This window comes from Sciurus vulgaris (assembly GCF_902686455.1).
Source record: "Sciurus vulgaris genome assembly, chromosome: 11".
Classification (NCBI taxonomy): Eukaryota; Metazoa; Chordata; class Mammalia; order Rodentia; family Sciuridae; genus Sciurus; species Sciurus vulgaris.
In genome coordinates, this window is record NC_136472.1 from 68,216,882 (window position 1) to 68,288,970 (window position 72,089).

General features: G+C 36.2%; 4 protein-coding genes across 4 annotated transcripts; 2 read left to right on the forward strand and 2 right to left on the reverse strand.

The window, feature by feature from the left end:
- Positions 1 to 4,576: 4,576 nt before the first annotated feature.
- Positions 4,577 to 10,526, forward strand: LOC306638549 (olfactory receptor 51I2-like; the record flags this gene model as incomplete). Its single annotated transcript, XM_079101770.1, has 3 exons — positions 4,577 to 5,480; positions 9,700 to 9,770; positions 9,873 to 10,526. 3 exons carry the CDS (start codon positions 4,577 to 4,579, stop codon positions 10,524 to 10,526), a joined length of 1,629 nt encoding a protein of 542 aa, XP_078957896.1.
- Positions 10,527 to 11,485: 959 nt separating this feature from the next.
- On the forward strand, positions 11,486 to 18,997 carry LOC306638550 (olfactory receptor 52Z1P-like; the record flags this gene model as incomplete). The annotated part of the gene is made up of 2 exons (XM_079101771.1): positions 11,486 to 11,519; positions 18,039 to 18,997. 2 exons carry the CDS (start codon positions 11,486 to 11,488, stop codon positions 18,995 to 18,997), a joined length of 993 nt encoding a protein of 330 aa, XP_078957897.1.
- A 2,797-nt stretch (positions 18,998 to 21,794) lies between these two features.
- LOC306640468 (olfactory receptor 51L1-like) lies at positions 21,795 to 22,747 on the reverse strand (the record flags this gene model as incomplete). The annotated part of the gene is given in 2 exon segments (XM_079104752.1): positions 21,795 to 22,687; positions 22,690 to 22,747. Coding segments are annotated over 2 exon segments (951 nt in total).
- Positions 22,748 to 34,989: 12,242 nt separating this feature from the next.
- LOC306638551 (olfactory receptor 52A5-like) lies at positions 34,990 to 35,937 on the reverse strand (the record flags this gene model as incomplete). Its single annotated transcript, XM_079101772.1, has 1 exon — positions 34,990 to 35,937. The coding sequence occupies one exon, from the start codon at positions 35,935 to 35,937 to the stop codon at positions 34,990 to 34,992; it is 948 nt and encodes a 315-aa protein (XP_078957898.1).
- Between the last annotated feature and the right edge of the window lie 36,152 nt (positions 35,938 to 72,089).

Here is a 72,089-nt window from a genome sequence, read left to right on the forward strand (position 1 = left end):
TGAAAGTATTAATGAATTAATGGATTATCACAGGAGCGACTTTGTTATAAGAGCAAGCTCTCTGTTTTGTCTCACAATGTGATACCCTCCACCATGTAATGATGCTACATGAAGTCCTCCCCAGAGGCTGAGCAGATGCTGGTGCCATGCTCTTGGAAATCTCTTCACAGAGAACTATAAGCCAAATAAACCTCTGTTCTTTATAAATTACCCATTCTATGGTGTTTAGTTATAGAAACAGAAAATGGACTAATACAATGGATGAGAATAGGAAAACATAAGAAATATGTCCCACTTCTTCTCTGCCTTCAGTGAAGTGTCAAGCAGTAGCTGTATCTTTTCCATGGTTCTATCCCTCATGGTTCTAAACTTGCCCTTTGTGACTCTAATTCCCATTCTTCAGTTTGAATTTTAGCCTCTAAAAACACATTTTTTTTGTTGTTGTTGTTCCACTAGATTTACGTGTTTGTTTGGTCATTGTTCATTTCTGGGCTGTCATATCTTCTTATTTTTGGTTCTTCCTACCTCAGTTTTCAAATGGTCTCAAATGATTTGGTTCTTGATTGTAGAAAGAATCCTTTAAAAAGACCCTCAAAATGGAAATTTGAGTTTGAGTTGCTAATTCCTCTATAATGCATTCTCTGTGCTAACTTTCATCAGTTGAACTAAATGGTTTGGATTCTGTTTCCTTCATTACATCCTAGCTAGTGCTGTTAACCTCAATTCTTATGTAGACAATAATTGCCTTTTTTCCCTACAATTATTGATTTATTCAACAAGAAAACATTTTTGATTGCTTGCTCTGTGCCAGATAACATAAAATATATGTGTATGATAAGAAAAGACAAATAAGAAACACACACACATGTGCAAATGCACATTTAAGGAAAACAGAGAGGAAGTGCAGAGGAAGTTTATTGAACTCTTCCAAGGAACTGATACATCAACTGAGTCAATGGATAATCAGGTTGCAAATTCTTTCTAGAATGTTAATAATTTTGAGGCAGTAAGTAGTATAAGGTTTCACATACATTTTCAATCTAGTCAGTGTGATATTCTCATTAGGCTTCTTTTGCCATCAAAATTTTACTTTAGAAAAGAGATAACTATAACCTATCTCAAGCTTTGGTGTTCTATCCCCATTATTTTCTTACACAGTGTATTTCAAGATAAAATGTACTTTCCAAGATTTACACTAAGATTGCAGCCACATCAACTCACTTTGAAAGTTTTTTGTCATCTTCATTAATTAAAAATTTGGAATCATTGTCTTCCTAAATTATGTAAATGTTGTTGGTCAACATCTACCTTACATGACATCACTACATGTACCTTGAAAACTTGAAATGTTTCTGTGTCTTTTTTTAGTGTGACCGGTTATATAACTCTCCTTTATACAATGAAACAGAATGAACAGAGCAGGTTAAAAAACTTTAAGAACAAGCAAAATGCTTGCTCGTCTACTCTAGTTAATGTAATAAGGAGATAAACATGACTGTATGTTAACATACAGTCCAGCCTAACCCAGATGGACTTAATATATAAGTGATGTGGATGAAGATCTAAAAGTGAAGAGATGAAGACTGTGAGTAATAGCATAAGAATCAGATCTTTTTATCTTACAGAGTGATAGAAGAAAATAGCCAAAGGAGTTTTATGCACCCTAGGGAACCACTCTCAGTAATAAGGACTTGGAAGACATGATTCTCATGGGTAAACCACAAAAGAATTCAGATGCAGACTGGAAAACACACACACACACACGCACACATACAAACAAATAAATACTGGTTCCCAGACATAATTTTAGAAACATTCCCTTTATGCTTCTGTTCCTGAAGTACTGACATATTATCTATGGTGGAAAACCAGGTATCTCTTTCATTCCTAACTGAAATACAACAAAAGGGGAGGTTTTAAATAGTCATTTTATAACTAAATTAATTTTAATAAGTCCACATAAAAATTGCACATATTTATGAGGTACCACTTGATGTTTTTATGCATATATACATTGTCTAATATATAAATCAGGTCAAACATAATCTTACCAAACATTTATCTTTTATCTAGGTTGAAAACTTTCAAAATACTTCTAGCTCTTAAAAATATGCTGAACTTTATTGTTATCTGTAGTCATCCTACTGTACATTAACACCAAAAATTCTTACTACAAAAAAAATCATCTAACTGTAACTTAGTACCATTGATAAACCTCTCCCCATCCTTCCCTACTTCTATCAGTCTCCAGTAAGACCATTCTACTCTCAGCTTGTAGGAGATCAACTTTTTTGAGATTCTACATTTTATTGAGATCATGCAATAGTTGTCTTTCCGTGCCTGGCTTAATTCCCTTAGTACGATGGGCTCCAATTCCATTCATGTTATCACAAAGGATAGACTTTCATTTTTTAAAATGGCCAAGTGGCATTACATTGTGTATATGTAGCAAAAAAAAAAATTTAAAATAAAAAATGGTAATTCTTTTATCCCTAGATGTTGTTTCTACTTCATTGTTTAAAAAACTAGACCAAAATCTGTGGAATGCTACCTTGTTTTGAAGTCTCTAGTCTACTACCCCATTCTAAAGTTACACTTTTTTCTCACTCACTGAATTTCTAAACTGAGCAGTAAAAGTGTTACTTGCCCAAAATAGATAATAAATAGATATGGAATGGTGTGCTATTCTTACTGGAAAAATTTTTTGGACTCTAATTGATGAAATTTTTATCCCTCAAATTTCTCTTAATTATTTCCAAGGTAGCAATCATGAATTCAAGAAATCTGGTATTTAAATAAGAAAGAATAAGCTAAGAAACATGTGGTACTTTCCAAACAATATTTCTTGAAGATCCTACATATAAGGCAGTGTTTTAAATTCTTGAAATGAATTACCTAGTGTAATCCTCACAGCACTCCTATAATGTAGACATTATACTGATATTGTCTAACATTTATTGGCTTAAAATCTAATCCTGAAGAGGTTAGATGATTTTCCCAATTTCATGCAGCCATTGAGACCAAGCAGAACCTTTACTTTTCGTTTTCATGTAATGAAATGGTTAATCGAGGAAATCAATACCCCGTGTGTCAAAACTGATTAGCTGCACATGATTTTTTCCACTAAATCACTGACTTGCTGCCTAACAGCTGTTGCTGAAGAAATTTATTTCATTTCTTAAAGCCTGATATCTGGCCTGAAAAAGAAGGGTAAACTGCAGTTTTACATAAATTTCATTGAGATGATCTTATAAAATGTTATACTTCTAAGTACATAGCATTATTCCTTTTGATTTAGATTGCCTATTATAAATTATAGCTTTTCTGAACAAGAAAAGTACATTATTGTGAATAATATAATGCTCCCATGCTATCAATTCACCAAAATGCAACTAAAATCATCTTATTAAAATGTGAATATGATCATGCCATTGACAATTCCCAAACACACATGTTCACATATACACACACTCAAGATTAGTACTCTTACCTGTATTTCATTATTTGGATATTAAATTTAAAATTTCTTAAAATTTCTTACCTCTCCAGTCCTATTTCATGTTACCTTTCAAACCAAACCTTTACTAACACATGGAATCTCTTCTGAAAATTAGTATAGGTCTTGACATTTTCCTCACTTTTTGCTTAATGGCTTAAGCTGTTCTTACTTGTGGTATATTCCTTTCTTGCTACACAACCCTGTATGAACACTTTCTTTTCAACCTTAGGATTTCAGTTGAAACATTACCTCACAGAGAGTTTCCTTAGTATATGGTATTATATGTGATGCTTTATTATTGATCAGCTATTCATCCACTTGATATTTTATCTACAGAGGACAGTGTCCAGAGTGGGCAGTTTCACAGGTACACAATCATTTAAAAGCATATTTATGATAAAAGAGATTTATATGGTTAACCAAAAAATATGTGTAACAGGAGACTTGAAAAGATTATTCACTCAGCTCTACATCATTACAATATTTTAAAAAAAATTCAGAGAGCAGAAACAATTTAGCCAACATCACATAACTTATGTCAGAGGCAGGAATAGAATATATATTTTCTGATACTCAATTTTTGTATATGGTCAACACTTATAAGATACATCGAGGAAAAAAGTATAGAAAAAGTGAAACCAGTAATTTATCCTATATGACCCTGGGATGATATTGGTTGAGAATAATTTAATTAATCAGAGGAATGGGCCTGTGCTTCTCTCTGCTAGAATTAGGATCCTGTGTGTATGGCATTTACATTCTTTGTTTCTGTCATTCAATTTCCTTCAGAGAAATTTCAAGTATTTTTCATATCTGGATTAAAAGTCTAGTATGGGTAAATTAAGTTAAATAGTTGATATGAGTTCCATATTATGATCCTCATATAGTAGGTTGCTAGTTTACCTTTATGCTTCTCTTTGACTATGGTTTTAGAAAGGTGAAGGCAATTCATGTAGTAACTTGCATGAGTGCTTAACATTGGATCATGAAGTACGGATAGTGGTCATGATACCCTAATCCATGCTTTCTTATCCTAAGGAGAAAAGACTATTGACTTCAGTATTCCAATAGGACATCATGATCTTTTCCAACGTCACTACCTACAGACCCTTCCTTCTGACTGGTTTCCCTGGCCTGGAGGACTCTCATCTGGTGATTTCCACCCTGTTCTGTGCCCTCTACCTAGTTGCCTTTATGGGTAACAGTACCATCTTAGTGATTATCCGGGTGGAAGAGTCACTTCATGCACCCATGTACCTTTTACTTTCCACACTGGCTGCCACTGACCTGGGACTCTGTGCTGCCACTCTTCCCACCCTGCTTAAGCTTTTTTGGTTTAATGTTCGTGAAATAGACATCGATGCCTGCTTGATCCAGATGTTCTTCATTCACGTTTTCTCCCTAATGGAGTCAGGCATCCTGCTTACCATGGCTTTTGATCGTTATGTGGCCATCTCCAACCCACTTAGGTACACTACTATTTTGACTAATGCAACCATTGCCAAGATAGCTGTGGGGCTTTTGATAAGAGCTGTGGCTGCTGTCTTCCCAGTACCATTTTTCATTAAGCGACTGAGGTTTTGCAAGGCCAATGTGCTTTCACACTCCTACTGCCTGCACCCAGATATCATCAAGCTATCCTGCTCTGACCACCACATTAATAGTGTTTATGGCCTCATCATGATCCTCCTCACTTTTGGAGTGGACTCTGTATTCATTCTCCTGTCCTATTTGAAGATTTTAGTTACTGTATTAAGCATTGCCTCCCAGGTAGAACAATCCAAGGCCCTCAACACTTGTGTCTCCCACATTTGTGCAGTGCTGCTGGTCTATGTCCCTATGCTGGGGGTGTCTATCATCCATCGTTTTGGGAAACATGTTCCACCACTTGTGCACATTATTATGGGTTATGTATACCTGTTGGTCCCTCCTGTCCTCAATCCTGTTGTATACTGCATTAAAACAAGGGAGATACGCACACGTATTCAGAGTCATCTCCTGAAATGGTAGCAGAGAAGTCTTTAGGGTCATTTATAGATTTCTAGAATAATTCCTCTTAAATTGCTTTATAACTTGAGCAAAGAAAAAGCATTCCATTGAGAAAAGTTTTTTTTATGTCCACAGTCCTTAGGTACATGGTTTATTTCTTGCTATTCTGGAAATGTTGAAAGTTTGAAAAAAATATTTTGATTGCAAATAATAAATTACATAGTTATAGTTATGAGGTACAATATGATGTTTTGATGCATGCACATATTGTGTAATGATAAAATCAGGGAATTCAGTATGTCTATTATGCTGCACATTTATCATTTGTTTTTGGTAAGATCATTCAAACTTGTCTTTCAGCTATTTTAATAGAATACAAAATTGTTTTTATTTTAAATTATATTTTTTTGTTCTAAAAAGTTGTACATGATAGTAGAATCTATTTGGATGTATTTATGCAAGCAAGGAGTATATCTTATTCTAATTGGCATCCCAGACTTATACACAATGTTGAGATTCACTGTGGTGTATTTATATGAAAGTTATGTCAGATTCATTCCAGTGTTTTTCTTTTGGGTATTATTACCTTACCATGCGATGGAATACCAGATCTTCTTCGTATAAATTGTATTCATTGATCTTTTTCTCCCCCATCCCCCACCTTTTCCAGCCAATAACAATAGTACCTTATAACACTTCAAGTAGCTCACTTAAAATAGATAATTGAAAATGGTATTGAAGCTGGGCACTGCGATGCATGCTTGTAATCTCAGTGGCTCAGGAGGCTGAGGAAGGTGGCTCACAAGTTCAAAGCCAGCCTCAGCAACTTAGTGAGCCCCTGAGCAACTCAGTAAGACCCTGTCTCTAAATAAAATACAAAAAAGGACTGGGGATGTAGCTCAGTGGTTAAGTGCCCCTGAGTTCAGTACCTGACCTCAAGTCGTATTGATAATAGGTGAGTACTTCATAATCACATAGTCAGATAATGCCTTGATATGCATGGAAATCTGTGGATGTACTAGAAGTTTGTAATGCAAAACACAGGCTTCCATTGTAGGATGTGTTGTAATGTGACTTCATACTAAGTTTGCATTCTACAAATGCTGCTTCTGGGATTTTTTTTTTTTTTTTCAAGTATTAATCCTTGAAATTGTTTTTTTATTTTCTTAGGTTTCATTTGTTGTGGTCGAACTATCTTATATGTTTATTTACCATCTGTACATGTTTCTTGATTAGATGTTTGGGTATTTTATCCATATTTTAATTGGGTTGTTTGGTATTTTATATGAGTTTTAAGAATTCCATGTAACTTTTGTACTGGAGTCCTTCATCACATTGTCTTTTACAAACATTTTTCTCTCAGTCTGTGGTTTCTCTTTTCATACATTTGGCAATATCTTTTGCAAAAGAGAAAATTTTATTTTTAATGAAATCCAACTCCTCAATTATTTCCTTTGTGGATGATGCTTTTAGTATTTTATCTGAAAAGACATCACCATAACCAAGTTGACTAAGTTTCTTCTATATTTTATTTTTAAATTTAGGTTTGTGATCTCTTTCAAGGCAATTTGGGAGCAGTGTGTAAGGCCAATACCTAGAATCCTAAAATTATTTTCCTAATCAGCCTTATGCCAGAACACTAAAACACCCTGAGACTGGACAGAATTTGTCAAAGAATGTCAAATACCTATGGAAAATGGCAACGATATGATACGTGGTGGTGCTTTGTCTAGATTTGTTAAATTTGCTATTTTTGCATAATGAAGTAGGTCTCTTGAACCCTTTCTATCTTGTTTACCCCAAATTAGCCAGACTCAAGAGCTACAGATTAAAGAAAATATTACATTCCTGCTTCTGACGTTCATTACGGTTTCTTTTTTTTTTTGCTCTGAAAATCTTGTGAATTTAGTTAAGCAAAGAGAATTGAAAATAATACTCAAGATTGATATTTATTTTTTTTTTTTTTTACAGACCATGATTTGATTCATTATACACAAATGGTGTACAACTTTTTGTTTCTATGGTTGTGCACGTGGTAGATTCATATCATTTGTGTAATCATACCCGCACATAGGATAATGATGTCTGTCTCATTTCACCATCTTTCATACCCCCGACCCCTCCACCCTCTCCTTTCCCTCTATGGAAAGTTCCTAAATTCTTCTCCTTCCCCACACCCCCCCCCCCTTCCATTAGATATCATCATCCACTTGTCAGGGAAAACATTTGGCCTTTGGTGTTTTGGGATTGGCTTACTTCACATAGCATGGTATTCACAAATTCCATTCATTTATCTGCAAAAATCATAATATTATTCTTCTTTATGGCTGAATAACATTCCATTGTGTATATATACCACAGTTTCTTTATCCATTCATCACTTGAAGGGCATCTAGCTTGGTTCCACAATCTAGCTATTGTGAATTGCACTGCTATAAACATTGATGTGGCTGTGTTACTGTAGTATGCTGATTTTAAGTCCTTTGGGTCTAAACTGACGAGTGAGATAACTGGGTCAAAAGGTGAGTCCATTCTGAGTTTTCTGAGGATTCTCCACAACGCTTTATGGATTCAAACTAAAAATGTTTTCTCAATAAAGGATGCAATCAATAATGTGAAAAGAGCCTACAGAGTGGGAGAAAATCTTTTCCACATGCACTTCAGATAGAGCACTAGTCTCCAAAATTTATAAAGAACTTATAAAACTTTACACCAAAAATACAAAGAACCCAATCAACAAATGGACCAAGGAACTGGACAGGCACTTTACAGAAGAAGATATATAGGAGATTAATAAACATATGAAAAAGTTTTCAACCTCTCTAGTAATTAGAGAAACACAAATTAAAAGAACTCTAAGATTTCATCTTACTCCAATTAGAAAGACTATTATCAAGAACACAGCAATAATAGATGTTGGCATGGATGTGGGGGAAAAGGCACACTTACACATTGATATTTGGATAAGTTGAATAAAACAATTTTAAAAGCAGTGACTAGTAGGTGAAATATGTATATATATCTTGTCCTCATCACAGGGTCAAACAAAGTAACATTTTAAAGAAGACAGTATGTATAGTTCTATGATACAGGATGCTCCCTTTAATAAAAGATTATTAGATTCAGGGAAATGGCCATCTCAGCCAAGTTCCTCTATCACCTTTAAAAAAATGTGTCCTCAAGTATTTGGAGCAACAATGAAACTGTTGCAACACTAATGAGGAAAATGCTCTTATTATTGATCTATTATGGATTTCACCTGAACATTCATTTTTCAGATTGCCCTCCACTCCCTAATTCAATGCAAGCAGAGGAGTATGCCTAATTGGATAATTGCTGTATCACTGTAATCTTCTTCAAATTGAGATTGTCAAAATTCATAAATAAATGAGTGAATGATAAGAACAATTAATAAAATAGAAATGGTGGCCAGGTGTTGCCTAATTTTTGCTATTAATTGTAAATAAACTAAGGTATATGCTAAAAAACATGTACAATAACTCCAAAGATATTACTGATGAAATTCAAAGATTTCTAATTCCTTAATATTTGATAAAGGCAGCAAATATTATTTTAAAATTTTATAAAAAGTGTTTACTTATGTTGGTAACAATTTTTCTATATTGCATTTTTATGCATACAACTCTTGCAAATCCTATGTTAAGGTGAAACAAGATGTAAGAAACACTTGTAATAATGCAGCACTATAAGTTCAGTGAGAGGCATATAATTTAGGGCTTTATTTAAACAAATGCATTGATGGATTTGCTTATTAAAAGTAGAATCCATGAATTTTAACAAAGTTAATGAAATGCAGTTATGATTTTTGAAATTGAGGTCATATCTTTTGAGGAATTAATAATACTGAGCAGATCTCCCTCTTAGTTTTAAATTATCAAAAGGTAGATAGTCTGATAAAGGATTTCATCTTTCATTGGCAGAATTACCATCAGTTAAAAATGCACTAAGATTGGCAGTAATTCAATTTACAATGTAGATGGTCACAGATAACAAAATTCCATGTTAAATATTAACAGTTGTACTCCAGATGATGCGTTTCTTTTATGGATAGGTATGCCATCCTGTCATGCTTCTAGTCAACGGCACCAACTCCCATCTTCCCCACCTTCCCCAATAATGGTGTCCCTGGGCTAGAGGCTGTGCACATCTGGATTACTGGACACTTCTGTGCCTGTTTCTCATTACCTTAGTGGCCGACATCACCATGGAGACGATTATCTGGCAGAAGCAGACTCTGTATGATTATGTGCCTCTTCCTCCTGTACTAGCTATCTCTGATTTGAGACCTTTCCTCTTCTCTTCCCCACCCTTTTGAGCATCTTCTGCCTGAATTCTCCAAATGTTCTTTATTCACACCTTCCAGGACTTTGAGTCAGCCATCATTCTGGCAAAGGCCTTTGACAGCTATGTGGCCATCTCTCACCCACTGCATTATTCCTCCATCCTTACCAATAGCATCATTGCCAGGATAGATTTGGCTATTGTTGTGCGAACCTTGACTGTGCAAGTGCCTCTCCCCGTGCTCTTGAGGAGGCTGTGCTTCTGTCGCTCCAACATACTTTCTCACTCCTACTGCCTACATCCTGACATCATAAAGCTCTCCTGCTCTGATACCAGGACCAATAGCATCTTTGGACTCTTTGTGGTGCTCTCTACTATGGGACTCGATTTTCTCCTCATTCTCCTTTCTTATGTGTTGATTCTCAACACTGTGTTGCACATTGCATCTCATGGTGGCCGCCTCAAGACTCTCAGCACCTGCATCTCCCACCTGTGTGCTGTGATCCTCTTCTTCACACCCATGATCTGCCTGTCCATGCTGCACCGCTTTGGCCCAAGCCTTCCATCACACGTCTATGTGACCATGGCCAACATGCACTTCCTCATTCCCCCTGTGATGAACCCCATTGTGTATGTGGTGAAAACCAAGCAGATGCAGGATAAAATTCTGAGATTTTCATCACAAAAGGACTTGGAGATTCAAAGTGCCCTTTATAAACTCTTTTTATATGGATAGTATAGAATTACATTAAATCAATACCTGGCAATTCTACAAGGGCAGATAGGTAGGAAGATCTTAGTATGTATTTTTGTCAGACATGTCTTTTTTGTTTTGTTTTGTTTTGTTTACAGATAGAATTATCCTACAATTTAGTTATGGAATTTTAAACTTTTAATATTTTGAATTTTTTATTTGTTCTTTTTTATATACATGACAGTAGAGAATGTATTTTAATATATTATACATACATGGAGTATAACTTATTCTAATTAGCATCCCAGTCTTGTGTTTGTACATCATTATTGAGAATCTTGGAAGCAACTGAAGGATAAACAGTACATTAATTTTCTTAACACTCCAAAAAACAAATTTAACACTGGTGCTTAACTTCATATTTACTTGTTATTTTAATCAATACCAGTGTCTTTTATTGCATAAAATTTTGTTTACTTTTATTTTATGCCCACAAGACTCTCTGAATCTGACTTTTCCTTCAGTCAACCTAGATTAAGCAAGTCCTGGAAAAAGTTTTAGGAATTCCTAAGCAAATTGAGTGAATTATTGATAAAAGAAAGAATGGAAGGTAGAAAAGAAGAAGAAAAGGGAGGGAGGCAGTCTGGAAGAAACTTGTAAAGAAATGATAGAAGAAATAAGAAAGTACAAAGTTTAGACTTTGGACAAAAGATTGCAACAGATGCAACAATGTGTATCTCCATAGATAGACATTATGATCTAAAAATAAAGCATTGAGGGGATTCATAATATTTATTCCAGATTGTATAAAACGAATGAGATGACTTAAGTCTTCCATGTTCATTCTTTGTAGGGATAACAGAAGTTTATTTAGAGCTTCAGACAGAGTTTGAAAGCTCACAGTCTGTCATTGAAAGAAGTCTTTTGGTGTTACACTAAAAGATCCAGTTTAGTGACTTATGAGGTTGACTTCTTCTGTTTTCCTGTTTGTCATCAGGAAAATGGACAATATAACCATTCAAATATGGAAACGACGTATGTTTTTGAAAAAACGTGTAGAATTTACAAAGGTTCCTCACCTCTTCATATCATTACACATTTTCTCCTAATTGGAAATTCTTTTCAAAACATACAATGACCACCCAGATTTTCATATGGGCAAAATAAATCTCCAGGGAAGATAGTATAAATCAATTGCATTTAAAGTACTTCCCTTGCTTAGAATAAGAATTTTTCAACTCTTCTCTATATTCACTCCTGTCAATTTCTCTATAGTAACAGTCCATCATAATTAACCTATCCAGGCAGAAGGTAACATAGGTCTTTCCTAATGAGGTCAGGTAACCAGAACATGTCCTTGACAGCCATAAAAGAGTAAAACAGGGATTACAGAAAGGAATTACAGATTACCTAATATTCTGCATATTAAAATACTTGGTGAAGTGTTTGCTTCATACTGATTTTTACTAATCTAAGCAGAGTATAATTTTTCTTATCGATGAAATTACACAATCTATTTAACATGTAGGAGTTTGGTGTTAGTTAGCCGAATACTCTTGATAAATGCCTAATTTTTGCTGCTGTGCTGTTTATCTGAACAACTCTGGCTCACTCTGTAAATCCTATGCCTGAGTACACCTTGTCCAGTTTTAATACGAGGAATGATGATCCCTTAGCTCACTTTTAGAAATAGAAGAGCAACTGGAAGAAAAGACAACTGCCTGACTTGCCTGGGTGTGTCCACTGTCACAGAATACTGAGCTCCAGGGCTCTGCTTCCTGACATTGTGACTCTTTTTCTGCCACCTCTCCCAAATCTAAACTAGATCATACTTTGTGCTTCCCATGTTCATGTTCATTTGAAATAAAATGGATAAAATTGGAAGACATTAAGTGAAATAAGCCAAACACAGGAGAATAAATACCTTATGATCTCACTCATGTAGAATATAGAAAGGTTGATCTCATAGAAGCAGAGAGCAGGACAACAGTCACAGAGAATAGGAAGTGTAGAAAGAGAGGGGCATGAGATGTTTGTCAGGACAGCTGGACAGGAGGAAAATGTCTCTGTGCTTCGTTGCATAGTCAGGTGACTGCAATTAACAATTGCATATTATGAATTTCAATATAGCTGGACAGAATTTTGAATGTTCTTATCACAAATTATAAAATGTTTAAAGTGATGGATATACAAATTTGATCATTACACAATGTATATATATTAAAATATCACACACTGTGCTCCACAAACATGTACAATTATTACACACTGGTAAAAATAAAACTAATTTTTAAAATGTCTATTCCATGTTTGTAAGAATATTCTCCTACCTTTTCTTATATAATCTTAAAAACTGTAGACTTTATACTTAGGCCTGTGTTTCATCTCAAATTAATTTATGTTATGATGAGTTGATGAGTTGAAATTCAGTGTTTTTCTATTTATACTCTGTTGTTAGCATTATTTGTTTTACAAATATCTTCCTTCTCAATCCAATTAATTTTACAGAACTTGATTGACCATATATATGTGGGTCAGACATATGTAGATAGTACAGATTTCTTAATATTGACACTTTTTTTCTCCCTTTGTTAATACCATACTATCTTGATTACTATATTTATTGTAAGTCTTGGAATAATGTGATGTGAGTCCTCTAACTTTGTTATTCTTTTGGAGGCATTGATTTAATTTTCCTTGTTACTTTGTTCTTACATAAAGGTTTTCGTGTTATCTTGCAAACTTCTAAAAACCACATGATAGGATTTGAACTGGTATTACAATATATCTACAACTAAATTTTGGAGAAAAGTAACATATTCAAATAATAATATATGCAACTAGACCTTAGGTTTTACAGGAATTCAACTGGTTTTTATAACTCCTCTGTTTTCTTTATGATGTTAGCAACAAAGCAGTTTAGCATCAGGGAAAAAAGACAAGTTCAATTTGGAGGAAAATGATGAATCTTAATACACATTATAAGGAAATATATGCTAAATATAAAAAGATAAAATTATATTGTACTTGCTGGGAATGTTCAATTTAGATATCTTGCATGTTCTGGGATTTTTCAACTATAACATGCAAGTATCTTTGTGTAAAATAGAACATATTTATTTGAAGTTAAATAAGACAACAAAGGTTTTGTCAGTTGGATTTCATAAGAAAGAATTGGTATATATCTTTAAACTGTATTGGTTTGAAAATGGTTTATTATGTTAAAAATAAGGCAAAATCAAATTCTTGATAATATTCAAGCCATATAAAAAAGTATACTTGATAAAATTGCTTCTCATTACAACGAACTTTAATTTTTCAAGATTATCCATTAATAAACTTAAACTATATAGGTAAATAAAGATAGTTTCCTCAATGAGATAAGACCATTCTCATTACTTTCACCATTATTTGTCTATATATATATCTCTAAGTGTCAGACCCGTTAGTGAAGCCACAGTCATATGAAAAAGAGAGTGTAAATTATTTAAACATAAACATAGTTCATGACTTAGAATGTACCCATGTGGTTAAAGAGCATGATTATAACACATGGTGACAGGTTGGAATATAAGTTACTCATTCTTCCTGGCTGCTAACATGCAATTACCCATTGCTCCATAAAACTTCTTCACCTTCAATTTGACTTAATTTTTCTGTAAACCTAAATTTTTTCAAATAAAATAACTCTTACTGATTTCTTTAAATGATGCATTTGAAAAGTGAGAGTTCTCCAAATATCCCATAATACTTTTCCCTCTGTAAAATCTCAAAACATCATATAAATAACTTATTAAAGTAAGTTTAAATAGCCTCAAGAGTTTGGTTTTGTCATAAGAAATGATCGTGTTCCAGTAGAGTGATGCAATAGAAAACCTCCCTATTTCTACAGCATTATAATTAGAACATAAATATTGGGCTGATGAAAAAGTGCAGATATGTTACTCAGAGACTCAGTTGAGCATGAAAAATTATAAGATGCAGTTCAGATCTGGAAAATATCATTTCCACAAGTGTGAAAGACACTGATGGAATGAGCTAATCCATTTGTTAACAGGTGTGTCTTGAGTACGAAGGTGGTCACTCAGCATGCAAATTCTCTAAAGACCTTTCCCAGAGGTTATCCCCTGGGTTATTCTTATGAATGTCATTGTGCAACACAGATGATGTATATATCTCCCTGAGTTCTTACAAGTTGTGTTTGACTGTTTTTCCTAAGATCTATGAATATCATTGTAGAAGGTAGTAAGAGAAAAACCAAGATCTACATGTTTATGTTTCTAATGATTTAAAAAGGTCATGCATCTAGAAGGTAAATTTGAATAGCTCAGTGGTTAAAAGTGTGGGTTCTTTAGTTAACATGTCTGAATTTGAAAATAGGTGTCACATACTGTGACATGGCATTGGGAAAGTTCATCCTTCAGGGCCTGAGTTTCTACTTATGTAATATTGGCATAATAATGATAAACCCCTTAACAGGAGTTGTGACCTTCAAATTAGAAAGTATATGTAATGTTCATAAAATGTCTTTTTCAGGGAAATGTTCACTACATTGTAACTATTGGTAAATATTTTGAGTTACTGTTGTTATGTATTATTTTTGCTGTATTGCTGTCCACACTGATGTGTGATTTCTTTTATTTAAATGTGCTGAAGAACATCATGCTAAGTAAAATAAGTCAGATGCAAAAAGCCAAGGGTGGGAAGTTTCTGTCATATGCAGAAATTAGATATAAAAAAGTGATGTCATGAAATAGAAGGAAGAACAATAGGGTAAGGGGGTTGAAGAGTAGGGAGGCAGAGTGGGGAAGGGGAAGATCAGCATCATGAAATCCACTAAATCATGTAATGTGCGTGTATATCATAATGTATCTCATTGTATAATTATGAGCCAATTTAAAAAAATAAAAAAAAAGAAGGAAGAACAGTAAAGGAAAGGGATGCAGGGAGGGAGGAAGGGAGTGAAATGGGAAGTACTGGGGAATGAAACAGCAAATTACATTAAATGCATGTGCAACTATGTCACAATTAACGTTACTGTTAAGTATAGCTGTAATGCACTAATAAACACAATAAATAAATAAATGTGTTGATATTTAAATATCTGATGCTGCTGCGAGGCACACAGACAAATGAAGTAAATTCTCAGTCTTAAGTGACAAAGTTTTGGTTATAACTCTGTTTTTAACAATAACCATTTAAAAGAATCTCTCTTGGTATTTTCATTAAAAGCTATGTCTATGCCATGTGTCTGCACTTTGGCCCTTGGACCCAGAATTTTGTATTTTCTTCCTCATATGAAGGAGAAGAGAGAAAGGGGGGGGGGGAGAGAGAGAGAGAGAGAGAGAGAGAGAGATACATATAAGTATATAAAGTATGAGGGGGGAATAGACTAAATATAGAATGTTCATAGTGTGACCATGGACATTACTTCATTGTTAAAGGAAAAGCTTATCTAAAAAGGAGAATTTCAAATAATGTAGGGGATCACTAATATATTTAAATAAAGAACTGTTTTTCATTCATTAAGTGGTGTGCCAGTCCCACATGCAAAGTGGATGGAGCCTGTACAGATCTCAGAATTTCATAGTATTTTTTAGACTAAGTAGAATTTATTAAACATAAGTGAGATTTCCTGACTCAAAGACTGTTGGTAGATATGCTTTGACTTTGCAAAAATTGCTTTTACTATCAACTTGATCAATTAAATTAATGTGCTTTTTTTGGGGGGGGCAGTGGGGGGAGACTGAGGATTAAATACAGCAGAACTTCAACACTGAGTTGCACACCCAACCCTTTTTTATTATTTTTTATTGTTTTTGAGATAGGGTCTCACAAAAGTTGATAGAAAAATGAAAAATTTAATATTTGACCTATGCTATAGAATTTGTATTTTTATTTTAAAATATTATTTGGTGCCCTAAAAATAAGAATGACTGCTATGAAAAGTTGAAATTTGATCTAGTTCTTTTGTTGGTAGATATGAAAAAGGCAGTTTTGAATCTCTTCTATTTTGTAAAAGGATTTTTCAAAGCTATGTATTAAATAGTTATGGACCTTGACATGTTTCAGTGATTTTCTTATTCTAAATAATGACATACTGTACTCTGAATTTTTATTTATCTTCATAACTCCATATCATTGATCTTTGTGAGTTGGTACTTATTGTGGTATGAATAGCATTATAACTTTGCAGAGCAATTTAAATTCTATGTTAATTCAGTTATCATCTTCAAGCGTTTGGATGAGAAACGAATGAAACTTTTCTCTATGAGGTATAGACCAACACAGCATACTTCACAATGTTACAATAGGAAGTGGGAAATTGAAATTTTCAAATAGTTTTCAATTATGTATCATATTACCATCTCATAATTCTCACAATTTGTCCACAGAAAAGAATGAACCCTTTCCTCCAATATTATATAAAGTATTATGGAGGAAAAGAAAGAGGAGATATATTTTTATACTTAATTACTTATTATTGAGTTATAAAAGACAAAAATTATATGCATATACCAGTTAAAAGTTGAAAAGACATTAGTAATTATTTGGTTAGAACAATTGGCAATACATAAAGTAGAAGTTGCCTTTCTTGATTTTTGTGATTCAGTTTGTATTTTTCAAAGAATGCAATATACTATAAAAAAGGAGAGATCTGCCACAAAATCATTCAATTATTCTTTTTCTGCATATTTTTGTTGGTGCATTATAGCTGTACATAATGGTGAGATTTGTTGTTACATATTTGTACATGCACACAATATTACAATGGACTTTGGCCAGTATTGTCCCCCAGTATTTCCGCTATCCCTCCCCTCCTTCTTCCCTTGATCCCTTTCCACTACTGATCTCCCTTCAATTTTCATGAGTCCCCATCACACATATCTTTCTTTTCTTTTTTCCTTTCTGGTCTTCACATATGAGAGAAAACATATGACCCTTTTTCTTTTTAAGTTTGATTTATGTTACTTAATGTTCTCACAGTCCATCCATTTTCGTGCAAATGAGATAATTTCATTTTTCTTTATGACTGAATAAAACTCCATTGTGCATATATATTATATTTTCTTTATTCATTCATCCATTGGCAACACCTATGCTGGTATAGTTTGGCTACTGTGAATTGTGATGCTATAAACATGGGTATGCATGTATCACTGTAATATGATGACTTTAATTCTTTAGGATAAATATCCAAGAATGGCATAACTGGGTTATATGATGACTCCATTACTAGTCTTTTGAGGAACCCACATACTGATTTCCATAGTGCTTGTACTAATTTACACTCCCACAAACAGTGTAAAAGTATTATTTTTTCCACATCCTCTTCACGATCCATTATAGTTTGTATTCTCAATGTCAGCCATTCTAACTGGAGTGAGATGAAATCTCTTACACAGTAATTTTATAACTTGTCTCAGACCATGTCATTCATGGTCCTAACTCCTTCCACCTCTTTATACCAAAAGCAATGGTTAGAGCTTGAATAATATCAATAAATTTTCCACTTTTGTTTACTTTAGATGTTTTCTGTTTTTCTTTTAATAGACTTCGGTCATCTTTCTGTAACAAAACTCAATTATTCATCTACTCGATTCACTTCCTTTCTGCTGACTGGTGTCCCTGGATTAGAAGACTTCCAAATTTGGATCTCCATCCCTTTCAGTTTCATGTATTTCTTGGCTGTGATAGGCAATGGCCTAGTAATTGCAGTGGTGGCCAGTGACAGGAGCCTCCATGAACCCATGTATCTTTTCCTGACCATGCTGGCACTCAATGATGTCCTCCTTTGTACTGCCACAGTGCCCAAAATGCTTCTCATCTTCTGGCAAGGCCCCTCCTTGTCAACATTTGCTGCCTGCCTCACACAAATGTTCTTGGTTCATGCTCTGTTCCTCTCTGAATCTGCTGTTTTACTAGCCATGGCTTTTGACCGTTATGTGGCCATCTGTGCACCGCTCCATTATGCAACCCTGCTCACAGGGTCTCTCATTGGCAAGGTGGGCCTGGCTCTGGTGGCTCGGAGTGTGGTCGTTGTCACCCCTGGTGTCCTCCTCATTCTCCGGCTACACTTCTGCAGGAGCAACGTTATCCACCATACATACTGTGAGAACATGGGCATTGCCAAACTGGCCTGCAATAGCATTACCCTTAATAGCATTTATGGACTCACTGCAGCTCTTCTCACCACAGGGCTGGACTGTATCTTCATCTCCCTCTCCTACTGGCTCATCTTGAGAACAGTCTTTCAACTGCCTTCAAGGGAGGCTCGGAAAAAGGCCTTTGGGACCTGCGGAGCTCATATATGTGTCATCTTGACATTCTACACTCTGGCTTTCTTTTCCTTCTTTACCCATCGCTTTGGGCACCATGTGCCCAGGCATGCCCTTATCCTCCTGGCAAACCTCTATCTATTGGTGCCACCCACCATGAACCCCATCGTTTATGGGGTAAAGACCAAAGAGATAAGGATGCGAGTACTGGCACTTTGTCCCCAACCAAATTGATGTAAGAGTAATGAAACAAGTGTTATAGGACTCTAGAATGAATAATCAGACTTAAATATCAAGTCTGAATTAATCTGACATATCTATTCCAGATCACCTAAATATTGGATAGAGCCTGAAATGATACTTAACAAATGCTATCTTCCTAAGATGGAGTAGGCAGGAAGTTGACAGGAAATTTAGGCACCATTAAGGAGTATATCAATACATTAAGGAAATCAGAGGAATGTCAGAATAACAGAGTAGGGGAATTAAATACCACTTTTGCAATACACATGCCTCTTCTATATTTTTTTCCATTAATAGGATAAAATGAAAGCTCCATGAGGTAAGGATTACTTCTGATCTAAGTTTCACTGTTATAATAGCAAGACCCAGAATATAAAAGTAATTTAATAAATAGTTGCAGAGTAGATAAACATCTCAATTAATCAAATAATAAATACACAAATAGCAAAGTTCCTGATAGTCCCTTACGTATAGGACCTATAGGTAAAATTCTTCTTTTCATTTTCCCTCAAGAAAACTTTCCTTTGATTTTCAGAAAATATATATTTCTTATCTCCTTTGGTGAAATAAATATTTATACCATTATCTAACAATATAATATGAGAAAACATTTCTCCTAGTTATAAATTCATATTCAAATGGGATAGATACCTCAATCATACTATTGGAATTTTAGGCAGGAACAGGCTTCCCATGTTAGCAGCACCACTTATCAGAGGACTGGATTCCAGACTTCATTAAGTTTTCAATGGCAAGATAAAGCTCCTGTCCTTAATCCACAATACCATAACATGGCCATCCACTTTTTTACTCAGTCATATATGAAATCTCTCTTCTCTTCATCAAATGTATTTTCCTAGAAATTATTATCTTAATTTTGACAATATGTGTTTTCTAAATGCTTTTGTTGAGATACATTTTATGAATATAATGTAATTCTAACAACAAATTATGACACCACAGAAGATGGTAATTTGCCAACTCCAAAAGCTTAGTAATCAATGTAAATATCCACTCTAAAATAGAGTTTTACTTGCATGTAAACTTAAAAATCTAGATTCCAAGATTTTAAATGTATTCTTTCAACAAAAAGATGAATATTATATTTTGAAACAGTCAATGAGCATGTTTAATACTCATAAATTTAAAATATAGTTTGCATTTAAAATTTTATTTCAAATATGATTATGTGTAGTTGAATATTACTTATATAAGTAATGATAATGTTCAGATTCTCAAAATTTTCTTTCTTAAATTAATTTTGTCTATTTATCATATGAAAAGAAGCAGCTCATTCTCATGTCCCCATTTCTTACATTATTTTTAGTTGATATTTCTTTGACCAAGGTGAATGTGCTGAAAGAGAGTGGTAATTAAATGTAAACTCAAGGAAGGGGTAAATAAATACTATTGGGAACAGACATGGTTGAATCAAAAGCAAGTAACAAACAAAAGTTCATGGGTTTTCCAGGATTCATTATGTACTTGTAATTTGCAATCCTAATTATACATTTCTAAGATGTATTTTATTGTATGAAATTAGACTTCATATCAGTTCCAGGATTAAAAAAATACATATCCATACTAGTCTTCCTTTATTCAATGATTGATTTATTTATTAAAATTTACATACCCAGTAATTGCTGAATCCCTCTTTTACACCAAGTACATAGTCTAATTCTTACAGATCCTGTGTAATAGTAGTTAGAATAAGTTATATGAAAACATATCATATTTCATTAAGACCTATACCAATATTAGGAGTCATAAAACATGCCTAAAGTCTTCCTTTCCTTCTTGGTTTATTCTACTCCTTCAACCATTACATACAGGTGCATTAAGACAGTTTAATTAACTTTGCAAGTATTATAATGCAATTTTATACAAAAGCATATCTGAACCATTATAGTGATATAAGAAAACATAGTTTTCTATTTCAAAAAGAGATCTAGGTAAAACTTGTCTAGACTTTTGTGTTTCTTGCTACCACATACTTATAAATAGTTACACCTCCCTGCATTTTTTAAATATTTAAATGTATAATTTACTCTAAATTCTTATTAAAATACAGTTAAACAATGGTTTGTAGTTAGTAATTTCAGATGACACACCTAGGAGTTTTAAAAATTTGTAAGTCTCAGATTTCTACAAGGTTAAACTTATTATCACAAAATTAGATAAAATAAAAATAACATGGGGGATGCACTTTCTTTTCTTGAAGAAATCAAATTTCCCCAGATAAGGAAGATCATGTGTATCAATGTTTAAAAGATGATTTTGATACACTGTGAAGGTTGATAACTTCTGCTTTGGGCCAAAATGTATTTTTATATCAAGATAAGATGTTAGTATCTATAAGAAAGATAAACATATATACAAAAAAAATCATACAACAAAAAGGAAGTATAAGATTTTGTGGCAAATATTATAGAATAATACAAAGCAAAGAAATATGAGTTTTGTATATTCAAGGAAAATTTCATGGGTAAATACCTTGGGTAAAGGTTAAGATTAGAAATGGAAGAGAATGGGAGGAAATGATTGCCAACACATCCTCTGCAAAATATTCATAATTAAAGGGTATTTATAAAGCATGTGTTATGTCAGGCTGTCTAGTCCCAGTGAACATCAACTTTCTCCTCTACAGCTCTTTTATCATGCTTTATTATATTTTCTTCTATGTGTTCAGTAGTCTTTTGTTGACAATATGGTTCCAAAATAGCTAGAGCAGGCAATTCCCCTTGAGTTCTTATCATTAGTGCTGATGCTATCACTCCTTGAGGACATGCTACATTGAAGAAGAGCAGATTTTGTGTGGGAGAATCAGGTGGAGGACTCCTTGGCGAATCTGTTTGGTCTTCACACTATAGATGATTGGGTTGAGCACTGGTGGAACCATTAAGTAGATATGAGCCATGAAGATGTGCATGAAGGGAGAGGAATGTTTGGCAAAACGATGAACAATAGATAAGCCTATCATAGGCACATAGAGAATGAGCACAGCACAGATGTGGGACGCACACGTGTTAAGTGCCTTAAGCCTCCCCTGGCGGGATGCAATTCTCAACACTGAACGAAGGATAAAAACATAAGAAACTAATATACCCAAAGAGTCCATGCCCCACAGCATGGTAATCACAACCAACCCATATATGACATTAAACTTGGTGTCAGCACAAGCAAGGCGGATGATGTCCTGGTGAAGACAGTAGGAATGAGAAAGGACATGGGAGTGGCAGAAGGGAAAGAAGGCCAGACGGGCCAGAAGTGGAATTAGTGGAATAGCACTTCTGAGCAGAGCTGCAATTCCAATCTTGGCAATAAGTTTTGGGGTGAGAATAGTAGCATATCGCAGGGGGTGACAGATGGCTACATACCGGTCAAGAGCCATGGCCAAGAGCACAGATGATTCAGTGAAGGAGAAAGTGTGAATCAAGAACATTTGGACAACACAGATATTGAACTGGATCTCCTTGGAAATGGACCACAACACCCTAAGGAGTGATATCATTGTGGGCAGGGACATGCCCATGTCACTGAGGGAGAGCATGGCCAGGAAGTAGTACATGGGCTCATGGAGCCTGGGGTCTGTCCGGACAATATGCAGGATGATGCAGTTGCCTGTTACTCCAAGAAGGTAGAAGAGGCAGAAAGGGATGGAAATCCAGTGGTGTAGCTCACAGGGATCCCTGTGAGATAGAATGTGGAGGACAGGGTGCTGCTGGAGTTTGAGGCTCCCATGGGGCTGACTTTTAAACCACAATCCAGTTCCACACACACTGCTAAGGGGAAGGCATTGGTAAGACCAGGATCTGCATCAAGGAAAATTAAGGAAATAAAAAGAAAGAAAACAACACTTCAGTGCTTGCCTCTACTCACTCTTTAATCTGTCCCCAAATTTCTGCTTCATTTCCTCCATTTCATTGAGAATATTTTTAGTTAAGAAAAATATTCACTTTATAACCACCAGGACTTTACTTCTGCCTCTCAGATGCAAACCTATTCAATATTCCCTTTAAACATAAGTGATCTCCTTCCAAAGGCATTTCCTGGACAGAGCAGCACACACACAAAATTCTATATCACATTTTTAATTTTATAATTTACTTAGGAAATTTCTTGGCCAGGTCTGCTCATAATACATTAGTCATATTTAATGACTACTTTACTGATTTACATTAAATTCCTTCATATGCCTAAACTTGATATTTTCTTTCACAATGTTAGAACAATGGGCAAGTTACATTTACAGAATTCAAGCATGTATTGGAACACGTTGATTCCTATTCTTATCTAGCCACGACTATGAGATTGATGACAGTCCTAGACTCTCCAGACAATTGACTTTAATCTTAGTTTGGTTTTGCCCTGTCATTCCCAAAAGCTATTTAGGGAAGTAAAGACTTAATGTAAACAATATATGACTTTCAAAGAAAATTTTATAGTAAAATATAAAGTATACAACTTAAAGTAGAATTGAATATCACTGTTTTTTAAAAATTTAGAATCTATTCCCTATTTCCTATTCAGAACTGTGACTTGTTTAGAAACTTCCAATGAAAAGAAAAATAAAGAGAAAACAAAATAACAAAAATATTTACTTATAGTAGAGCCAAAATGAGCCTACCATCCTCTGGTATTGATACTAAAAGTTTTGTGAAAAGTCTAAATGACAAAATATTATCCCTATTTCTATGGAAAAAATAAATTTTTTTTTAAATCTCTGAAGCAAAAATAGAGCTGCCCCTTCATAACACACTTGTGCATCATTCACACACATCCACACTCTCCAAATGCTGACTGAGAATTTACCTTCCAAGGGACAAATTACTCCCAATTATAATGAATAAATCAGCATCCTCCTGTCTTGTGAAGACTATTTTGGCCCTTTGAAGCTCACAATTCCCTTTTGATCTCCTTAAGTCCCATGAAGATGAGCCCTAAATGCAGCAGATATTTGCCTAGAATATTTAGTAATGGCAATTTTCTAGGAAATGAAAGACCCAAATAAGAAATTAAGGAAAGTAAATTCCAGAAATGAATTCAGTCTTGCTGACTGTTCATATTATAATCAAATTCTACCCATATATTATATATACCAGTACTCAGAGCCCTGCTATTCTCCTTACTGTGTCTGCCTTAAAACGTCCTCCCATGCTGCTCTCCTCTTGGGCTGCTATGCCTATCCCTCTTTCTATGCTCACACTCCTGATCACTATCAGTGTCCAGATTTCCAGATCTGCTTCCTTCTTGATTCCTTCCCAGTCTCTCAGTCAAAATCAGAAACAGGAAGTCTGTCCTTTCCACCTCACTGGTCAGTCAGTTCAGACCATTTCTCTGATCTAATAACCTCTGTCTCTAACTGCCAAAAAGAAAGAAATATGAAGTTAAATTGAAAGCTGGAAGATATGTTTCTGCTTAGTTATCTCAGTGACTCTTTTTTGAGGCTTTAAGGAGGTGGCTGCCCACCATCTTCCTAATTAACACTCTTGCTTCTCTGGTTCTGCAGTCACACCACCTAGGTTATATTCTACTTGAAATGCTTGATCATTTTTAATATTAGGCAAATGATTTATTTCTTTTTTAAATTTTTTATTGGTTGTTTTATATAGTTAAATGATTTATTCGTATCTGCACAAAGTTGACTCCTTTGTCAACTTAAAATAATGTCAACCTTACTGTTCACTCTGGGAATAAATAGGGACATTGCAAAGTAATAAATTAGGTAAATTAGCATATTCATCAGCTCTTATTTCAATTCAGTGAAACATTAAAACATGTCAATTAAAATTAAAATACAAGAAAAAATGATATATTGTAGGTGAAATACTTACAACATATCCTATACATGGGGACCATAATGTGCGCTGTTGCTACTAGTAGTAAGGCAATGAGGACAGCAGCAGCAGAGGTTATGATACTAATGGCAGGGTGAAAGAGGCGCATCTGGAGTGACTTCTCATACAGATAAACAGCAAGAATGGACATTTCACAAAGTGATCTAGGTAGCCACATGGTAGGAATGTCAGTTTCATCCATTGAAGTCCCAGCATGGTCAGAGATGTGAATAACTTCTCAATCATTTTCTCTCCTCTAAACTCCTCCAATAATGTTTATAGGCCTACCTATGTGCTTTTCATCCTATTCAGTTAGTGCCAATTTTGAAAAAAAAAGGTACAGGGTAGAATGGGAATTTCTGTCTAAACAAAGAAGGAGTTCCATGGGACTTTAGTGGACCCTGAACAGTCACATGCGTATTCTGAAGTTCCCACAATTTTATGTATTCACCATTCAACATCTATCTTCTCCAGTGATGGTCCTCCTGCTGTTCCACAACCCCTTATACTGCAGCACTGCCTGATTCCACCACCAACTTCTGCTCTTCCTGACACTATAGTTTTATGATCATTCCCATTCCATGTGGCATCTTCCACCCTTCCACAGAAGACGAGGGTAGATTCTGAGGGTTTTGTTTATTAACTTCAAAGTCTGAAAGACTTGTAAATTGGGGTGAAGATCTCTGAGCTGTAACTAAAGTAGTGTTAGAAAACACTGATACTTCAGATTGAAGGGGATCTTGAAGGTTATCTGGTGAAATTCCGATTTCATTCTGTAATCCCATTCCTTCTCTGTTATGTCTGAAAACAGATCTTCACCTTGTGTAAACAACACATCCATGGACATTAAGGTCTAGGGTATCATAAATAAGCCCTTCCTATCTGTAAAGTCAGAGTCTGACTTGGATATTTCAAAGCATGAATAAAAACAAGGTAGGTATTTTGGGGAAAATAATGTCCTTCACCAAGCTGAGAACTGCTCCTTTCCTGACCTGTTTCTGTGTCCTTTTCATGCTTTTGATGTCTGCCCTTCTCTTTTGCTTCTCAAGTTACCTTCTTTTTTCCTGTTTCCTTCCACTGTTTTTTGCCCAGGTCTCACATACTTGGTAGATTATTTCCTCTTGTTGTGAATGACCCTTCTATTTCTCAGAGCAAGCAGGATGAGCTAATAAGCCTTCCTTTCTTCAGTCCTCAGAGACATGAGGCCTCAGGATAAACAGAACAGTGGCTGCACCCTTGCCAGTGCTAACAGTTGGGGACTTTTCCCAGGTCCTCTCTACACCACATCAAGATTGGAGAGGACATTGCAATTTAGAAATATAGAAGAAAGAACTCATTGGAGATGCTCAAATATTTATTTTATCATTGTCTGAAATCCATGATGTAATGCAACATGAGATGAAATGGTAGTTCCCGGTCACAATATGAGATGACAATAAATAATTTTCAGTATGGTAAAGATAATAGGAAAGACTAATTAAGGATTTATACTGTGAGGAGCATAGAGTCTATTACCTAAGAGCTGGAAATGTCTCTGTTCAGTTCTACTTAATACTAATAATGAATAAAAATGAAACTCAGTTATTTGATATCCTTCCTCAAAATCATATAGTAAGCAATAAAACCAACATTATTACCCAATATCCTGATTCTCTAGTGTGATGCCTTTCTCACTGTGCTATAGAGTTCTTCTCAAAGAAATAAATTTGAGCTGGCTATAAATGGCAGCTTTTGCTCAATGAATAAAGCCCTGTTTGTCAATAATATTGAATTCTAAATGCCTGTTGTCTGATTGAGTCCTGCAATAGAATTAGAAGGTAGACTACTAACTGATAAAAATACCTATCAGATTGGGGATTTGAATTATAATTTCAGTTCCACTTAGTATAGGAACTAGCTTAGTGTCTAAGTGTATTAATCTTCAGGTGCTACTATACTCTATGCATTCAACAATATCTGTTTTTTTTCATGAACTGTTGACCTCAGTAGCAGTTACTCTTCTCATAAAGAAAATTTTGTTAATTACTAAAGAAATTCAACATCCACTAACAATCTATGAAAATGAGATGTTATGCCTTATCATAAGAAAAACCTTCCCATCTCCCTCTTTTCACCTCCCATTGTGAAACTACCAGATAAATGATTTGTCCTTACATCATTCACTGGCACTGGATATCCTAAGAATTATCTCTGTACTTTAATTATTTTATATTAATTTAAGTAACATTGAAATTATCTAATTTTGATATGATCAAGGATCCCTAATTTAAAAGATGGTTATTATTCAATGCAAATATGCTCCTTTGTTTTATGCTTTACATATTTCTCAGATAAACAATGAGAGAGAAAAAGAAATTACACACCCCTCCCTCCATTGGCAAATGTTCCAGCAACCCAGGTCATGAATGCGATCCTGTATGTCCATTCAGATGAGGAGAATGTAATGGGCAAGTGCCCACCTTTAGAGTTACAGGCAGAGCACTACCTGGACCACCACAAGTGAGAAGGGGTACAAATGGTGACAGGCAGGGTGGTGCCTGGAAAACAGCAGGACTCATTTATGTCCCAGGTCGACGCTGCTCTGTGTCTGGCCATAAAGGACTGCATCAGTGGTCCTCTTGCTCTGACTTCTGGCTTGACTTGGTCAATGATGGCTACTGAAAGGTCACAGGAATACAGAAGGCATGTGGTTCATGTTCCCCCCCTTGACTACCCACCCAATCCCTCACTTCAACTCTCTACAGGAATGGGAAGCTCATGCCAGGTGCCCTTCTGTACTTGCTACCTCTCTGAACTCTGGTAAACCCTTTCCTTTGCCATTTCAAGACCAAGAATGATGAGCTCCTGCCTGTTTGGAACATATATATATATGTATATATATTTATACTGGCTTGATTTTCCTAAATCTTACTCATCTCTTTATGATTTCCACTTTATCAAATCTTCAGAGTCCAAACTTGAGTATACTGTGATCTTTTTCAATTGTAAAGTCTCTATTTCATTTCTTTATACACTATTCTTTATTATTTCTTTTCTTACACTAATTTTGGGGTATTTTGCTTGTTTCTTTCTTCTAATTCCTTGAGATATAGTGATAGTTTATTTGATGTGGTTTTGTTTTTCTAGCTCCTCAAAATACAATGATAGTAAAATCTATGTGGTATTTTTCACATATATATATTATCACCAACTTCCGTCTTGGTTCTGCTTTTGCACTTTCCCCATGCATTTTATTATGTTGTGTTTCCATTCTCATTTTCTGCTTCAAAAATGTTTGTAATTCCTGTCTTAATTTCTTCCTTGATCCACTGGTTATTCATAAGTATTTGTAAGTACTTTGTGTTTATGTATTTGTAGAATTTCCAAAGTTATTTTTTTTCTTTTAATCAATGTTTTATTGCTTTGTAGTCAGAAAAGATGCATTAGGTGATTTCAATTTTTTAAAAAATGTGTTGTGTTTGTTTTGACCTTCCATATGTTCTATTCTAAGACTGTTCCTTGTGCTGCTGAGAATAATGTGTATTCTGCAGTTGACAGTTGGAATCTTTTTAGATGTTGATTAAATCCAATTGATTTAAGGTGGAGTTTAACTGCCATTTCATTATCAAATTTCTATATAGATAAGTGTTTTTTTAAATTTTTTTCTCAAAGTTCGATATTGGTGTCCCCTTGTACTATTGTTCTGAAGTTCATCTCTCCCTTTAGGTATGTTAGGATCTGTTAATATTTCCTGTATATACTTGGGTGCTCTAATATTAATGCATATGGATTTAGAATTGGTATTACCTCCTGCTTAATTAATCTCTTTAACATTTTATATTGACCTTTCTTGACTCTGTTTTGAGTGCTTTTGACTTAAAGTCTATTCTATCTGATACATATATAACTACTTCTGGTATCTTTTAGGTTATATTTGCATGGAATATCATATCCCATCCTTTCACTTTCAGCCTTGCATGAGAAGTGAACTGAGTTTCTTATAAGCAACATATAGTTGGTTCTTGAAATTTTTATCCATTCTGTCACTCTAATTTTTTTTTTTCTGCCCCACTACTGGGGTTTGATACCACGTGTTATATATGCCAGGCAATTACTCTACCACTAAACTATATCCTCAGTCAGCTCTGGGTATTTTATTTTTATTTATTTATTTTTTGGGGTGAGCCTTAAATGGAATCACCTATATCCTTTTTTTTAATCAATTAATTTTATTTTTTACAGACTGCATTTTGATTCATTGTACACAAATGGGGTACATCATTTGGTTTCTATGGTAGTACACAATGTAGATTCATACCATTCCTGTAATCATACATGTACATAGGGTAATGATGTCTGTCTCATTCCACCATTTTTCATACCCCCCCTTTTCCCTGTATGTAATCTAAAGTTCCTCCATTCTTCTCTCACCCCCTCCACCCTCCCACTCCATTATATATCATCATCCACTTATCAGGGAAAACATTCGGCCTTTGGTTTCTTGGGATTGACTTATTTCATTTAGCATGGTATTTTCCAATTCCATCCATTTATTTGCAAATACCATAATATTATTCTTCTTTATGGCTGAATAATATTCCATTGTGTATATATACCACAGTTTCTTTATCCATTTTAATTGGAGAATATAATCTATTCACACTCAAGATAATTGCTGATTGATCATGTCTTACTGTAACCATTTCAATACTTATGTTCTTGTTCTATTACAGTTGTTTTTGTTATTCCTCACTCTCATGCAGTCTTTCTGTGAGGTTTCTTCTGGGACATCTGTTGACAGGTCAGTTGTGACACCCTTCTGTGTTATTTCCTTTTTCTTGCTGCCTCAATTTATTCCCCTGGAGAGTTTGAATGTAATATGCTTAGACTTGGTCTTGCTGAATTTAACTGATCTTTGATCTACCTGTTCCTGGATATCTGTATCCATCTCTACTTTTGTGAATTTTTTGTTATTTTCTCTTTGAATTAGCTTTCTACTCCGTTGCTATTCTCAGTTTCCTCTGCAATGCCCATTAACTTGACTATTTTTCCATTACAATGATATTCCAAAGTTCATATAAGCTTTGATCACTCTTTTTAACTCTTTTTATTCTGTTTTTCTCCTCCAACTGTATGCTTTCAATTGATCCACTTTTAAACTCAGTCATTCTTTCATCTGTTTTGTCTATTCTGCTTTTTCACTTATTTCACAATTTTAATTACTCTTAGTATGTTTTTCAGCTCGAGGTTTTCTATTGGACTTATACAGTTCTAAGTGTCTCGGAGTATTAGACTGTTCTTCTGTTTTCTTGCAGTCTGATGAGTTCTTTATTAAAACAGTGATTTTTGATTCTCCAACTGAAAGTATCCCAATCCTCTCTGAGTGGTGCTAGGGGGTCAGATTCTGTCACATTTGTTATCCTTTAATGAGATCATGGTTCCTTGAAAGTTCTTGGTATTTGTTGGTGTACAATTTTGTCTCTTTATTAAGGATTAGGTTTCCATTCAAGTCTTTAGAATCTGGCATTTCTAGTGTCCATCCTTTCAAAAACTGTAAGCAGTCCACTGGTTTCCTCTGGATGGACACTTTCACTATTTCAGCACTGTATGTTCCCCTAAGTCCAGGTTTCTTAAGTGTTGTATTTAGTTCAGCGCTAGAGGGTGTCCCAAGCCAAGGTCTGTCCCTAATCCTAAGTGTTGTTCCAAAGATCTGGGGAAGTGTCTAGAAAGCATGCTTCATCCCCACATCCCCTACCTGGTAGGAGGATGTGCCTGACTCCTCATCCATGGTCACAGGCCATGGTCAAGTGCCACAGGATTCTGCTGGGTTCTACTCCCTACTGTGAGAAGACCAGCACACAGCTCCTAGGCAGTGGCTTCAGTTATCTTCTTTTACATCCCCTAAGAAAAGGGGAGTTTTGGGGGGAGGAAGGAATCTGTAATCTCATGGCACTCAAAACAATGACAGATCACACCCTGAGCCCAGAACCCACCAAGAGTAGTAACGCACTGAGTGGACCAGCTGTGACCTGCCTCCTGCTGCAGGAGACTCATGGCCCAAGAATGCTGCAACCAGCCATGGCTGGTGCTGGCTGGTTCTGTGAGTCACCAACAGACACACAGGTGGGTCCTAGGCACTCTCTGAAGGCATGGCTTGTGGACCATGACTATTTAAGTCACACAGGGCTAGGTTTTACCATCCCCATATTGAGTTCTAAGACAAGGTCTAATGTTCACTTTCGTGTCCTAATCAACAGTGGCTGGAACTTTGCTCCTTATTGTCTGCCCAGGATATAGGAGGGGTGATGGGCATAGTATCTTGACCACCTGACTAAGAGGGCAAAGGCTCAGTTTATGGGTACTGGCTTGTGGGGTAGAGCCTATGAACCCTGTCCAGCACTGAGTTTCCCTGTGTTGGGGATGACACTGGGTTTCAAGTCTAAGGTCTGGACTTAATTTGTGCTCCCTACAACTCTCTGCACACTGGTCTCCTTGGAGTTGGAGGAGAACTGACACTAACAACTCTTTTCTTCTTACCTTCTTTGGGTGTGTTTCCCGGAATTGTAGTGCTCCACATGAATTTCCTGAGGTGATGGGAAGGTGGGTGGTGCATGAAGAGCTGTCTACACTGGGCAGATGATCACTGGAGCATCTTACTTGGCCTCCATATTACTTATCTCCTAACTTTTAAACAAACCACCTATGTAATGACGAGGCCCTTTTACACAAAGATACACACCTCGAATGAAACACAAATCAAAAATGACTTATAAATGAATGTGAACAGCAGCTTTATTTATCACATCCCCAACATGGAAAGAACCCCAATGCCCATGGACAAATAAATGGATAAGTAAATTGTAATGTAGCCCTATAGTGGAATATGCAAGGGAAAAATGAACAATTGATGAGATAATTTAAAAGTAGTTTTGGTAAATGAAAGTAACTAAACAACAAATGCATTTAAATATTTCATCATTACCTTTGCATCAAAATCTATAATATGCAAAATTCTTCTTTACTGATAACAAGCAACTGGTTGCCTAGAGATAATGGTAAATGGAAGGATGAATCACAACTGCACTTGAAATTTGAGTGATTGTTGAAGTTGATTGAAGTAATGGTTTTATAGACCTATGTGTCTGTCAAAGCTGATCAGATTATATACATTAGGTACAGTTAATCATATGCTCTTTTTTTTATAATTAAGTTGTAAAAATATACATATCTACTATTTCTATAATTAGAAAGTGATTCTGAATTTATTTTGTATCTTAAAATGAAAGATAATGGAATGAATATGTTCATAAGCACATGTGGGGCAGATTTTTAAAATACAGCATGGATGGTACTGGACTTCAGTGTTTGATATTTGGGCCACATTCATCAAACACATTTACCTGTTCTTCAAAACTGCATCAACAGTATATTTCAGAAAAGATGACAATATTTTCAATATGTAGAACACAGAAAATTGTTGCATACAACATATATAAAGAACTCAAATATTAGTAAAAACTAACAGATAATTTGATAATTCACGTAAAAAATAGATAAAATTATTAAATTTATTCAAAATAATATGTAAGCAGGCCATGTATGTGGAAAAATGACACCATTTTATTATTTTTCAGACAAATGGCAATTAAAAATCACGAAGAGTTTCTACTATTTATATAAAACATTGTTAAAATCACAAATTCTTGTTTCAAACATCAGGAAAGATGTTAAGCAACACAAAATTCTTATTCCTTCAGGTGGTTTTAGTTGATAGAAGCATTTCAGAAATGTTTAAAAATATCTGCCAATGTTTATATCTATGAATAGGTGGTTTGATTCTTAGATGAGCAGAATAGAGGTACAACCAACAACCTGGACAGAATTTACAAGAAGATACACAAAATATACATTGGATGGATCCATTCATACAAAATTCAAAAACAAGGAAAACTAAAATTTAAGACATAGGAATGCCTGCTGAGACTGTGAAGTATATAGAATAAAAGAAAAAAAGGAAATAATTATATTAGATGTGAGAATGAAGTTTACACTGATTAGGGGAAGGGAAAGATGGTGATAATAAAGGGCCAATTACAGGACATGTTGACAGTGATTTATCACTTCACCTAGAATAATATCATAATTATTTTCTTTATAATAAGTTTTTCACTTTTATGCTTGTGAATTATAAATTAAAATAAAAAGCAAAGAAAAACGCATTTCCACCAGTGGTTTCATTTACTTATTTTTTTCTTCTAATCATTAAATCTAAGATATGGTAACTACTTACTCATAGGTAAAGTAGGCCTATGACTACACTTGTATTTCCTTCTGTAATATCTAATCTTACTAATTTATTTAAATCTAATCTATTTTATGTACAGAAAATAGTTTCTAAATTATTACAACCTAAAATAGTTTCCTTAGTTAATTCTGATGTCCTGAGATTCATTTAAAATTTATTTTTTCATTTTACCTGTATATTTTAAGATTTCTGTTGCTTTCCTTCATATTCAAGAAAAAAAACATTAAATCGTGAATTCCTAAGGATACATAATAGTTTATTTTGTTTTCATGCAATGAGTTTGGATAGTTACATTTTCTGAAGATTTGTTCCAAAATGGTACTTTTCTAATTTCATTTATTTACTTTGGTGTATTTTATATTTGATACTTTGAATTTCATTTTTTAATTCATTCATGATTAACTGGTAGTTATCATTATATTCTATTTGTTTTGATTTCTTAGTTGGAAATATCATATTTGAACTCTCTCTCCTATTTATATTTCATTTATATAACTTTACAAAAGAATTTGTATATTTGGCATTAATTTTCTAAGAGAATATTTTCTCATCAATTATTCACTCCGTATAATAGACACCACAAATACTGGAATGTCTAATTCTCCAATGCAGAATAAAAATGAGTTATTTAGTTCTTAACATTTATGATCCCATCAACATCTTTTTCATCTTGTCTACTTATCAACTAACATGATTTCCAAAAAAATTTAAATGTTTCTACTAGTGCACTATATTCATACATACCACTGGAGTTCATTTTGATGTAATTTTATATGCATGGAATAATTTGCTTCCCTTCAATCCCCAGTACTTGCTCTTTCCTTCCCTCTGTGCCCCTTTCTCTACTCCATTATCTTCCTTTATTTATAGGGTTTTTAAATTACTGCTTTATAGATGTATACAAAGGTGAAGTTCACTGTGGTACATTCATATGTGTGCATAACATAATCATAATATAAATTGGTCAATTTCATTCCACTATGGTACTCTTTTGTTTCCCTCCTATCTTTCCCTGAACCCTCTTCCTCTGCTCCACTAATCTCTTGAACTGATCCCCACACCATCTCATTAATGCAGCAATCACATATAAATGAAAACATTCAACCCTGGACTTTCTGAGTCTGGCTTATTTCACTTAGCCTGAAGTTCTCCAGTTCCATCAGCTACTTCCACAACTTAGCTACTGTGTGTGAATTGTTGCTGTGAATATACTTGATTTCAAATTTGTTAAAACATAGATTCAAAAGCACATATAAGGAAATGGAACACAGATTTATAGGTGTGGTTTGGATTAGAAGTTTAAAAATATTCATGTGTAACTTGTCCTCAAATTTATTTAGAATCAAGGGCTGTTTTTGAAATCTTATTCCTTTTTTTTGGAGGGGTACCAGGGATTGAACTCAGGGGCACTCAAGCACTGAGCCACATCCCCAGCCTTATTTTGTATTTTATTTAGAGACAGGGTCTCACTGAGTTATTTAGCATCTTGCTATTTCTGAGGCTGGCTTTGAATTCAAGGTCCTCCTGATTCCGCTTTCTGAGATACTGGGATTAAAGGTGTGTGCCACCTAACTCAGCTGAAATCTTGTTTTCTATATAGGTCTAAGTGGTGCCAGGGAAGAAGCTTTGAGTTTAAATGGACAATATAAAATCAGAAGATTACCTTAGGCAAATTGAAATCTTAACACAAGAGAGGTTTTTTCTTATGTATTAACCAATCAATTGAATACCTCCTTAAATTATGAGCATCTGAGATTTAAAGATTTTTTCACATATGTATATACTAGTGGAAGACATAAACCTTTTCCTCAGTAAAATTGTTACTCGTAACCAACCTAAAATTTCTACACAATTAGGAACAATCAAGAATTTTGGGAGGAGAACATTTTCCAGACATGCCTGCGGATTTCTTTGGTCTTAACTCCATACACAATAGGGTTGAGAAAAGGTGGGACTAACAGGTAAAGATTTGACAGGAGGATATGAACATATGGTGGGATGTGAGAACCAAACCTGTGAGTAAAGAAGGAGAAGAAGGCCAGGAGGTAGAATGGTAGGAAGACACAGATGTGAGCTGTGCAGGTATTGAAGGCCTTGACTCGGGCCTCCTTCTGGGGCAGCTGGAAGACAGTGACAAAGATTCGAACATAGGACATGGTAATAAAGATGATGTCAAATCCTAGGATGGCAAAGGCAACAAACAGGCCATAGATCTTGTTGACTCTGATGTCTTCAGCTGCCAGCTTCACCATGGCCATGTGCTCACAATAAGAGTGGGAAATAACTGTAGTCCAGTAGAGTTTAAGGCGGCATTTGATAAGCAGCAGGGATGGTAGTGCAAGAAGGATAGCCCTCAGTGTGATCCCAAATCCAAGATGAATCAAGAGTTGTCGGGAGAAGACAGTAGCATGTCTCAAGGGGTTACAGATGGCCACATAGCGATCCAAGGCCATTGCCAGCAGGATGCCTGATTCAGTTGCCTGGAATGAGTGAATAAGCCCCATTTGCAGCAGGCAGCCATCTAAAGAGATCTCTGGCCAATGAAACCAGAAGATGCATAACATTTTGGGAAGAATACAGGTGCTCAGTGCCATGTCTGTGGCTGCCAACATGGCCAAAAAAATGTACATGGGTATGTGGAGGCTGTTTTCATTTTTGATTATAAACAGAATGAGGGAATTTCCAGCCACAGCAACGATGTACATGGCACAGAATGGAATTCCGATCCAGCACTGCACGGACTCCAGGCCAGGAATCCCAATTAGTGTAAAAACGGAAGGCATGAAGAATGAGCCGTTGAAAGTGCGCATGGTGACTTGGTCAGAAGAGCCACGTGGTGGTGCTTCTGTTTCATCTTCTAATCCATGTCAGGACTGAGGAATGAAAAATAAGGAGAAATTAATTTACTTTAGAAATATATACTATAGTTAGATTAGGAGTATGTTATTCTTAACTCTTTCTTTCCCAAAACTCCTTTCTAATTTTTTTTAATCTTATTTGCCAAAGTCATTGAGAAACCAACCATCAAGTTCTTTCCAAACCATGGTCATATTGAATGAGCAAAATTAAATTTACTAGATGGCTACTTTCTGTTCAATGACTACTGAATAAAAGGGATTCCCTTTATCTGTGTTTGCTACTAATCATATATGGTTTTTCTATGACTTGTGAATTAGAATGGAGACAAAAATTATTTAATAAAGATATTTCAAGAACTAGACTCTACCTATACCTGATGTAAAGAATCCAGCAATGACAGAGCACTTATTTCAAACTCAGAAGTCAAGTTATCCAGGAACATTTTGCAGTTCAGCTCTTTAGCTTGATTTCTCAGATTAGTCTATTTTTGTCATAAATTCCCTCAGAGTATACTCAAACTCATTTCTCAAAGTTCCAATGTTCCCCAACCTAAGCATTTTTTTACAACTTGCTGCATTTGTCCCCTGAGAAAATAAATCCATTATTTTTTAGTTCATGGACGCTTTCTCTCTGATCTTCTTCTCACCTTCCTGTCCTTCCATGTGCACAGCATTGTTTTTAACATCAATGCCAACCCATAATCTCTGCTTCTCTCTCTTCTTCAACAATAGTTTTACCTTTCTAAGAATGAAGTTATTTCTCCTTAATCATTTGAAATAATATGAAATAATCTCTAAAAGTATTTGTTTTCTTTACAGCCTAGTAAATCTTCTGTCCAACCAAACTACAGTTTCCATAGAGATGAATTTTTTCTTCTCTACTTTGTTTTCCATGGGACTCTCTCCATCCTGGTCTATCTCTGTCTTTCAATGGTCACCCCCACCAATGGACGCTGAAGACATCCAGAGACTCCATCTTGGTTACCAAGGGATTTGCTTCAGCACAGAGGGAATTTGCCTGACATCTTCCAAAGCTCAAGGTCATTTTCCTGCCTGATGATTGTTTGAAATCTGTATTTATCTCTTTTTTGCCTCAGAATATGTAAAATGTTAAATAATTCACACAATGCATTTGTTTTCTTTTAGTAATTGCAAAATTCATTTTCCAAAACAATTTAAGTAAGTATAAAATTGATAGAGACAGTGAGGGTAGCCTGAAACCTTGCCTTCTCCATCATTTCCTAAGGGTGTATATTGTTGCTTCATGTACTCCCCTCATTAATTTAAAATGTATCTCAGAAATACAAGGGCAACTATAACACATATCAGGTCAACTGGAGGAGCCTTTACTGCTTCCTTTTCTTTAAACTTGTCTAACCCTGAACAAAGCTTTCCTTTCTGAGTCTTCACATTGAGGAAATCTTCCTTTTAACAGAAACAAAATAATATGTATAGACAGGTCTTCCTTATATCCCAGGGTAATGTCGTACACAAATTAGAAGTTCATTTCCTAATGATTTATGCAGCTATATTTATTAAGTAACCTTTGTAGTCTTAGTAATGTTTAAAGCATTTGAGGAATAAAGATACATTAATCATTCTATATTTAAGAAGTAACTAAATTGTACTGCATACCTAGAATTCAGAAAAAAATCACCTAGTTTTTAAAAACATATTAATCATCATTTACTCTCTTAAGATCTTTGAAGGTTTTGGATTATTTTACTTTCCTTAGCTTATAATATTGACAACATTATTCTATAGCATTAATGATCTAACTAATAATCACTATAGATAATTTTCCTTGGATCTGAGTTCCATGGCATATTTACTTGGCAAAAAAAACCCAACAAATTATATCCTCTGAGGTTTTATAATTATAATTCAATTAAAAGGATTAAGAAACATGCAACAGTGTATCACTGAATCAGTCTGGGCTATATAAAATACTCTAAAGATTTTAGTGGTATGTACCTGTTCAGAAACTGTTTATTACTTCCTTAATTTACAAGGTAGGTACAGTACAGTGGTATAGAACATGTAGATTATATGCTGCCATATCTGATATGTAACTGCATATCAACATATCATCATGCAATAACCAAAAAAATCTGTGATTCATCTAAAAATTATCATTTTGCTTTTATCAGAATTTTAATTTGGGAAATTTTACATTGCCACAGGAATGATAGTTGACCTGGAAATAAATGAAAGTGAAGATACAAGCTGGTACTGACAAGGTGTGTATAGAGTGATCCAAGAAAGGAGAGCAACAACAGAAGAATGAAGTAACTAATCAAAATACCAAACAAATAGAACAGGAAAACATATTTCCAGTATGAATGAGAATTGGTCATGGTGCGAATGAATTTACCTTTCTTCTCTATAATTTTGTTTCTAAATCCCATGACTCTAAGTGATACTCTTCTAGAGCAGGTTTTTCATTGTTGGCCTAACTACATTTTAGGCCAAATAATTTGTGTGTGCGTGTTTGTGTGTGTGTACAGTCTCTATAATTCTGATGGTTTAGCAGCATCCCTCTCTCGTACACAATGGATATCAGAAGCAACAATCAAAAATATCTCAAGCATTGCCAAATGTCCCTGGATGTGTGGCGAGGGTGTATCAGAGAAGGGTGCTGACCCTTGTTCAAAGACCTTGCACTGGAAAAGAAAGGAGCCCTAACTTGAGTAAGAAGGTTTAACTTAAATCCCTTTAATCAAACTGAACAGAAAAAAACTGGCTACCCAGGGGAATAATCTTCACAAGATATTAACTATATCATATATGTGAAGAAAGGATTTCTAAGGAAAGAAAATAGATTGCTCAAAATCACAGATGGAATGTATACTGGCATTAACAATCAATAAAAATTCTAGCATTAAAGTGACTAATAACCAAGAATGATAAGAGTCGTGGCTAAAAAAATAGGGAAGAAGACCATATGTGAGGTGACCAATTTAAGCAAAAAATTCTTGCAAGTAGTAGGGCAAAATTTTTGTCCATTAGAAGTCCTATCTATTAGCATCTTGAGGAATGAACTGAGGAGCTTATAAATACTAGGTTGGAATAACTTACTGAGACACTGTTTGTAAGAGCCCTGATGGCAGATCATGTGATGATGTGAAAATACTGAAAGAACAGTAAGGCAGTCAAATCTACAGTGCTCATTGACTTGATGCAGAAGAATTTGAGAGAGATGAGGCAGAAAATGTTCTTGGGTTGAGAATTACTGGAGTGGATGGCAAAAGGCAACCTGGGGAGGTACTTCGTGTGCAAAATATGCACATGTTTAAAAGAAGGAGGGAAGATTGCTTTAATCATTAAAAACCCTGAGCCCAACAATACAAAAATTTGAATCTCCTCTGTGTGGATATAAACGTAATCATTTTTGTTACCTACTATTCCTGTTCTGACTCATGGTAATTACCAACACCTAGAAGTTCTAACAAGTTTAAAGATCTCAATCTAAATTTCCTAAAAGGGTCAGTTCCCTCCCTGCAATATCAAGCAACTCTTCTCTGTCTTGTCTGTAATGTTCACTGTTTGGTTTTTGCCTCAAGCTCTTCAGTGACACAAAACTCCTTTATTTTATCTGTGACAGTCTATCATATTGCAGGAGAACTCTGAAATTCAGATAGATCCTAGTATAATTATCCTCAAGTGGCCTCTGTCTTAATTTTTCTTTAAAGTTGTACATCTACATTCCCATAATACACATATTCCAATGATCATAGCACTGAATTGTCCAGAATCTGAGGCCTGAGTAGACACTTCAAATCTGCCAGTGAATAGCTTTCATGCTCTTGAGCCAGTTATGAAAGTAAGTCCCACAATGTCACCACTGGTAAAAATAAGACTAATGAACAGAACCACATTACAGGATGACTGAAAATTGATATAATTCATTTCAAGTACATACAAAGAATTATAAAATGTACTGTTCTCTCATAAACTGTCAGCTGTTAACTCACAGACAACTGCTCCTTCCCATGAAATAACTGAGATATTTGGAGATACAGAGTATTTCTTCTGAATCCCCTCCAGTCTCAGCATGTAAGGGCTGCTGACCTTTTAGCAAACAAGTTTACATTCAAACATTAATCCAGTTCTCTAAAGGTCCTCCAACTTATCCAACTTAAATTTTTTCACTCTGTATTTTAAATGTTTGAGAAATATTCCAGAAAACAGTTATTACTCTGAGTTTTTTTTTTTTTTTTTTTTTCTTTTTTCTCTGAGTTCCAACTCAACTCTAGACACTTGGTTTTCATCATTCTGCCCTCATGTGCCCTCCTATGGGGTCACATGGGGTATGTGTTCTTTTGGAAACAAATCCTCCATTTCCCCACTCACATTGCAGAATCTCAAGCCACAGGCTTACCAGGGACTATCCACTGAAACAGAAACAGGATCCATAGAGCAGAATCTTTTGGCTGTTTCAGGCAGTGAACATTCAGTGTTTTATACCATACTGTGCCCCTGTGGGATTGGGTTTCTCTAATCACTTATCTCCTTAGGACAAGGGAGAAAAAGAAAGCATAACATGGTTCAGAATTAAAGATTCCTGTCTAAAGGGGTTTTGTGTCATTTTTTTTTCCCTTTTACTTGGATATCACTTTGAAATGTAGAACCAAAATCTCTTTCCTTTTAAAAGTTCATAAGATAGGACAGCATTCAATGATGATACCAAATAAACCATGGCACTTAAGTAATGAGCCATAAAGGGAAACAGAAGCAACTTGATATATGCAGACTAATCCTTGTAGACCCTTCCTGACTGTGAGATAAAAAGAATATTTTAAAATTTAATTCCACTGTGATAAACAATGATTCTTCTTAGACCCATGAGGGGAACTGGACTTAGAAAGTGCCCAATAGGGCCCCAATCTCCATTAAGTGTCTGAAATCCTTGTATTTGAACCTGGGTACTATGAATTTTTCCTGTATCCATCCAGTCCTCATCAAGTTGTCCTTGCAATGTCCAAAATTTTACCTTCAAAAAAATGATTGTTTGAGGAGTTTATTGTGAATATATCTACAACATAGACCTAATATTGAAACCTCTATTTACTTAGTTGAGAGAAGAAACTGTGCCTTAGAAAAGGGATTTTAGAAGTTCAACTCATAGAATCAAATAGAAAAATTATGGGTTACCAAGGGGCTGGGTGAGTAGGGATGTTGAGATGTAAGCCCAAAGAAAATTTCAGTTAGGTACAATAATTTCAAGAGGTTATGGTACATCATGATAAGTACAGTTAGTAAAATATATTGTACACTTGAAAATGCTAAGCTTATATTTTAAGTGATATTACACAAAACAGGTGTGGCAATACACACACTTAATATCTCAATGTAGGCATTACACACTGCATACACAAATTAAAATATCATACTGTACACAATAAATTTACAAAGGTTGTATGTGTTAATTAAGAAAAATAAAAAGGAATTTAAATCTTTAACTTGAGGACATAGATTACTTGCATAGTACAGAAATAGATTCCCAAGACTGGATTGCATTTAAGTGTTTGAGAGATGCAATGATGCCCTATGACAGGCAAAAAAATTTTTTTTGTCATTGTATATGACTTTATTCAATAGACCTTTTCTTTTGGATTTAAAGCCATTTGACAGATCTTTAGATTAATCAACTGTAAAACTATGTCCACCCCAAGAAAAATCTGTGTACTAGCCTTGAGAACAGTTATGTGCCACTGTCAGTTCATATGACTGAGGAAAACTAGTTACATGCATCTCTGTGTGTCAGGAACTGTGCTGTAGCCTGAAATCAGCCATTGCTGGAGCACCTACACCAGGAGAAACAGCATATAATTCAAATAAAGGTACAAACCCTCCCAAGGGACAGCAGAAAGAACTAGAATAAACAAAATATTTTCAGGGAATAAAAGATGAATATTTTTCAGATGAAGCATGACATGAAGTATGCTCAGGTAAGCATCAGTGGCTTCTCCAGTCTGCACACAATTCCTTGACATGTAATGTAACCAGTAAACATATCTGTCAAAGGATTTTTAAAATCCTCTTGGAAAAATGCATACACAAAGGTTTTCACATCAAGAAATCATAATGCTACAGAATTCTAGAATCAAAATAATCTTAGATACTACTTTGTTAAAACTCAATAGAACAAGAGAGAAATAATCTGTTCTATAAAAGATGGGACCACTTTCATGACTGATATATGTCTTCAAAACTCCTAATATTAAATTTAAAAAGGAGCTTCCACAAACATCTTAAAAGAAAATGAACTAAAACAAAATTTTAGTATTTATCTTTAATTCCCCATTAATATATCCTTACATTTCTTATCTTTCCCCAACTCATTCCTGAATATTCTCAGTTAAGTAAAATACTGACTTAATAATTACCAAAACATTCAGTTCTTTCTCCCAGATACTAACCCATTGAACATCCCCTTTAAAGGGATGATCGCTTTTTAAAGACACCATATGTACAAAGCACCATCCACACAAACTCAAGACAGTTTTAATTGCACAACTTTCTTAAGAATTTCTTTGACCAGGGGTTCTGCTCACACATTAACAATATTTTAAAGATTACTATACTGACTTATATTACATTCTTTATCTGTCTGATATTGATATTATGTTTCACAATGGTCGAACCAACAGGCAAGGTACATTTATTTACAGAATTCAAACATTTACAGAATTCAAACACACACACACACACAAGGGGGAAAAAAAACTTGATCAGAACCAGATTTATTCACACCTTATGTGACACTAAAGTAGTTTGTGTGTAGAACAACAACACAAAAATTTTCCCTACTTCTGTGGACAAGAAAAACGTCAATGAAATAAGAAACAAACTGTCTCTTAAAACGCCACTTGTGATTGATTACTTGCAGTCATCAATACTCACCAAAATGTTGACGTGAGAATTTAAAATATATGACACAGATTACTTCCCATCATAAGTAAATAAATGAACATCTTCCTATATTGGAAATTCTACTTTCGCCTTCTGAGAGTTTAAGGCTCGCAATTTCTTTTTATAAAATTTGTTCTCATTAGTTATACGTGATCGTACAATGCATTTTTTTTTTATTGTAAACAAATGGGATACATGTTGTTTCTCTGTTTGTACATGGCGTAAAGGCATACCATTTGTGTAATCATAAATTTACATAGAGTAATGTTGTTTGATTCATTCTGTTATTTTTTCCATTCCCCCCATCCCTCCCACCCCTCTTTACCCTCTATACAGTACTTCCTTCCTCCATACTTGCCCCCCTACCTAACCCTAACTCTAACCCTAACGCTAACCCTTCCCTCCCCCCCATTATGTGTCATCCTCCACTTATCAGCGATATCATTCGTCCTTTGGCTTTTGGAGATTGGCTTATCTCACTTAGCATGATATTCTCCAATTTCATCCATTTGCCTGCAAATGCCATAATTTTATCATTCTTTATGGCTGAGTAATATTCCATTGTGTATATATACCACAGTTTCTTTATCCACTCGTCAATTGAAGGGCATCTAGGTTGCTTCCATAGTCTGGCTATTGTGAATTGAGCAGCTATGAACATTGATATGGCTGTATCTCTGTAGTATGCTGATTTTAGATCCTTTGGGTATAGGCCAAGGAGTGGGATAGCTGGGTCAAATGGCGGGTCCATTCCAAGTTTTCTAAGGAATCTCCACACTGCTTTCCAGAGTGGCTGCACTAATTTGCAGCCCCACCAGCAATGTATGAGTGTACCTTTCTCCCCACATCCTCACCAACACCTGTTGTTGCTCGTATTCTTGATAATCGCCATTCTAATTGGGGTGAGATGGAATCTTAGGGTGATTTTGATTTGCATTTCTCTTATTACTAGAGATGTTGAACATTTTTTCATATGTTTGTTGATTGCTTGTAGATCTTCTTCTGTGAAGTGTCTATTCATTTCCTTAGCCCATTTGTCGACTGGATTATTTGAATTCTTGGAGTAGAGTTTTTTGAGTTCTTTATAGATTCTGGAGATTAGTGCTCTATCTGAAGTATGATTGGCAAAGATATTCTCGCATTCTGTAGGCTCTTTCTTCGCATTGCTGATAGTTTCCTTTGCTGAGAGAAAGCTTTTTAGTTTGAATCTATCCCAGTGGTTGATTCTAGCTTTTATTTCTTGTGCTATGGGAGTCCTGTTAAGGAAGTCTGATCCTAGACCAACAAAGTGAAGATTTGGACCTACTTTTTCTTCTATAATCTGCAGGGTCTCTGGTCTGATTCCGAGGTCCTTGATCCATTTTGAGTTTAGTTTCGTGCATGGTGAGAGATATGGGTTTAGTTTCATTCTGTTGCATATGGATTTCCAATTCTCCCAGCACCATTTGTTGAAGAGACTATCTTTTCTCCATTGCATATTTTTGGCCCCTTTGTCTAGTATGAGAAAATTGTATTTATTTGGGTTTGTGTCCGTGTCCTCTATTCTATACCATTGATCTACCTTTCTATTTTGGTACCAATACCATGCCGTTTTTGTTACTATTGCTTTGTAGTAGAGTTGAAGATCTGGTATTGCAATACCCCCTGTTTCACTCTTCCTGCTAAGTATTGCTTTAGCTATTCTGGGTTTCTTATTCTTCCAGATGAATTTCATAATTGCTTGCTCTATTTCTTTTTTTTTTTTTATTGTAAACAAATGGGATGCATGTTGTTTCTCTGTTTGTACATGGCGTAAAGGCATACCATTTGTGTAATCATAAATTTACATAGAGCAATGTTGTTTGATTCATTCTGTTATTTTTTCCCTTCCCCCCACCCCTCCCACCCCTCTTTACCCTCTATACAGTAGTTCCTTCCTCCATACTTGCCCCCCTCCCTAACCCTAACTCTAACCCTTCCCTCCCCCCCATTATGTGTCATCCTCCACTTATCAGCGATATCATTCGTCCTTTGGCTTTTTGAGATCGGCCTATCTCACTTAGCATGATATTCTCCAATTTCATCCATTTGCCTGCAAATGTCATAATTTTATCATTCTTTATGGCTGAGTAATATTCCATTGTATATATATACCACAGTTGCTTTATCCACTCATCAATTGAAGGGCATCTAGGTTGGTTCCACAGTCTGGCTATTGTGAATTGAGCAGCTATGAACATTGATGTGGCTGTATTTCTGTAGTATGCAGATTTTAAGTCCTTTGGGTATAGGCCAAGGAGTGGGATAGCTGGGTCAAATGGTGGTTCCATTCCAAGTTTTCTAAGGTAAGGTACATCATTGGGATTTTAATTGGAATTGCATTGAATTTGTATAGCACTTTAGGTAGTATGGCCATTTTGACAATATTAATTCTTCCTATCCAAGAACATGGAAGATCTTTCCATCTTCTAAGGTGTTCTTTAATTTCGTTCTTTACTGTTGTATAGTTCTCATTGTAGAGGTCTTTCACCTCTTTTGTGAGATTGATTCCCAAGTATTTTATTTTTTTCGAGGCTATTGTGAATGGGGTAGTTTTCCTAATTTCTCTTTCTGAAGATTCATCACTTATGTATAAAAATGCGTTGGTTTTATGGGCATTGATCTTGTAACCTGGTACTTTACTGAATTCACTTATGAGTTCTAAGAGTTTTCTGGTGGAATTTCCAGGTTCCTCTAAATATATAATCATGTCATCAGCGAACAGGGATAGTTTGAGTTCTTCTTTCCCAATTCGTATCCCTTTAATCTCTTTGGTTTGTCTAATTACTCTGGCCAGAGTCTCAAGAACGATGTTGAATAGAAGTGGTGAAAGAGGGCATCCCTGCCTTGTTCCAGTTTTTAGGGGGAATGCTTTCAGTTTTTCATCATTTAGAATGATATTAGCCATGGGCTTAGCATAAATGGCCTTTACAATGTTAAGGAATGTTCCCACTATCCCTATTTTTTCTAGTGTTTTGAGCATGAAGGGGTGCTGTATTTTATCAAAAGCTTTTTCTGCATCTATTGAAATAATCATGTGATTCTTGACTTTAAGTCTATTAATGTGGTGAATTACGTTTATTGATTTCCTGATGTTGAACCAACCTTGCATCCCTGGGATGAAACCAACTTGATCATGGTGCACTATCTTTTTAATATGTTTTTGTATGCGATTTGCTAAAATTTTGTTGAGAATTTTTGCATCGATGTTCATTAAGGATATTGGTCTGAAATTTTCTTTCCTTGATGAGTCTCTGTCTGTTTTAGGTATCAGTGTGATATTGGCTTCATAGAATGAGTTTGGGAGGGTTCCCTCCTCTTCTATTTTATGGAATACTTTGAGAAGTATTGGAATGAGCTCTTCTTTAAAAGTTTTGTAGAACTCGGCTGAGAACCCATCTGGTCCCGGAATTTTCTTTGTTGGTAGGCTTTTGATGACTTCTTCAATTTCAGTACTTAAAATTGGTCTATTTAAATTGTTTATGTCCTCCTCGTTCAGTTTAGGCAATTCATATGTCTCTAGAATCCTGTTGATGTCTTCGAAATTTTCTATTTTGTTGGAGTATAGATTTTCAAAATAGCTTCTAATTATGTTTTGTATTTCAATCGTGTCTGTTGTGATATTTCCTTGTTCATTCCGAATTTTAGTGATTTGGGTTTTCTCTCGTCTTCTCTTTGTTAGTGTGGCTAAAGGTTTATCAATTTTGTTTATTTTTTCGAAGAACCAACTATTTATTTTGTCAATTTTTTGTATTGTTTCTTTTGTTTCAATTTCATTGATTTCAGCTCTGAGTTTAACTATTTCCTGTCTTCTACTACTTTTGGTGCTGATCTGTTCTTCTTTTTCTAGGGCTTTGAGCTGTAGTGTTAGGTCGTTTATTTGTTGAGTTTTACTTCTTTTATTAAATGCGCTCCATGAAATAAATTTCCCTCTAAGTACTGCTTTCATAGTGTCCCAAAGATTTTGATATGATGTTTCTTTGTTCTCATTTACCTCTAAGAATTTTTTAATTTCCTTCCTAATATCTTCTGTTATCCATTCATCATATAATAGCATATTGTTTAATCTCCAGATGTTGGAATAGTTTCTGTGTTTTACTCTTTCATGTATTTCTAACTTCAATCCATTATGATCTGATAGAATACATGCTAGTGTCTCCATCTTCTTGTATTTGCTAACATTAGCTTTGTGGCATAATATATGGTCTATTTTAGAGAAGGATCCATGTGCTGCTGAGAAGAAAGTGTATTCGCTCTTGTTTCGATGGTATATTCTATAAATGTCCGTTAAGTCTAAATTATTGATTGTGTTATTGAGATCTATGGTTTCTTTGTTCAATTTTTGTCTGGAAGATCTGTCCAGTGGTGAGAGAGGTGTGTTAAAATCACCTTGTATTATTGTGTTATGGTCTATTTGGTTTCTGAAATTGAGAAGGATTTGTTTGACATACATGGATTAGCCACTGTTTGGAGCATAGATGTTTATGATTGTTATGTCTTGCTGATTTATGCTTCCCTTAAGCAGTATGAAATGACCTTCTTTATCCCTTCTGACTAACTTTGGCTTGAAGTCCACATTATCGGAAATGAGGATGGATACTCCAGCTTTTTTGCTGAGTCCATGTGCATGGTATGTTTTTCCCCATCCTTTCACCTTTAGTCTATGGGTATCTTTTTCTATGAGGTGAGTCTCTTGCAGGCAACATATTGTTGGATCTTTCTTTTTAATCCAATCTGCCAGTCTATGTCTTTTGATTGATGAATTCAGGCCATTAACGTTCAGGGTTATTATAGAGATATGATTTGGTTTCCCGGTCATTTGGTTCATTTTTTAAATTTTATTTATTTATTTGTTTGACACAACTTGTTTCCTCCTTTATTTGACAATTCCTTTAGGATAATTCCTCCGTTTGCTGATTTGCTTCTTTGTTTTTCATCTCTTCCTCATGGAATATTTTGCTGAGAATGTTCTGTAATGCTGGCTTTCTTTTTGTAAATTCTTTTAGCTTTTGTTTATCATGGAAGGATTTTATTTCATCGTCAAATTTGAAGGTAAGTTTTGCTGGGTATAAGATTCTTGGTTGGCATCCATTTTCTTTCAGGGCTTGAAAAATGTTGTTCCAGGCCCTTCTAGCTTTTAGGGTCTGGATTGAAAAATCTGCTGATATCCGTATTGGTTTCCCCCTGAATGTAATTTGGTTCTTTTCTCTCACAGCCTTTAAAATTCTGTCTTTATTTTGTATGTTAGGTATTTTCATTATAATGTGCCTTGGTGTGGGTCTGTTGTAATTTTGTGTATTTGGAGTCCTGTAAGCCTCTTGAACTTGATTTTCCATTTCATTCTTCAGATTAGGGAAATTTTCTGATATTATTTCATTGAATAGGTTGTTCATTCCTTTGGCTTGTTTCTCTAGGCCTTCCTCAAACCCAATAATTCTTAAATTTGGCCTTTTCATGATATCCCATAGTTCTTGTAGATTCTGTTCATGATTTCTTACCATCTTCTCTGTTTGTTCAACTTTGTTTTCAAGGTTAAATATTTTGTCTTCAATGTCTGAGGTTCTGTCTTCCAGGTGTTCTATCCTATTGGATATGCTTTCTATGGAGTTCTTAATTTGGTTTATTGTTTCCTTCATGTCAAGGATTTCTGTTTGGTTTTTTTTTCAATATCTCTAACTCTTTATTGAAATGATCTTTTGCTTCCTGTATTTGCTCTTTTAACTGTCGATTGGTGCCATTAATCAATGCTTGCATTTGCTCTTTCATCTCATCATTCAGTGCGTGCATTTGCTCTTTCATCTCATCGTTTGCTTCTCTGATCATTTTAATTATGTACATTCTGAACTCCTTTTCTGTCATTTCTTCTGCCATGCTGTCACTGGGTTTTATCGATGTAACATCTAGATTTGTTTGCAGCATTTTCTTTCCTTGTTTTCTCATATTGTTCAGGTAACAGAGGACCACTGAGATATTGCAGATTTCCTCTATTGACTTACAATGTCCCTGAAGATTTCTATATATATCCTCCCTTAGCCTTCAGTAGGCTGAAGTCTTGGAGGAAGTTGATAATGCGGTGCTCCACAAGGAAGCTGCCTCTCTACGAGTGGTGGCCTTCAGGTGGGGTATAATCCCTGCTAGTGGGCAGAGGTGCCTCCACTTGTTGACCAATGGTCATCCAAAGGGCAACTAGGCTGTGGGCTGAGGCAAGGCCTTTTTGGGCCTGAGTCTCTAGTTTTACCATCCTTGTGGGGAAACCTCACCCAGCAGGGAAGACTCACCCGGTGGGGAGGTCTCGCTGGTCAGATCCCTCCTAGAGGTTCCCCTCAATTTACAGCTACCGCCTGGGGTGGGCTGCCTTCCTGTGCAAAGTTCCCAGGGGCCCAGCCCTACCTCCTGGGCCTGGGAGCCTCACCCTTTGCAGATGACTCTCCTTAGGCTGCCCTTCCTCAGAGAATCTGCCCGCAGGCCTGGAACCTTCGCTCCGCCCTAAGCCTGTCTCTGTGCGGCTCTTCCACCAAGAAGCCTCCTAGATCCTGGGACCCTGCTCTGCACCTAATCGCCTGGCTATGCGGCCCCTCCTCTGAGCAGCCACCTGGGGCCCTGTACAATCGCTCTGAATCCCAGAGACCCGCCACACGCCTCTTCCTCCAGACAGCCTCCCAGTATTCCGGTGCGGTCACTAGGAGTCCAAGAAACTCACTGCGTGCCTCCACCTCCACCAACCACCCATAGCCCTGGGCAATCAATCACTGCGAGTCGAAGTGACCCTCCCCGTTCCTCCTCCTTCTCCAGATAACCTCCGGGGTGTTCAGGAGCGGTCGCTCTGAGTGGCTCTGAGTCCACGTGACCCGCAGCACAGGTCCTCTGGGCAACCGCCCGGAGCTCTGGTGCGGCCACTCAAGACCAAGTGTCCCACCACGCTTCTCCTCCAGGCAGCCCCCCTGTGTTCAGGAGCTGTCACTTTAATTCCAAGCAACTCACCACTCGCCTTCTCCTCTGAGCAGCCGCCTGGAGCGCTAATGCAGTCACTGCGAGTCCAAAGGACCCGCCGCGCTCCTCCTCCTCCTCCTCCTACTCCTTGGGCTGGCCCCGGGGTTCAGAAGTGGTCTGAGTCCAAACAGCTCGCCACGCAGCCCCTTCTCTGGCAACCGCCTGTATCTCTGGTGTAGTCACCCCGAATCCAAGCGGCCGCGCTCCTCTTCCTCCTCCTCGTCCTCAGGGCAGGCCCCGGTGTTCAGAAGCGTCGTTCTGAGTCCAGACAGCTCGCCGTGCAGCTTCTCCTCTGGCAACCGCCTGTAGCTCTGGTGCAGTCACCCCGAATCCAAGTGGCCACGCTCCTCCTCCTCCTCCTCAGGGCAGGCCCCGGTGTCCTGAGTCCACACAGCTCTCCTCACCACTCTTTCCCTGGGCAGCTGCCGGAGCCCCAGTGGTTGCTCCGAGTCCCAGCGCTGTGCCGAGCGGCCTCCTTTACGGTGCTCCCAGCTGTCCGAGTTCACTGCTCCAGCGGGGGGAGGGGCGTCTCGCCGGCAGTTCTACTTCACAAAGTTTCCTGTTCCGGGACCACCGTCCCATCCGGGATGCCTCCCCAGGGGGTGAGAGTCACCCGGCTGCTTTGAGTTGGTCCCAAGCGTCTCAATATCTCCTCTTTTGAATCCTGAGTCCTGGAGCAACATGAAATGCTGCCACCCTCTAGGCTGCCATCTTGAAACCCTCTCCCGTACAATGCATTTTGACATATCATGGAGTTTTTTCTGTTTTCTGCTTTTACATGATGTAGATTCACACCAGTCATGTAGTTATATATGCACATAGGTAATAATGTCTGATTCATTCTACTGTCCTTCCTACACCCACAGCCTCTCCTTTCCCTTCATTACTCTGCCTAATCCAAAGCAGGTTTATTCTTCCCCGGCCCTCCATCCCCTTATAAGTTTGCATTCAGATATCAGAGAAAACATTTGACCTTGGGTTTTCGGGGAATTAGATTACTTTGCTTAGCATGATATACTCCAGCTCCATCCATTTACTGGCAAATGCCATAATTTCATTCTTCTTTAAAACTGAGTAATTTTTCACTGTTACATATACTAGAGTTTTTTTTTATCCATTCATCTGTTCAGGGGCACCTAGATTGGTTCCATAGTTTAGCTATTGCTAAACTATATGTGCTATAAACATTGATGTGGCTGCGTCACTATAGTGGATGATTTTAAGTCCTTTGGGTATAAACTTAGGAGTGAGATAGCCAGGTTAAATAGTGGTTCCATTCCAAACTTTCTGAGAAATCTCCATACTGCTTTGCATAATGATTGCACCAATTTGCAATCCCAACAGCAATGCATGAGTATACGTTTTTCCCCACATCTTCACCAACATTTATTGTTGCTTGTATTCTTGATCATTGTCATTTGACTGGAGTGAGATGAAATCTTAGAGCAATTTTGATTTGCATTTCTCTAATTGCTAGAGATGTAGAACATTTTTTCATATATTTGTTGCTTGATTGTATTTCTTCTTCTATGAAGTGTCTGTTTATTTCCTTAGTTCATTTATGGATTAGGTTATTTGTTTTTTTTTGGTGTTAAATTTTTTGAGTTCTTTATATATCCTGGAGATTAGTGCTCTGAGATGCATATGGTAAAGATTTTCTCCCATTATGTGGGCTTTCTCTTCACATTATTGATCGTTTTCTTTGCTGAGAAGAAGGTCTTTAGTTTGAATCCATCCCATTTATTGATTTTTGATTTTACTTGTGCTTTAGGAATTTCGTGAAGTGAGATCCTAAGTCAACGCGGTGAAGATTTGGGCCTACTATTTTTTCTACCAGGCAGAGTCTCTTTTCTAGTGCCTATGTCTTTGATCCACTTTGAACTGAGTTTCTTGCAGGGTAGAGATAAGGATTTCAATATTATTTTGCTACATATGAATTTCTAGTTTTCCCCGCAGCATTTATTGAAGAGGCTATCTTTTCTCCAGTGGATGTTTAGGCACCTTTGTCTAGTATGAGATAACTGTATTTATGAGGGTTTGTCTCTGTGTCTTCTATTCTGTATTACTGGTCGATGTGTCTGTTCTGGTGCTAATACCATGCTGGTTTTGTTCCTATTGCTATGTCATATAGTTTAAGGTCTGGCATTGTAATGCCTCTTGCTTCATTCTTCTTGCTCAAGGATTGCTTGGACTATTCTCAGTCTTTTATTTTTTCCAAATAAATTTCATTATTGCTTTTCTATTTCTATGAAGAATGTCATTGAATTTTAATAGGAATTGTATTAAATCTATATAATGCTTTTGGTAGTATGGCTGTTTTGACAATATTTATTCTGCCTATCCTGGAACATGGGAGATCGTTCCATTTTCTAGGTCTTCTTTAATTTCTTTCTTTAGTATTCTATAGTTTTCATTATAGAGGTCTTTCACCTCTTTTGTTAGGTTGAGTCCCAAGTATTTTATTTCTTTTGAAGTCTTGTGAATGGGGTAGTTTTTCTAATTTCTCTTTTGCAAGATTCATCACTGATGTATAGGAAAGTGTTTGATTTATGGGTGCTGATTTTATATCCTGCTACATTATTGAATTTGTTTATTAGTTATAGAAGTTTTCTGGTGGAATTTTTGGATCTTCTAAATATAGAACATGTAGTGTTGGCAAATAGTGATGTTTGAGTTCTTCTTTTCCAATTCTGTATCTTTTAATTTCTTTCCCCTGTCTAATTGCTCTGGCTAGTTTCAAGGATGATACTTAATAGAAGTGGTAAAAGAGGACATTCTTGTTTTATTCCAGTTTTTAGAGGGAATGCTTTCAATTTTTCCTCCATTTGGAATGCCGTTGGCCTTGCGTTAACATGTAAGTTGAGGTATGTTTCTACTATTCCTATTTTTTTTTTTTTTTTTTTTTAGTGTTTTGAACATTAGGGGATGTTGTATTTTTCTAAATACTTTTTCATGCATCTATTGAGATGATCATATGATTCTTGTTTTTAAGTCTCTTGATGTGATGAATTACATTTATTGATTTCTCTATGTTGAACCAACTTTGCAACCCCAGGATGAACCCCACTTGATCATGGTGTACTATCTTTTAAATATGTTTTGTACACAATTTGCATATTGGGAATTTTGCATCTTTATTCATCAGGGACATTGGTCTGAAGTTTTCTTTCTTTGATGTGTCTTTGTCTGGTTTTGGTATGAGGGAGATACTAGCCTCACAGAATGAGTTTGGAAGGGTTCCCTCTTTTTCTATTTCATGGAATACTTTGAGGAGTCCTAGTGCTATTTTTTCTTTGAAGGTGTTGTAGAACTTGGCTGAAAATCCATCTGGTTCTGGGCTTTTCTTGATTGGTAAGGTTTTGATTGAGTCTTCTATTTCATTGCTTGAAATTGATTTGTTTAAATCGTGTACGTCCTCCTTATTCAGTTTGGGTAGGTTATATGTCTCTAGAAATTTGTAAATATCTTCAAGGTTTTCTATTTTTTTTGGAGTATAAATTTTCAAAATAATTCTTAATTATCATCTGTATTTCAGTATTGTCTGTAGTGATGTTTCCTTTTCATCCATTCTTTTTTTTTTAATATAGTATTTTTTTTTATTGTAAACAAATGGGATACATGTTGTCTCTCTGTTTGTACATGGCATACAGGCGGGTGTGCTCTCTCTCTAAGCATGGCTAGGGATTTATCAATTTCATTTATTTTTTCAAAGAACCAATTTCGTAATATTATTTCTTATTTCATAGTGTTGATATGATTATGTCATATGACATTGTGATGGGCTGCTTCTTATCCTTACACTATTTAAGGAGTCAATTTTTTACTAGTAGTGCTTCTATGGATCACTTATATGTAATGTTTATGCACTTATTTTTGTTCCATAGCTTTAAAAATATGCTCAAGTTGTATATTTTATTTACCCAGATTGGAAGATAGTTTCTAGTCTCATTTTAAAATGCTACTTATACTGATAGAATATGAATGTTATCATTTAATATTAGTGTAATGTGTGTCAACATAATTCTAGAGATCCAGTCTACCAATTTATGGACATATCATATTGCAAGGTTTTTCCCATTTACTGATTTATTAAATGTTTGATGAAAATATTGCTAAAAATATGGAGATTCCTCAAATAGGAATGGAATCACCATATGACACATTCCTTTGTACATATCCCAAATATCTGTAATAAGTCTAATGTAATGATGCAGCCACATCAATGTTTATGGCAGCACAATTCACAATAGCCAAACTATGAAACCAGCCCAGCTGTCCATCAATAGATGAGTAGATAAAGAAAATGTGGTACATACATACACAATGGTGTTTTACTTAGCCATAAAGACAAATGAAATTGTCATGAAATTATGTCATTTGCTTGTAAATGGATGGAATTGAAGAACGTCATGCTGAGTGAAATAAGCCAGATCCAGAAAGTAAAGAGTCAAATGTTTTCTCTCATGCAGAACTTAAAACAAAATAAGGAAGGAGAGAAGAAGAAGAAGAAGAAGAAGAAGAAGAAGAAGAAGAAGAAGAAGAAGAGGAGGGGGAGAGGAAGAATCAAGAAAGAAAGAAAGAAAGAAAGAGAGAGGGAGGGAGGGAGGAAGGAAGGAAGGAATGAAGGAAGGAAGGGAGGAAGGAAGGAAGGAAGGAAGGAAGAAAAAGCAAGCAGGCACAGATGAAAATAGAAGAGAGATCAGTGGAGTAGAAGGGGATTGAGAGGGAGGGAAGAGGGAGGGAAGAGGAAAAAAGGTGTTTAAGACCTATTTATGCTGCCACCTGGCCATATGTTACTTCTTTTTTTGTTATTGTAAACAAATGGGATACATGTTGTTTCTCTGTACATGGCGTAAAGGCATACCATTTGTGTAATCATAAATTTACATAGGGTGATGTTGTTTGATTCATTCTGTTATTTTTTCCCTTCTCCCCACCCCTCTAACCCCTCTTTTCCCTCCATATACGCCTTCCTTCCTCCATTATTGCCCCCCTCCTTAACCCTAACTCTAACCCTAATACTAAACCCTCCCTCCCCCCATTATGTGTCCTCATCCACTTATTAGCAATATCATTCAACCTTTGGTTTTTTGAGATTGGCTTATCTCACTTAGCATGATATTCTCCAATTTTACCCATTTCCCTGCAAATGCCATAATTTTATCATTCTTTATGGCTGAGTAATATTCCATTGTATATATATACCACAGTTTCTTGATCCATTCATCAATTGAAGGACATCTAGGTTGGTTCCACAATTTGGCTATTGAGAATTGAGCAGCTATGAACATTGATGTGGCTGTATCTCTGTAGTATGCTGATTTTAAATCCTTTGGGTATAGGCCAAGGAGTGGGATAGCTGGGTCAAATGGTGGTTCCATTCCAAGTTTTCTAAGGAAACTCCACACTGCTTTCCAGAGTGGCTGCACTAATTTGCAGCCCCACCAGCAATGTATGAGTGTACCTTTCTCCCCACATCCTCGCCAACACCTGTTGTTGCTTGTATTCTTGATAATCGCCATTCTAATTGGGGTGAGATGGAATCTTAGGGTGGTTTTGATTTGCATTTCTCTTATTACTAGAGATGCTGAACATTTTCCATATGTTTGTTGATTGCTTGCAGATCTTCTTCTGTGAAGTGTCTATTCATTTCCTTAGCCCATTTGTCAATTGGATTATTTGCATTCTTGGTGTATTTTTTTTGAGTTCTTTATAGATTCTGGAGATTAGTGCTCTATGTGAAGTATGATTGGCAAAGATTTTCTTCCAATCTGTAGGCTCTTTCTTCGCATTGCTGATAGTTTCCTTTGCTGAGAGAAAGCTTTTTAGTTTGAATCTATCCCAGTTATTGATTCTTGCTTTTATTTCTTGTGCTATGGGAGTCCTGTTGAGGTAGTCTGGTCCTAAACTGACATGTTGAAGATCTGGACCTACTTTTTCTTCTATAATCTGCAGGGTCTCGGGTATGATTCCGAGGTCCTTAATCCATTTTGAGTATAGTTTCGTGCATGGTGAGAGATATGGGTTTAGTTTCATTCTGTTGCATATGGATTTCCAATTCTCCCAGCACCATTTGTTGAAGAGGCTATCTTTTCTCCATTGCATATTTTTGGTCCCTTTGTCTAGCATGAGAAAATTGTATTTATTTCAGTTTGTGTTCCAACATGTCCTCTGTTCTGTACCATTGATCTACCTTTCTATTTTGGTACGAATATCATGCCCTTTTTGTTACTATTGCTTTGTAGTAGACTTGAAGATCTGGTATTGTGATACCCCCTGTTTCACTCTTCCTGCTAAGGACTGCTTTAGCTATTCAGGGTTTCTTATTCTTCCAGATGAATTTCATAATTGCTTGCTCTATTTCTGTCAGATACGTCATTGGGATGTTAATTGGAATTGCATTGAATCTGTATAGCACTTTAGGTAGTATGGCCATTTTGACAATATTAATTCTGCCTATTCAAGAACATGGGAGATCTTTCCATCTTCTAAGGTTTTCTTTAATTTCTTTCTTTAGTGTTCTGTAGTTCTCATTGTAGAGGACTTTCACCTCTTTTGTGAGATTGATTCCCAAGTATTTTATTTTTTTCAAGGCTATTGTGAATGGAGTAGTTTTCCTGATTATTCTTTCCAAAGATTCATCACTTATATATAAAAATGCATTAGATTTATGTGCATTGATCTTATATCCCGCTACTTTACTGAATTCACTTATGAGTTCTAAAAGTTTTCTGGTGGAATTTCCTGGTTCCTCTAAGTATATAATCATATCATCAGCAAATAGGGATAGTTTGAGTTCTTCTTTTCTTATTCCTATCCCTTTAATTTCTTTGGTCTGTCTAATTGCTCTGGCTCGAGTTTCAAGAATGATATTGTATGGAAGTGGTGAAAGAGGGCATCCATGCCTTGTTCCAGTTTTTAGGGCGAATGCTTTCAGTTTTTCACCATTTAGAATGCTTTCAGTTTTTCACCATGGGCTTAGCATAGATGGCCTTTACAATGTTAAGGAATGTTCCCACTATCCCTATTTTTTCTAGTGTTTTGAGCATGAAGGGATGCTGTATTTTATCAAATGCTTTTTCTCCATATATTGAAATAATCATGTGATTCTTGACTTTAAGTCTATTGATATGGTGAATTACATTTATTGATTTCCTGATGTTGAACCAACCTTGCATCCCTGGGATGAAAACCACTTGATCATGGTGCACTATCTTTTTAATATGTTTTTGTATGCAATTTGCTAAAATTTTATTGAGAATTTTTGCATCGATGTTCATTAAGGATATTGGTCTGAAATTTTCTTTCCTTGATGTGTCTCTGTCTGCTTTAGGTATCAGGGTGATATTGGCTTCATAGAATGAGTTTGGGAGGGTTCCCTCCTCTTCTATTTTATGGAATACTTTGAGAAGTATTGGAATAAGCTCTTCTTTAAAGGTTTTGTAGAACTCGGCTGAGAACCCATCTGGTCCCGGATTTTTCTTTGTTGGTAGGCTTTTGATGACCTCTTCAATTTCAGTACTTGAAACTGGTCTATTTAAATTGTGTATGTCGTCCTCGTTCAGTTTAGGCAATTCATATGTCTCTAAAATCCTGTTGATGTCTTTGAAATTTTCTATTTTGTTGGAGTATAGATTTTCAAAATAGCTTCTAATTATGTTTTGTATTTCAATCGTGTCTGTTGTGATATTTCCTTGTTCATTCCGAATTTTAGTGATTTGGGTTTTCTCTCGTCTTCTCTTTGTTAGTGTGGCCGAAGGTTTATCCATTTTGTTTATTTTTTAAATGAACCAACTATTTATTTTGTCAGTTTTTTGTATTGTTTCTTTTGTTTCCATTTTGTTGATTTCAGCTCTGAGTTTAACTATTTCCTGTCTTCTACTACTTTTGGTGCTGGTCTGTTCCTCTTTTTCTAGGGCTTTGAGCTGTAGTGTTAGGTCATTTATTTGTTGAGTTTTACTTCTTTTATTAAATGCGCTCCATGAAATAAATTTCCCTCTCAGTACTGCTTTCATAGTGTCCCAGAGATTTTGGTATGATGTTTCTTTGTTCTCATTTACCTCTAAGAATTTTTTAATTTCCTTCCTAATATCTTCTATTATCCATTCATCATATAATAGGACATTGTTTAATCTCCAGGTGTTGGAATAGTTTCTGTTTTTTACTCTTTCATTTATTTCTAACTTCAATCCATTATGATCTGATAGAATACAATTTAGTGTCTCTATCTTCTTGTATTTGCTAACATTAGCTTTGTGGCATAATATATGGTCTATTTTAGAGAAGGATCCATGTGCTGCTGAGAAGAAAGTGTATTCGCTCTTGGTTGGATGGTATATTCTATAAATGTCCGTTAAGTCTAAATTATTGATTGTGTTATTGAGATCTGTGGTTTCTTTGTTCAATTTTTGTTTGGAAGATCTGTCCAGTGGTGAGAGAGGTGTGTTAAAATCACCTTGTATTATTGTGTTATGGTCTATTTGGTTTCTGAAATTGAGAAGGATTTGTTTGACATACACGGATGAGCCACTGTTTGGAGCATAGATGTTTATGATTATTATGTCTTGCTGATTTATGCTTCCCTTAAGCAGTATGAAATGTCCTTCTTTATCCCTTCTAACTAACTTTGGCTTGAAGTCCACATTATCTGAAATGAGGATGGATACTCCAGCTTTTTTGCTGAGTCCATGTGCATGGTATGTTTTTCCCCATCCTTTCACCTTTAGTCTATGAGTATCTTTTTCTATGAGGTGAGTCTTTTGCAGGCAACATATTGTTGGATCTTTCTTTTCAATCCAGTCTGCCAGTCTATGTCTTTTGATTGATGAATTCAGGCCATTAACATTCAGGGTTATTATTGAGATATGATTTGGTTTCCCGGTGACATGGTTCATTTTTTAAATTTTATTTATTTATTTATTTGACACGACTTGGTTCCTCCTTTATTTGACAAATCCTTTAGGATAATTCTTCCCTTTGCTGATTTGCTTCTTTGTTTTTCATCTCTTCCTCATGGAATATTTTGCTGAGAATGTTCTGTAATGCTGGCTTTCTTTTTGTAAATTCTTTTAGCTTTTGTTTATCATGGACGGATTTTATTTCATTGTCAAATTTGAAGGTAAGTTTTGCTGGGTATAAGATTCTTGGTTGGCATCCATTTTCTTTCAGAGCTTGAAAAATGTTATTTCAGGTCCTTCTAGCTTTTAGGGTCTGGATTGAAAAATCTGCTGATATCCGTATTGGTTTCCCCCTGAATGTAATTTGGTTCTTTTCTCTCACAGCCTTTAAAATTCTGTCTTTATTTTGTATGTTAGGTATTTTCATTATAATGTGCCTTGGTTTGGGTCTGTTGTAATTTTGTGTATTTGGAATCCTATAAGCTTCTTGAACTTGATTTTCCATTTCATTCTTCAGATTAGGGAAATTTTCTGATATTATTTCATTGAATAGATTGTTCATTTCTTTGTTTTTTTTCCTCTGTGCCTTCCTCAATCCCAATTATTCTTAAATTTGGCCTTTTCATGATATCCCATAGTTCTTCTAGATTCTGTTCATGATTTCTTACCATCTTCTCTGTTTGTTCAACTTTGTTTTCAAGGTTAAATATTTTGTCTTCAATGTCTGAGGTTCTGTCTTCCAGGTGTTCTATCCCATTGGATATGCTTTCTATGGAGTTCTTAATTTGTTTTATGTTTCCTTCATGTCAAGGATTTCTGTTTGTTTTTTTTTTTCAATGTCTCTAATTCTTTATTGAAATGATCTTTTGCTTCCTGTATTTGCTCTTTTAACTGTCGATTGGTGCGATCATTCAATGCCCGCATTTGCTCTTTCATCTCATCATTCAGTGCCTGCATTTGCTCTTTCATCTCATCGTGTGCTTCCCTGATCATTTTAATTATGTACATTCTGAACTCCCTTTCTGTCATTTCTTCTGCCATGCTGTCATTGGGTTTTATTGATGTAACTAACATCTAGATTTGTTTGGGGCATTTTCTTCCCTTGTTATCTCATATTGTTCAGGTATCAGTGGACCGCTGAGATATTGCAGATTTCTTCTATTGACTTATAATGTCCCTGAAGATTTCTATATATATATCCCCTCTTAGCCTTCAGTAGGCTGAAGTCTTGGAGGAAATTGATAGCGCGGTGCTCCACAAGGAAGCTGCCTCTCTAGGAGTGGTGGCCTTCAGGTGGGGTATATTCCCTGCTAGTGGGCAGAGGTGCCTCCACTTGTTGACCAATGGTCATCCAAAGGGGAACTAGGCTGCGGCCTGAAGCAAGTCCTGTTTGGGCCTATGTCTCTGGTTTTACCGTCCTTGTGAGAAAACCTCACCCGGCAGGGAAGACTCACCTTTTGGGGAGGTCTCGCTGGTCAGTTCTCCTCCTAGAGGTTCCCCTCAATCTACAGCTACCGCCTGGGCTGGGCTGCCTTCCTCTGCAAAGTTCCCAGGGGCCCGGCCCTACCTCCTCGGCCTGAGAGCCTCACCCTTTGCAGATGAATCTCCTTAGTCTGCCTCTCCTCAGAGAATCTGCCTGCAGTCCTCGAACCTTTGCTCCGCCCCTAAGCATGTTTCTGTTCGGCTCTTCCACCAAGAAGCCTCCTAGGTCCTGGGACCCTGCTCTGCACCTAATCGCCTGGCTATGCAGCCCTTCCTCTGAGGAGCCACCTGGAGCCCCGTACAATCGCTCCGAGTTCCCGCGACCTGCCGCACGCCTCTTTTTCCAGACAGCCGCCCGGTGTTCCGGTGCGGTCACTAGGAGTCCAAGCAACTCACTGTGTGCCTCCTCCTCTCACCAACCTCCCGTAGCCCTGGGCAGTCATTCCGAGTCCAAGTGTCCCGCCCAGTTTCTCCTCCTCCTCCAGGTAGCCCCCCGGGTGTTCAGGAGCGGTCACTCTGAGTCACTCTGAGTCGCTCTGAGTCGCTCTGAGTTGCTCTGAGTCCATGTGACCCGCTGCACGCCTCCTCCGGGCAGCCACCTGGAGCTCTGGGTGCGGCCACTCAAGACCAAGCGACCCACTGTGCTCCTCCTCCAGGCAGCCCCCTGGTGTTCAGGAGCGGTCGCTTTGCGTCCAAACAACTCATCACTCGCCTCCTCCTCTGAGCAGCCGCCTGGAGCTCCAACGCAGTCACTGCAAGTCCAAGCAACCTGCCACACTCCTCCTCCTCCTCCTCCTCCTCCTCCTCCTCCTCCTCCTTCTCTGGGCAGGCCCCGGTGTTCAGGAACAGTCGCTTTGAGTCCAAACAGCTTGCCACGCAGCTCCTCCTCTGGCAACTGCCCGTAGCTCTGGTATAGTCACTCCGAATCCAAGTGTCCACACTCCTCCTCCTCCTCCAGGTAGGCCCCAGCGTTCAGGAGTGGTTGCTCTGAGTCCAAACAGCTCGCCGAGCAGCTCCTCCTCTGGCAATCGCCTGTAGCTCTGGTGTAGTTGCTCCGAGTCCAAGCGCCTTGCCACACTCCTCCTCCTCCTCTGGGCAGGCCCCAGTGTTCAGGAGCAGTCACTCTGAGTCCAAACAACTCTCCTCGCAGCCTCTCCTCTGGGCATCCACCCGGAGCCCCAGTGGTTGCTCCGAGTCCAAGCGCTGTGCTGAGTGGCCTCCTCTACGACGCTCCCAGTTGTCCGAGTTCACTGCTCCAGTGGGGAGAGGGGTGTCTCGCCGGGCAGCTCTACTTCACAAAGTTCCCTGCGTTCCAGGACTACTGCCCCATGCAGGACGCCTCCCCAATGGGAGAGACTCACCCGGCTGCTTTGAGTTGGTCCCAAGTCTCTCAATATCTCCTCTTTTGAATCCTGAGTCCTGGAGCAATATGAAATGCAGCTGCCCTCTAGTCCACCATCTTGAAAAACCCCCATATGTTACTTCTGCTTCTTCAGATTGTCTCTTCATGTCATTTCCAACAGTCACCTCCTCTCTGTACACTGTATTCTACACCATATCATTGCCTCAGTTTCCTCTGCTGTAAAACATGTTACTAAGTAGTTGTTACTTCTTACTGGATATAGAAGAATTTAATGATGTCATAGTCTATAAATGATTTTTAATATTTTTATGCTAGTAACTTTTGTTGACTTCATGTGTTTTACATGATAAAGTTATTTATCATATAATTCTTTACATTTGTTGTGTGTGATTTTAACTATGTGTATATTAAATGCTAATTTTTGGATTTTTTTCACTAATGTAAATAAAAAAATATAATCTGCATGTAGAATACCATGCTCCCTAATATATTCATTCTAATGTTATAATTTTGAGAGTAGAGAATAAGGTTCATTTCATTCCCTACTTAAGTATCTTAATGTCTAAAGTACAAATATCAAAATCTATTTCTGAAAGTTCAAATTGCCGTCTTTCAGGCAATTTGATGACAACTGATGTTTAGTTTTAATGACATAAATAACAGAATTGAGACTAAGTAGTACAACAACATAAAACATGGCAGGAAAAATGTGGATAAATAGAGAAACATTTCAGGTCATGAAAGAGAAAAATGCAGGTGTGGAGAAAGCCAGCATGATGCAGACCCAGAGCCATAGCTGCTAAGTGCCTCTAGTTGGCATCCCTGGAGGGTAGGTGGAAGACAGCATGAGGAGCTAGATGTAGGAGAAAATAATGTCTTGCTGTCAAAACAAGACAAATGGCACATATGCCAAGAGGATGTCAACTTTGATGCTGGCACAGGACAGGCAGGCAATGTCCACATGCTCATGGAATGTGGGGGAATGCTTTGATGTCCACAGAAGGGAAGTCTTCAGATACACAGAGCAAAGGGGACTGCAATGGACAAGGGACTCAGGAGAACAACCAGTGAGATAGTTGGCACAACTCTGTTTGTCAGCACCAATGTGTAGTGAAGAAGGTTACAGATGGCCTTGGAGAGATCATAGGTCATGGCCACAAGCATAGCTGACTCCATGCCACTGCACAGTTGGAGGAAGAACATCTGGGTGAGAGAACCCTCAAATGTGCTTTCTCTCAGGTTGAACCAGAAGATGCCAAGCTCCTTGGGGTTGGTGGATGTGGACAGGTCATGTCAATAGATAACAAAATAACCAGGAAGTAGAATATGGGATGGCAGACAATGTGTTGAGTCTGAATCATAAAAATAATCGTAATATTTCCCATAAAACAGTCAAAAGCAAAATGGAAAACCAATCTACATATGCTAATCTTCTAACCTTTAAAATTCCAGGAGAATAGTCTAAATGAAACTCTACCCTTAGAAGTGACCATGCTTCTGTGGCCTTTCATAGATTCACATGTCATAGACCATATGTGTCATTCACAAACAAGCTTCAACTCTTCTTATCCAATATTATTGATTTCCTGTAGAATTATAGAACATATTTAATGTTTTCCAATAACCAAGCCCATCATGACATAATTGCATAACTCCTATGAAAACCTAAGTATATGTTGCTATGTTTTATTTCAGTAAATCTCATCAGAACTATTACATTTATTTCATTCAAGTGGAAAGCATAGCTAAATAAATTTTTATTAAGGACCAAAAGAATATCAGGAAAAGACTAGGTATTTGGCATATGGAGATGCACTATGTATTCTTGCTTTTTAAAGGAAGTTCTATAAAGCTCAGAAATTTTAAAATGACAATAGAATATACAGTCTCTCTATGATTTCAGAATGTGCATTTTCTTTTCCATTCTAGGCAACAACCTTCTTACTGAAATGCATAAGCTATGGAGGCAGAATTTGCACAGAATTATTTTAAAAGTTGCATCTTTCATCATAAATGGCATAAATGGTAGGTGATATTTCAGACAGAAAAAGCACACACATTGTGGTTTTAATTGATATAGTGAAAATGGGCTCTGCTAGATTTAATTGGCTTCAACATTATATTTACAATTGATCATTGAAAAAAGCAGAGGAAATAAAGATGAAATGAGTTTGGTTTATAGCAAAAGTGGAAATAGCAATCCCAGGTTGATTGTGTGTCACTATGCAAATAACTTAAATTTAATCATTTCATGTAGTATAAAGGTTTCATAATGAAGTTGTATGGACAGTTTCAATGAATAGAAATATTCAAAACAATTTTACTAAAATAGTTCCACACTGCATTAAAATAAAGTAAAATCACATGTGTGTGTCTCTCTGTGTGCGTATGTATATACATATATGTGTGTGTGTGTTTACACATAAATATATATGAAATACAATCAGGATCATTTCTATTTCACATCTTATGCCCAAAATATCTTGTCTCGTCCAGTGAGTACAATGAAGACTCGGCTCTCAGATGGAGTTTTAAGGTCTTTATTTTTATGGGAGAGCTTCTGAGCCTAGTGCCTGGTTCTTCTTCCTCCACCGCCACCATCTTCTTCTTCTTCTTCTTCTTCTTCTCGCCATGCAGCTCTCTCTTCTTCTTCTCTCGTCATGCAGCTGCTGCCCCTCTCTTCTTCTTCTCTTGTCACGCAGCTGCTGCCCCCCTCTGCCGCGAAAAGTACGCAGCTTTATGGGATATAACAGCCAATCACCTTAACGGGTCAGGTGTTTGGCTTGTGGAGACTTAATGGTGGGTAATGAGGACATGTACTGATCACAGCTAAGCACGGATACGGAGGAGATCAGTCAGCCAATAGAAAGCACTTCCTTAAAGTTGTTTTTCTTTGCGGTTGGGCTTCTCAGCTCCATCTTGGGTGAAGCCAGCTACCACTGCGGGCCCAACAGGGCAGTGGCCTCCAACAATATCTGACCTTAAATTTCTTACTGACTTCAACTTCTGTTCACAGTCACTCACCTTAGGTCATTTCCCCACATTTAGGTCCTTTCTCTTATCAGCAGATATATTTTTTAATTACTAAACTCAAAGTCCCTCTGAGAGCACCCATCAAAAATTTCCAGCCTAGTCACGGCTTTTTGCTTTCACATCTGTTGTCGGGTCACATCAAGTTCTGTAGCCTGTGGTATGTTCTTTCTCTCCAGAATTGTTTACTTCCTAAGAGCTTCCCTTCCTCACCTTTCCAAAATAGTTTTCATTCCATACAGCTACAGTTTTTCTTCCATTGACTCCATCCCTTTGTTCAGCTGTCAGATCTATCTGCTCAAAACTCAACCTAGAACCTCTGCACACACTTTTCAAGAAGCTATAGTTGCTGAAGAAAAGTTACAGTCTGAAGCCAACTGAAGCCTACAGGTTTAAAAGGACCACCTAAGGGAGATGGAAATCCCTTCCTGTGTCTCTTAGTTTCCTTCTACACGTACGTTAGTTGCTATATCAAAATCATACTTTCCTCACATTGTGTCTTATATATATATTTACTTTTTAATATTCAGCACTTTCATTGTACTTCCCAGAACATTAAGATTTCATGCAAGCAATATTTCCATCCTTTCCACTCCTCTCTTATTAGTTGTAGAAGAGTTTTTCTGAAAGCTTGAGGCTAATTTATTATTTACCTCCACTTCTAATTTTCTTTCTGGTCTGCAGATACCACTGTTTTTATTATTATTATTAATTATTATTATTATTATTATTGCTTTATGGTTGTGCACAGTAGTTAGGTTCAACTGGCAAACTCATATATGCATGGAAATCAATAGATAACACTCTCTAACATTTGTTTCTCTCTGTATTTTCTTATCTCTTATTTTTATCTCTCATGTGTTCAGATTCTTTACTCCTTCAGAAGTTCCCTCATATTTTTGTCATATAATGGGGGGTAGGTGGGGTTAGCATTAGGGTTAGGGTTAGGTTTAGGGTTAGGGATAAGGAGGGTGGTAAGAATGGAGGAAGGAAAGACTGTATAGAGGGAAAAGAGGGGTGGGAGGGGTGGGGGGGAAAGGAAAAAAATAACAGAATGAATCAAACAATATTGCCCTATGTAAATTTATGATTTTTAATAAAAATAAAAATAAAAGATAAAAAAAAGAAAAAAAAAAGAAGTTCCCTCATATTTTTAAATCAAGATTATTCTCATTTGGAAAAAAAGCAGAATTCTTAAAATTGCTTGCAACATTTTTTCTATTTCCATTCCATTCATTACTCAGTGGGCTATAAAGACTATAAACTAACTTGTAGTTGAAAATAGAGTTTTTTTTTTTTTTCAGCAACAAAGTCACTCTTTATAAAGTTCTTGGATGTTATTTATATCCTTGAAGCAATACACCAGTATTGATCATTTCCTTTCCAATACCCCACCAATGCTATAATCACTTTTTGATGGTAAGAACATTTAACATGAGATTTATCCTCTTAACACATTTTAAGTATACAATGTTGCACCTTGAATCTCTAGAATTTATTCATTCTTCACAGTTGATATTGTGTGCCTATTGATTGGCAACACCCTTCTTCCTCTCTCTCCAGCCTCTTGCAGCTACCATTTTACTATTTGCTTCCATGAATTTGACTACTTCAGATGTCCCATATAAATGAACCATTCAGCATTTGTCTTTCTAGGACTGACTTATTGTACTTAAATAAGTATACTCAAGATACAACTGCGATGTCATATATTGAAGAGATTCTTTTATAGGACCAAATAATATTTTACTACAGGTATATGTCACATTTTATTTCATCTGTTTATCTGCTATGTGAATATTTAGGTTGTTTACAAATCTTGGTATTATTAATAATGCTCCAGAATCAATGAGAGAGCTAATGTCTATTCCATTCCATATCCTATTTTCAGTTATTTTGAATAAATGCCAGAAGTGGAATTGCTGATCACACAGTAGTTTTATTTCAGAAAAATTTTGAGGATACTCCATAAGGTTTTTCATAATTAGCTGAAACATTTTGAATTCCTACCATCATTTTAACAAAGTGTTCAATTTCTCCACATTTCCATAAATACTTTTTAAAATTTTTGTTATAGTCCAGATTGTTATATATGGTGATATTGTGATTTTGATTGGTATTTCCTTGATAACTAGTGATATTGAGCACCATTTCACTTATATTGACCATTTGTATATCTTTTATTCAAAACTGTCTGTTCTAATCCTTAGACCATTTTAAAATCAAGTTATTAGGACTTTTTAATATTGAGTGTACATATTCCTTCTATATTTTGGAAATTAATTCCTCACCAAATACATGGTTTGCTTCCCTTTTCTCTCATTCCATAGGTTTCCTTTTCACCCTGTTGATTATTTGTTTGGTTATGTCAAAGCTTTGTAGTGTGCTGCAGTCCCACTGGTCCACTTTTGCTTTTGTTGCCTATTCTTTCAATGTTATTTTTAGTAGAGCTGTAATATTCCAGTCATGTTTTCATCATTTTGTGTATGTTTATTAGTGCATCATAGTCATTATGTCAGGGTTCATTTTGATACAATTACACAAACATGAAATATGATTTGTTCCAATTCAGTCCCCTGTGCTTCCCCTTTCTCTCCCGCTTTCTCTCCCCTCCTCCTTCCCCTGTTCCTTTTCTGTATTTTAACAGTCTGTCTTCTGTTTATTTATAGTTCTTAATTGGTTCATTGTAGATATACATAAAAGTGAAATTCACTGTTATATTCATATATATGCATAGATTTGTCTGGTCACTTTCATCCCACTGTTCCTCCCTTTTCCCATCCTTCCATCCTGTTCCTCAATCCCCTTCTTCATCTCCACTGATCCCTCTTCTATCCCTCCCCCCACCCCTCTAGTCATGGTCTTTTCCCCCTTATTTTGGATTAGGTTTCACATATGAGAGAAGATATTTTACCCTTGACTTTCTGGGACTGGCTTATTTCACTTAGCATGATTGGTTCTTCATTTCATCCATTTATCCACAAATGCCATAATATCATCCTTCTTTATAGCTGAGTAAAATTCCATTGAGTATATATGCACATTTTCTTTATTCATTCTAGTAATTTTGAATATATGAAATATACTTTCACAGTTACATCGGTCTTTTTATTATTTGCTACAATTTATTTATATAGTTACTCATTTGTTGTTTATATTTCTAGGTTTTACTGATGCCATTGCCTCCATTTGGTCTGTGCTAAGATAGCCCTGTAAAATGATTCCACAAAACTCCATGTTTCCAATAAGTTGATGTGTTTAATGCCTCTGCTGTGCTCCAAAATGTGTTTTCTCACAGGAAAATAGAATTGAAAATTTCAGCAGAGTTTGCACATCATTGTCTGAAGTAACTTTGCATAACTGGTGTTTTCACTAATAGATTTGATTCACAAAAAACAAAAAAAACAAAAAAAAAATTTTTTTTTTCCCCTCTTTGTTGTAGTGCTGGAAGTCAAACCCAGGAATTCTTGCAAGTCAAGTCATTGCTCTGCCACTGAGCCACATCTCTAGCCCTGACAAAACTTTTAATGGGATATTTATAAGACAAAACTCTTCTGGATATCTATATGTATTTATGTACAATTATATGAAGTAGGGAAATGGGTTGATTTAAGGGGACACATGGGGAGAGGAGGGCAGGAACATATGAATAAACAAACACAATGATTGTTGAATGGTGGAATTATGAGTGATTGTAATGTTATTTTTCAAAGTTTTCTCCTGAGCATGTGCCTATAATCCAAACTGAAGAAGAGGGTCAGAAATTTGAGACAAGTCTCTGCAGATTTCATCTCAAAAACCAAAACAAAACAACAAAAATAAAATAGTTTCTTCAAATAATTTATATTAGGCTAATAGTTTAAAAAATGTTATTTTGATGTGTAAATTTTTAAAAATCATATAATATCTGCAAGTGAACATTAATTATTTTGCCTTTGTCCCCAGTGTATAAACTGTTTCAACTATAGATATTTTAATAGGAAAAGTAATAATGGAGGTAAATAACACTCTAGAACTTGTTCTTATCACAGTGTCTGATAAATTTTTGGAGTTTAATCAATTTTCTAAATCTTCTCCAGCATGCATTAAATACAAATTTGTGTCAATTTGCATGTATTTAATCTCCATAAGATTTTAGAAACATATTGCTTATTGTGTCAATTATAATGGAGAGGAGAGTGAGGCTCAGGTGAGTCACAGAACACTTAAAAACCCACTTGGAAATTACCGGAGGGAGGAGTTCAGATTTAAAACCCAGGCTTGTTGTGCTATAATATCTGCTTCCTAAGATTTAGCATATTTATTCACAGGGATATTTTCAAAATAACAAGGAAAATGTCATCAGAAATGTCATCTAGTTGAAGTCAACTAGAAAAGAGACTCACTGTGATGGAAATCTGAGCACAGGAAGGCAATGATCAATGTCAAAGTACTAAAGGCATCACCCTCTAGTCCTAAGATTCCATGTCACCCCAATTAGAATGCCAATTATCAAGAACACAAGCAACAATAGGTGTTGGCGAGGATGTGGGGAAAAAGGTCCACTCATACATTGCTGGTGGGGTTGCAAATTAGTGCAGCCACTCTGGAAAGCAGTATGGAGATTCCTCAGAAAGCTTGGAATGGAACCACCATTTGACCCCACTCCTTGGCCTATACCCAAAGGATTTAAAATCAGCATACTACAGAGATACAGCCACATCAATGTTCATTGCTGCTCAATTCACCATAGCCAGATTGTGGAACCAACCTAGATGCCCTTCAATTGATGAATGGATAAAATACTGTGGCATAGATATACAATGGAATATCTCCGCCATGAAGAATGATAAAATTATGGCATTTTCAGGCAAATGGATGAAATTGGAGAATATCAGGCTAAGTGAGATAAGCCAATCTCAAAAAACTAATGGACGAATGATCTCGCTGATAAGCGTATGATGACATATAATTGGGGGTGGGAGGGGTTAGCGTTAGGGTTAGGGTTAGGTTTAGGGTTAGGGTAAAGGAGGGTGGTAAGAGTGAAGAAAGGAAGGACTGTATAGAGGGAAAAGAGGGGTGGGAGGGGTGGGGGGAAGGGAAAAAAATAACAGAATGAATCAAACAACATTACCCTATGTAAATTTATGATTATACAAATGGTATGCCTTGGCTCCATGTACAAATAGAGAAACAACATGTATCCCATTTGTTTATAATAAAAAAAAAGATAAAATGCTAAAAAACTGCTGTGTTCAAAATAACCTCACTTTGCAAAAATATGAAAATGCTTGAATAAAAAATTAAAAGCAGGAAAAAAAAAAAAAGTACTAAGGGTGCATGGCTGAGAAAAGGCAGGCTGGCTGCATTTTCTAGGTCATACCAGAATGCTAGTAGCTTCTGTCTATGCCATCCACACTCTTCCCTCCTCTTTCATGCCCCCCACCTGTTGTGTGTCTTTATGGAAGATTCTCACCGCCCTTCGAAATGTCCTCTAACAGGCCACCAATTCATAGTAGGACTCTTTCTCTTTTTTTCTTATTTTGTAGCAAATGTTTACTTAGCACTGTGCTTAGAATTGGGGGTTGAACTGAATAAATCTGGTCTCCATGCAGCTATTTTGAGCACCTCCTGATTGGCAGTGCTCTGCCAGGAAGTTATAAGTATCACAACTGAATTGCCACTCAAGGTTATTGCAATTAATTGTAGTCACAAAGGAAAGTAAGGCTTCTCACTCAGTTCCTATAAACACTGAAAGAGGATTATCTTCACAGCAGGGGTTTCTAACCCTTACTTTACAATATTGTGAGGTAAAAATAGATTCAATGTCCTGATGTTGGTGATTGTTAATCACTAGGTATGAAAGAGTAACTTGCAATTTCTCTAAAGCTCGCTGGATTGTGCTGATTTGACAATTTACATCAATTTGGAACTTAAATAGAATTGACCTAGGCAAGATTATCTTCTGTCTTTTGGAGGCTCTAGCAGTTCGGAAATCTTGGAATCCTAGTAATTCTTCGACCTTCAAGCTGGGCGCTTCCAGGAATTCATGATTATTATGAAAAACTACCAGCTGATCTCGGAAAGGAGTATTTTATTTTTTGATCCTATTCATTGTAAGAAAAAATAAATCATGAAACATTTAGGAATTGCAAAGTTTGGAAAACAAGAAAAGAATTCGCACAGAAGAGAGATGAATGGTAGTGGTGGCACACAACTGAAGGTAATAATTTGGAGGAAAAACATTCTAAAGGGCTTTCTAGGACTATAACTTGGTCTCAAGTATCCAAAAGAACTTCACGTCATGTGATAATTAGTGAAGTCCAAGCTTTCAACCTAGCACAGATTCTGATTTAATGGCAGTTCTATTTCTGTCTTCATTTCCAGTTCTATAAACTTGAAAAGTAAAATTTCAAGTGTAATACTTTGTGAAAAATTTAAAAAGTTAATGGATCCATAGCCCTCAAAGCATTTCATGATATACAGTAAAAATTCTGTAAATGATTTTTTATAATAATCAGAACTAGACTATTCTGTGGAAACTCATTCACGTCATAGTTGCCATGGAGATGTCTCCTCAAATACAGCAGTTATCCAGGTGTCAGTAAATGACAACTTGTTCTTCAAACATGAATATATTGACAGTGGAGAATAAAACATGTGACCCAAACAAATGGCATTCAAAACATCTGCTTTACTACTGAGGAAAGCTGTGCAGTGTGTCTTTGTTTCTCTATTCATCTAAACTGGTAAACTGAGCTATCTAAAAATTTCTCCCACCACCTTCCCCTCATGAGTAATGGAACTCACCTCAAGTTTCAGGCTTTCAGTGGCAGGAACAGGGCCTTTCCAGGAAAGGAATGAAGGGTGACACTGAGATCTGCAGGGTTAAATCTCATGTGTCCGATAAATCCATGTTTCTGGATTCTCTATTTCATGCATTGATCCTTTTGCGTATTCCTTTGTCAATAGTCTGCTTTCATTATCTCATCAGTAGATTAAAATTATTGTTATTACATAGAACATGTCTTGTTTCTCTCTCTTGGATCTGTAAGGTCATTCTCTAGCTAGTAGTTTTTCAATATATTCCTTAAAAACCTTTAAATTATTTTATTTTGCAATATAGCAGATTACAGATAAATAAAAATACAGTAAAAAGATTTTTCTTACAATCCATACATACTTTCTCCTTTCATTAATTTGATATTAGCAGGGTCATTTGTTACAATTAATAAATCAATATTGATGCATTATTATTGATTAAAGTTCATACTTCATCCACATATCCTTGGTTTTTACTTAATATGCTTTTTCTCTTATGTCATTCCATCCAGGATACCACATTTCATATACTAGTTATGTGTTCTTAGGATCCTCTTGGCTGTGACAATTCCTCAGATTTTTCTTCTTTTTGATGACTTGATAGTTTT